The sequence below is a fragment of the Cyprinus carpio genome, chromosome B10 (genome assembly GCF_018340385.1).
Source record: "Cyprinus carpio isolate SPL01 chromosome B10, ASM1834038v1, whole genome shotgun sequence".
Taxonomy (NCBI): domain Eukaryota; kingdom Metazoa; phylum Chordata; class Actinopteri; order Cypriniformes; family Cyprinidae; genus Cyprinus; species Cyprinus carpio.
In genome coordinates this window covers 7,108,007-7,180,095 of record NC_056606.1, presented here as the reverse complement: position 1 = coordinate 7,180,095, position 72,089 = coordinate 7,108,007, and the positions used below count along the sequence as shown (strand labels likewise).

The 72,089-nt window shown below is 35.1% G+C and overlaps 4 protein-coding genes across 4 annotated transcripts in view; 3 read left to right on the top strand and 1 right to left on the bottom strand.

The window, feature by feature from the left end:
* Positions 1-12,834: 12,834 nt before the first annotated feature.
* Positions 12,835-13,464, top strand: pmaip1 (phorbol-12-myristate-13-acetate-induced protein 1). The gene is made up of 2 exons (XM_042732289.1): positions 12,835-13,154; positions 13,252-13,464. The coding sequence occupies exons 1-2, from the start codon at positions 13,142-13,144 to the stop codon at positions 13,374-13,376; spliced, it is 138 nt and encodes a 45-aa protein (XP_042588223.1). The 5' UTR covers positions 12,835-13,141; the 3' UTR covers positions 13,377-13,464.
* Positions 13,465-15,253: 1,789 nt separating this feature from the next.
* Positions 15,254-23,808, bottom strand: golph3b (golgi phosphoprotein 3b). Its single transcript, XM_042732288.1, has 4 exons — positions 23,390-23,808; positions 22,764-22,895; positions 22,553-22,667; positions 15,254-17,133 (listed from the first exon to the last, which is right to left on the bottom strand). Exons 1-4 carry the CDS (start codon positions 23,600-23,602, stop codon positions 16,709-16,711), a joined length of 885 nt encoding a protein of 294 aa, XP_042588222.1. The 5' UTR covers positions 23,603-23,808; the 3' UTR covers positions 15,254-16,708.
* Positions 23,809-24,869: 1,061 nt separating this feature from the next.
* isl1b (ISL LIM homeobox 1b) lies at positions 24,870-28,077 on the top strand (the record flags this gene model as incomplete). Its single annotated transcript, XM_042731982.1, has 7 exons — positions 24,870-24,891; positions 25,027-25,216; positions 26,058-26,302; positions 26,572-26,841; positions 27,447-27,450; positions 27,632-27,764; positions 27,848-28,077. Coding segments are annotated over 7 exons (981 nt in total), but the record flags the coding sequence as incomplete, so codon positions are not given.
* Positions 28,078-49,223: 21,146 nt separating this feature from the next.
* Positions 49,224-72,089, top strand: part of itga1 (integrin, alpha 1) — a 44,859-nt gene continuing 21,993 nt past the window's right edge. Inside the window, 5 exon segments of the mRNA XM_042732287.1 lie at positions 49,224-49,478; positions 64,125-64,245; positions 67,226-67,338; positions 69,433-69,524; positions 70,845-70,959. Coding sequence (XP_042588221.1) covers positions 49,436-49,478; positions 64,125-64,245; positions 67,226-67,338; positions 69,433-69,524; positions 70,845-70,959 — 484 coding nt within the window. The 5' untranslated portion in view covers positions 49,224-49,435.

Sequence of the window (72,089 nt, the reverse complement as noted above, 5' to 3'; positions counted from 1 at the left end):
ATAGTTTTACACTGAGGATAACTGAGGGACTCATACACAACTATTACAAAAGGTGAAAACATTTATTGATACACAAGAAGGCAACATAATGCATTAAGAGCCGGGGGATGTAAACTTATGAACAGGATGATGATGTGTGAATTCTTCTCATTTTGTTTAACAATCATATTTTTTCATTTAGAACTGGACTTCGGAAGCTAAATAAATACATAAGACAAAATAAGTAAAATTTACCCTGATCATCCAATTAAAAAAAAGGTTTAACCCACCCCCCCCCCCTCTCTTAATGCAACGTGTGGCCTTCTTGAGCATCAGTAAATGTTTTTACCTTATATGATATGTTCAATGTCAATCTCACTGTTGGAATGGGTTCAAATATGCAGAAAATGTTGGAAAACCAAAGAATGTGCAGGAGCTGGAGGATTTTTCTGAAGAACAGCAGGCAGTTTAACTGTTCAGGACAAACAAGGGACTCATGAACAACTATCACAAAATATATAAACAGTCATGGATCATCCAGGAAATTACACACAGTAGTAAGATTCAATGTAAACTTTTGAATGGGGTCATTTTTATAAATTCTGTATTATTTTGTCTTGTGGACATATATATATAATTACATTTGACCCATATCTGCCCTGTCTAGACTGTCCAGATATTGACTGGAGTGATGATTTTCCTATTTGGTATCGTACGCTCCAGCCACTACACTTACGGTTTTGGTTATGCTTTTTCTGCTTTTACTGGCATAACCTACTGGGGATCCCTTGTTGTAAGTTTCTTTTATTGGCTTTACTAGCTTCTGATTTTAATTTCCAGAATGAAGTTGAACATGCCCTGTGGTTCTTTCAGTACATCAGTGCTGGCTCTCTTTCTGTTTCTGTACAGAATAAACTTAATCCGTGTGTGGTGCTTACATACAATGTGATCAGCTTTTCTTTTCTCACATTACGATGCATTCATACAATATAGTTCATACTACTTTTTAAATGTTGCGCAATTTATACCACTAAAAGCACAAAGCCTTTCTATTATCTGTTGATTCAGTAAAGACTGCATGCAGTAGGGTTCATTGTGGCTATGGGGTAAATTGTGATTTTATTTAAAATCACAGCAATATACTTTTTATTAACATGATTTTTAATGAAAACCAAAAAATAAAAATGTTGCAAAAACATTAAGGGGACTTTTAGCCTCACTGACACATTTGTGTAAATGCATAAAAGGAAACCACAAGATTTCCATGGTAAACGCACTTTTACCACAGCAGTCTGAAAACTGAGACACTTTTACCACTAAAAGGATGTGAACTAAAAGACATCTGACTCGTTTTCAATTTACAAAGTTAAAAAATGCCCTGAAAAATAAAAATGATATAGAAATAATTTCTACTCAGATATTGCCAATAAATTTCATAATTAATTACGAATAAACGAAAAAACATTCAATAACACATAAAAAAAACATAAAACTTAAAAAGAACGAAACTAAAATAATCCAAAAAATTAATTTTTTTTTACAGTGTGAGTTCCAACTGTTTTCAAGCATACACCATTACTACTGTAAACATCCACCTCTTGTCAAATCACTACAAATTAAACACTCACAAATAAATAATTTTAAAATTGAAATTACAGCATGCAAGACTATATTAATTATAATCATACAGTGTGCAAGACTATATTAATTTGATTGTTGTTTTTATTTATATAAATAGTATGTCATTATTGAAGCAAATTTATACTACTAAAGATTGTGCTGGTCATACAATTACAATGAACTGTCATACTTCAAAATGATACAAAGACCATAAAAGTAGTCCATGTGACTTGTGCCCTGTGTTCCCAGTGTCTGAAAACATGGTATAATGTAATATAACTCTGAAATGTAAACTCATTTTTTGAGATACTGCTTTCATATAAGCATGTTGAATATTTTTAGAGACATGATCTAGGGATCATTGGAATATTGCTGGTGTTCTCCATCCTTCAGTTCATCATCTCCATCTGTATCTCAGTATTTGCCTGCAAAGCCACCAGCAACAACGACTCTACAGTGGTATATGTGGCACTGAAGCAGGTAAATGATTTAGGGTCAGTTTTATCCCAGTATCTTACATTAAACAAGTAACAGACACAAGGGTAAAGCTATCAAAAACAACAACATGCAACACACTTCATTGTAAACTACTTCTTCATTCTGTTAGTCTGCTAAAATGTGTGAGAGTGATAGTTATCCTTTGGTTATTCTTCACATTTAGCTTATAAATAGTTATTAAGGTGTGTGAATGTTAATAATGATAATGAGTCTGAATCTCTTCTGTACTAACATACTGTATCTTTTCTGTTGCTTCCCAGGGAAACTGAGTCATTATGAAGAGATCCATAGGCTCCAAGGAAATTAATATCTCATAATATTGTTGCTTTTTTAATCTGCTCTAGTGTTACAGTGTTGTATTTATGCATATTTTGTTATATATTTGAAAACTGTACTTCTGCATCAGGCCCATGTATTTTCATTTTCATGTTTGACATGGAGAAAAAGATTGTATTTGTTAACCAAGTTTTTGAATGAGTATATCCTGAACGTGTGTTAAGACCAGTGCTGGGGGCAACGCATTGAAAGTAATGTGAGTGACATAATCAGATTACTTTTTTCAAGCATCTAGTAACTCATTACTTTTTAATTTACAGAAAAAAATTCTGACTTTTTTTCAAATAAGTAATACCAGTTTTCCCATTTACTGACTGACAGCTCTCCTGTTCCTATGTTGAGAGAAATCAGGAGTAAGTGCAGAGGCGTTGTTTGCGCTGTGTAAACATGTTGCTTGCTGAAGTTTTAGACTAAATGTGAATATGCATTTACATATCTCACTTGCACAAAAACAGATTCAGTATTCCTAAAAATTGAAAAAAATAATAAAATAAAAATAAAAACAGTGAAATGCAGATTCAGTATCATCAAAAAAATCCAACAAAAATATCCTTTATGTATTTAATCCCATTTTATTAACTATTATCTTTGCTGCTGACCTTTGATGATCCAATTCAACCATACTAATAAAAAAAATTGTGAAGAGTGCCCTGCATCTTTTGCAGTCCAGAATGGCAGCACACCTCAAAAGTCTGTTTGAACTGCAGCCTTTACTAAATTTTTTTTAGCCTGATGCTTTTTCATTTTACTTTTGGTGTGAAAGCACATATACAACTTTTCTATATTAAAAACAAAAAAGCAAGCCCAGCCCAGATAAGAAAAAAAGTAACGTTCTGCATTACTTTCCATAAAAGTAACTAAGTAACTCAATTAGTTACTTTTTTAGGGAGTAACACAATATTGTAACGCATTACTTTTAAAAGTATAACTTTCCCCAACAGACTGTTTTGTCTTGGAGAAAACACACATGCAGTGGAGAAACACATGCGCACTAACAAGTGCTTTTCAAAGATATTTGTGTTCACAAATTTCTATAATTTATACGCTACCTTGAAGTTTTGATTTGAATTTCTGGAGGAAGAGTGTTTTATAATCCTTAAAAATCTACAGCAAGTTCATATGACACAAGCTCCTCCTCAGCGGTTCTTCACAGCGCACACACAAAGATACCTGATCATAAGAGCGATCAGACATCCTCATCAACACAACTCATTTCACTTCAGGTAAAATATTTCATTTATTGATTATCATCTATGATTATTTTAATTATAGGTCTATATTTATAAACACACTTTGATATACATCAATCCAAATTCAACCATCATCTTTTGACTGTTTTGATCTTTCACACCAGTGATTGTTTTGGTGTATGTTTTTGCTCATTTATTGTTATACTTTGGTACATAAAAACTTTAATTAAAGGTTTTGAGATTTGTTTGGATCCCTGTCTAAAATATTCTATAAATGTAGAATAAGTTTTTATCTTAAGTGACAATCGAATGATTATGATATGATTATATATTAGTGACCACAGTTTTAGCTGTGAAGTTCTTTTATGATATAATTTTACCTTTTTAATTACATTGCAAGCTAATGTAGGCCTTAGAAATGTTCTTGTTTTACCTTGGCAGTATCAGAGTTTATAACTCAAATAATGAAGATGTACTGTACATGAAAAGCAGAAGAAAGCAACATTAAATGAGTTTTGGTAACCAAACAGCTGACAGTAGCCATTAACTTCTATTGTATTTTTTCATACTATGGAAGTCAGTGGCTACTGTCAGCTGTTTGGTTACCAACATTCTTCCAAATATATTCTTTTGTGTTCAACAGAAGAAAGAAACTCATGCAGGTTTGGAACAACCTGAGATCACAGAATGTTTATTTTTGGGTGAACTATTCCATTCATTCCAGGTGAAAACTTTGCCTAGAATGGAAAGCAGCGAGTTCATATCAACAGACAAAGCTACAGTTATCATTCAAGTCAATCCACAGGTGGCACAACATACTGTTACTTCTGAGGATGGACAGGAGACCAGAGGAGCATATCACAATGCGGCTCTTACAGAATTTTTCAGAGCACAACCAAAGGCACTGGGGGTAATCCATTTAATGATTCATTATAATTATGAATAATTTTGGGAATACTTTTAGTATCTAATTTTCTTCTGTGATAAAAAAAAAAAAAAAAAAAATTGTCATATGTCCTTAAATGAATAGATGGGCGAATTTCTGTTTGTTTTAAGACTGTAGTACATAAAACATTACAATACTGTAGATTTCCTTTGTGTGTGTGTCCAAACATGAATGATAATGTTATTGAAAACAAACAAACATTTGACCCTTTTCTTCCCTGTTTAGACTGTCCAGATAATGACTGGAGTGATGGTTTTTCTATTTGGTATTGTACGCACCAAAGACTACGGTTATGGTTACCCTATATCTGTCATTACTGGCATAACGTACTGGGGATCCCTTATTGTAAGTTTCAGTCAGTCACATTCGACGTTACGTGACGAATTGGGATCTCGCCTGAGAGCCTAATCATTTTTGAGTGTAACAAAACAAGCCAATGGATATATGGAAGAGCGTATGCAATCACAAATTCAGGTTTTAGGTTTGGAGCTAAGCGTTAGTGCTCTAAGTAATCATCTGATAGTGACGAGTGTACAAGCATTTGAAAGCTCTTTATACAAGTGTGGGTGTGATGACACCTCAGCGGTGGTTGTCATTCGAGGCTGGACGAATGGCACATGGGGATGCTGCATGCTGACCGTCAGCATCCATCCCCATTACGTTTCTTTGCGGAAGTGCATGATGAGGTTACTTAGTCGTGGAGGGCACCTTTTGCTCGGCTAGGTTCCCACATGTTGTGATTCCCCCCCTTGGGTGATACCATATGTGTATTCTTCCAAAATACAGCTTACCTTCACAGTGAGCCCGAGTCTTTTCCTGGCAGAGCTGGTCTGCTGTCTCTACCCGAGCTAGGCTGGGTCTACCACAGAGACCTTACATATGTAGCACTGTCCTGATTGGCCAGTACATGTGTGTAATTTCCACCTAATACCTCCCACATGCAGGATGTGGTCTCCTTAGTGTTCTCTTACGGGGGTACACTTCCACAGTTATACAAAAATCTCACACTACACAAAACAACAGATATACAACACTCCTCCTAATAACCCCCCTCCCTTCCTCCCCACCAGAAGAGGGGGGCAGCATTTGCTGGCTTACGCAGGGCACTAGAAGGTGTAGCAATAGTGGTGCTTTGGTAGGGATGAAGGAGGGAACGGATACGTTACATCCCGTTGGCTCAATTGCTGTACCACCAATTGAGCAAATCTTGCAAATCTCACACACCAATGTCCTTTGTCTCGATTTGTTACACTCAAAAATGGTTGGGCTCTCAGGCGAAGATTCCAATTTGTCAGTAGCGCTCTGACATAATGTCTCTGTTCCCTCCTTCAGGGAATGAGGGTTTCATGCACAACCGAGACATTTCATTTAATGGTTTTAGTTTCTAGCTTCTGATTTTAATTTCTAGAATGAAGCTGAACATGTCCTGTGTTTCTTTCAGTACATCAGTGCTGGTTCTCTGTCTGTTGCTGCGCAGAATAAAATTCATCTGTGCGTGGTGCGTATATCCAATTTTTTTTTTCTCACATTGTTTTTGATGTATTCATACAGTATCTTTCACATTACTTTTTTGCAGTTCATTACTAAAAGCACAAATCAAGCATTTCTATTATCTGTTGATTCAGTAAAGACTGCATGCAGTATAGAGTACAATGGGGCTACAGGGTAAATTTTTAATTTCGTCCCTAAACACAGTAACAGTAAAACAGTTTAGTAAAACTAAACAACAATGTGGCAAAAAACATTCTTTCACCAACATGATAAACTCACTTTTACCAGGGTAGTCTGAAAACTGAGACACTTTTAGGATCAGAACTAAAAGACATCTGACACATTTTCAGTTTTCAAAGATAAAAACTGCACACAAAAAATGACATTTTACAACTAATTACAAAGAAATGGCAAGTAACACAAAGTAATTGTGAAATTTATAGCAGAAATCATACTTTCCAGTAAAACATGTTTTAACTTCAAATATATATATGTATATATATTTTACAGTGTGAGTTACAGCTGTTTTACCAGAATACACCATTACTACTGTCACCTTTCATGTGTCAGCTTTTCTTCCCAGGTGAAAGGCTCTCTTATAATGAATGTGATCAGTGCCATAACTGCAACGATCGCCATTGTTCTGATGAGCATAGAGATGGAACACACTGTAAGGGGCTACAGAAGATGTTACATGAACTACAATGGCTATGACTCCACATGTTTTAAATTGATGGTCCAATATGTAATACTATATTAATGTGATCTGTTTACATTTATTTTTAGTTTTTAATTGCAGTTTTATTTATTTAAATAAATAGTTCACCCCAAAATGACAATGATGTCATAATTTACTATTTTAAGGTAATTTTTCCTAATTTGAATATTTTTTAGAGTAATGAACTGGGGATCGTTGGAATATTGCTGGTGTTCTCCATCCTTCAGTTCATCATTTCCATCTTTATCTCAGGATTTGCCTGCAAAGCCACCAGCAGCAACAACTCTACAGTGATAAATGTAGCACTGAACAAGGTAAATGATTTAGTGATGATCACCAGGGTCAGTATTTCCCCCAATAAACTGTATGTACTTTAATTTTACATTAAACATGTCACAACTAGGGATGTCCCGATCAATTTTTTTGCTTCCCCGATCTGATCCGAGTCACTGAATATTGAGTATGTGCCGATACCAAGTCCTGATCCAATACTTGTATATTCATATGATTATTACAGTTTGAGTTAGAACCTATGTATGTATTAGCACATACTGTATAAAGACATTGGTAGAATATGGTACTACTGAATAATGATGGGATTATTACAGGTTGAGTTAGAACCCATCAGCCCATCACAGAATTTTGGAATTATGAGTGACATGACATACAGTCAAGTATGGTGACCCATACTCTGAATTCGTGCTCCGCTTTTAACCCATCCAAAGTGCACACACACAGCAGTGAACACACACACACACCCGGAGCAGTGGGCAGCCATTTATGCTGCGGCGCCCGGGGAGCAGTTGGGGGTTCGGTGGCTTGCACAAGGGCACCTCAGTCGTGGTATTGAAGGTGGAGAGAGCGCTGTACATTCACTCCCCCCACCTACAATTCCTGCTGGGCCAAGACTCGAACTCGCAACCCTTGGATTTCAAGTCCAACACTCTAACCGTTAGGCCACGACTTCCCCAAACTGTACATGCGTGTATATGCATCACTTTATAGAACGTCTCTCAAATGCACTAGAATATTCTGCAATTTGAGATCAAATAAGGGCACCTCAGTCGTGGTATTGCCGGCCCACAACCTTATATTTACCACTAAATAAAACAAAACAACAAGCCCAAAACTACACTATATATGCTACATACAGTAAAACATATCTTATTTACCCCTAAATAAAATACAACATCACGCTTCATTGTACACTACATTTTCACTCTGCTAGACTGTTGAAGTGTTTGACAGTTTTCTATTTGTTATTCCTCACATATATAGCTTTTAAAAAATAATCATTATGGTGTGTGGATGTCTGAATCTCTTGTGCACTAACATATCTTGTCTGTTACTTCCCAGGGAAACTGAGTCACAGTGAGGAGATGCTACCGTTAAAAGGCTGCAAGGAATGAATAACTCATATTGTTGCTTCTGTTGAATCAAGCCATTTTTTTATATATGTGTTACAGAACTGAACAGAAAAAAAAAGATAACTGAGAATTAAAAATACATCAAATGATTTGTTTATTGTCTTTTATTATTTTAACCTAAAACCGTAATAATAATATATGTGGGGAAGTCGTGGCCTAGTGGTTAGAGAGTTTGACTCATAATCCTAAGGTTGTGGTTTCGAGTCTTGGGCCGGCAATACCACGACTGAGGTGCCCTGAGCAAGGCACCGAACCCCCAACTGCTCCCCGGGCGCCGCAGCATAAATGGCTGCCCACTCTGGGTGTGTGTTCACAGCTGTGTGTGTGTGTGCACTTTGGATGGGTTAAATGCAGAGCAACTTGGCTGTATGTCACATCACTTTCACTTTTTTTTCCACTTTCAATTATACAAAAATATAACACTTTCACTGTATGTATGTATGTATGGGGCAGCTGTGGCCTAATAGTTAGAGAGCCAGACTAGTTACCAGAAGGTCGCCGGTTCGAGTCTCGGTGCTGGCAGGAGTTGTAGGTGGGAGGGAGTGAATGAACAGCACTCTCTTCCACCCTCAATACCCATGGCTGAAGTGCCCTTGAGCAAGGCACTGAACCCCTAGTTGCTCCCCGTGCACTGGATATAGCTGCCCACTGCTCCGGGTGTGTGTTCACTTCTCACTGCTGTGTGTGTGCACTTGGATGGGTTAAATGCAGAGCACCAATTCCGAGTATGGGTTACCATACTTGCCAAATGTCACAACTTTCACTTTCATATAAAACTTTTAAAATATTTATTTATAATTGCAACTTTTGCTGCTGCTGTTGACTTAATAGAGCATAAAACCATCATTAAGGTCCTTGCACACTGAGTCCGAAATTTTTGTATGCATTCTTTTTTTTTTTTTTTTTTCATATTCGTCATCCTTTCCTATCAAAATTAGTGTTGGCTGAGAGTCGTTGGTTAGAAAGATTGACAAACCCTGTACTAAAGGACCAGGAGAGATAAACAGTCTAACTCTGACTATCAAATACAATGCAAATGGTATCAGACATGTTCTTTGAAACAAGAACGTAATAGTCCCTGAATGTAATCCCTCATAATGACACAATTTGAAAACAATGGCAATCAACATTTTGTCAAAGGTCATATGAAAGCACCCAGATGCAGAGTGTTCTCAGAAAGCAATAAAATGCTCTAAAGTGTCATTTTATCTGGTGACACCATCTGGTGTCAGAACTAGCATCATGCATCATTATATCAGTGAACTAAAGTGCTAAATTTAGATATGAATGCTTCTCTTTTCTTGTGTCTCAGTCTAATCCAGAGGTACCAATTACACCCCCTTGTGAAAAATCCAGTTTATAAATTGGTAACTGTGCTTTTGGAACATGCTTTAGTTGGTAAGCTGGATATAGGCCTATTTGCTGGACCAAAATATAGCACAAATGAGCTACCAAGTCTAAATACTAGCTATTGTTTCTGGTTCAGGATGATATAGCGACCAATTTGCAGGCTACCAGCTAGAAAATGTTGTCATAATTTAGGCTACTAGCATTTTCACAAAACACAGTATGTGTTTTTAAAGATATCTTGACCAAACAATGAAAGTAAATGGGGTCCAGTGTTGTTTGGACTCCAGCATTATTCGACATGAGAGAAAAGTAAACGACAGACTTATCATTGTTGGTGAATTATCCTTTTAAACGTGATTTCCCAGCAGAGTTGTTAAATTAACGCAGGTAATATAATGAGCCTGTCTAAACTGCAAATCAAATGTCAATATACCGTACTGTCCAGATTCAGATTAAATATTGTTTACAGTTTACAAAAAGTCTCCACTTAAAGGATCGAGTCTGACTGAGTTTATATGTTGGGAAACAGCGCCACCTGCGGGTCAACCTACAATTTAAACACGTGTGACTTTTATGGCATGCAGTGAAGCTGTTGAACTGCAGGAAGTATAGACTACTTCTCCACTACTTTAAACGTTTTCCCCAAGCATGAATATTATTATAATGATTTTTTTTTTTTTTTTCTGGAACCATGAAGATATAAGTAACAATTTATTTTTTTGTCTTTATTCATAACAAACAACTTAAGTGAACTTCATACAAGTAGTCTATAGAGCAATTACATATGTAATCAAAACAGTACTAAAATAAAAACCAAAAGCCAGCAAAAAGAAACATTTAGGCCTATATAAGGTTAAGAACTGAAAGTTATGCTTGACTTTTCAAAGATTTGTGTTATGCCCATCAAAGAAAAAAAATATAGGAATTATATTTTAGAAAGAGTAATGGATTTGTTTATATGTATTAAAAATTACCCAGAATTAAAAAACACACAAACAATGTACTGGAGAATATAAAGAAAAATATTAAATGTATTTAAGCATTCACAAAACAGATGAACAACTGTCTCTTCTGTCACAGAAAGAGGTTTTTACAAGGGTACACATTAATTTTAAATATACTAAATAAGAACCCTAAAAAAAAAACACATTCTTAAAAGGATTATTTAATACAAAAGTCAATATTATATAATAAAAAACTCAAGCAGCACAGGTATATTTGTTGCAGTAGCCAAAAATACACTGTATGGGTCAAAATTACCGGTTTTTCTTTTATGCTAAAAATCACTAGGATATTAATTAAAGATGTTCCATGAAGATATTTTGTAAATTTCCTTCAGTAAATATATTAAAACTTAATTTTTGATTAGTATTATGCATTGCTAAGGACTTCATTTGGATAACTTTAAAGGTGATTTTCTCAATATTTTCAATGAAATTTTCAAATATCAGCCAAATATTGCCCTAACAAACCATACAACAATGGAAAGCTTGTTTACTGGGCTTTCAGATGATGTATAGATCTCAGTTTTGAAAAAATTGACCCTAATGACTGATCTTATGGTCCAGGTTCACATATATTACAAGGGAATATCATTTTATACATGACTTCTCTTATCTTTGTTGGGGAAAATTAGACCAAATTACAGTTAACACTGTATAACTTCATCCATTGAAAAGATGATGCTGGAATAGGTTTTCTGTTGAAATGATTGCAAACAAAGTGATTTTTAATTTGTCACCAGTAGTAAAAGTTTCCTCTATTGAGCAATAATTCCTATGTGCTTGAAAAACTACATGAAATAATTGTGCTGACAGTCTTGTGTTCAGTTTATTCTTTTTGTATTGATTCAGTAATGTGTACATAGACTAAAGAATGCTTATTTTTCTTAGTTTTATTTTTATTTAATCAAATTAGTTCAAATAAATCATCTGGCCTAAACTGTAGTTAACATTTTGTTCACCACTATTAGGTAATTTGTAGCCTAAGTGACAGTAAACACTTTAAGCAATAAACATTATGAAACATTTATGATTCTCATTCTTCCAAACGTAGGCTAAATGTTATCTGCACATGTGGTAATGACATAGCAATCTCTTTGAACAACAAAATAAACACTGTCACATTACTAAATGAACACAATGGATTGTTTGTTAGCTTCTTTTTCTTAGAAAAACCTTAGTAAATATAATGCAAATAACAGCTCACCTCAACTAACCAAGAGACACTTCCGTCTGTCTGAACAACGAGTTGCGATGCTGGAGGCATGCCTGAACAAGTGAAACTATAAGAGGGTTACAGGAAAAGGAATGTTTTCTTGTAATAGAATTTGTATGCATCACCTGATGAGGCTGAAAACTCCATTATGAACAACCACAATGATGTTATTTAATAAAAAAGACATAAAAAACAAAAACACAAAATAACATATTAACAGAATCAGTGAATCACATTTTAGGTTGACTGATCTTTGTGTCACTGGAAAATAATGATCTGATTGCATTACGCAAAATATCAACGCTTTTTGGGTGTCTGTCTGTTCATAATGGACTTGTGGACACGTCGTTAATGTTTCTTTCTATTTGTGCATTAAAATGGTTGTTTTGATTCTGAAGTAAAAAGATAATTCCGTCAGTAAGTTCAGATGTCTTTGCTATCCATACAGGCTAATTGATTGAAGTCCTTCCGTTTGAATTCACAGAGTTGCTGTTATGACACAGAGGCTACTCATTTAAAATATGGGCAATTAAATATGTAGGCCTATATTATGCCTGTGTATAAGTAACGCAATACATTTACATTTAAGATGCTTGTCTGTCATTTGTTATTCAGTTTAGTTAATGGAAATTTTATATATATATATATATATATATATATATTCTATATAATATAATATATATATATATATATATATATATGTTAATATTACATTAGTGATATTTTACAAAATATAGAAATAGTATTAAGAATTAGTTAATTTAGCATTTTGTAAAACTTTACCTGAGAGTTTTCTTGCCCCAGGTGGGGGCAATTAATAATTCTAATAATTCAGTTTTAAAAAAAAATAAGAAATACATTTTGTGCTATAATTTATTTCTATTTCAATTAATGACACAAAAATAAATGCACACTGTTCTTAAAGGGCATCTTCCCCCATAGGCCTTTTACGAGATTAATAGCCTCGCTATACATGGTGTTATCGCTGTTCAGTTGTTTTTTACGAAACAAGTCCCGATGTTTAAATTAAAAGATATTTTTGTCGTTATCGTTCTCACAGTGTACAAAGTGTAGGCTACTGCTTATGTAGGCTAAGTAAAGGTGGACAGTTCATCATTTGAACCGGACAGGTTCCCTCTCAGGTAGACGCCATGTAAACAAAACATCATCAAGAGTGACGTGGACGGGAATTCTCAGATAGTCACGATGCTTATTACGTCACTCTATTTAACTCCGCGGCTTCTAACTATACTTCACAGAAGTGCGTTCGTCGCAGTCAGACGCAGTCAGCAGCCGCCGCTCGTGAATTCATACGAGGAAGTTACACACTTTTGAAACCCCGGAACGTATCAGTTCTCTACGATCTGAGATGGCGAAGAAAGGTAAAACAAACTGACAAATCTGTTTAAAAACAAAGTTTTGTAAAATAAGCCAGGGGAACAAGCTAACTGACTTACTTTCGATTTCTTCCTCGTACAGAGCAAGCCGCTGTTGTCGAGTGCGCGCAGGAGCTGCGCAGAGTCGGAGATCTGCTCAACTGGAAATACAGGTTGCTGGAGCTCATTATAAAACTCCGGAAACTACAGACGGACGGGAAAAGCTGAAAAAGACAGCTTTTTGGGCAGGAATCCGTGGATACTGAACCAACGTGGACCCAACATCTGAAGAGGGTTCATAACCGAAGACGAGATGCGTCGTCTTCCAAAAACAACAACAGGAAAAAGTTGAACAGGAATATGGCCTTCTAAGATGAAGACGTGGATACGATGGTCCTTGTGGACATACAAACACAGTGGATCATTTCTGGGCTCTTCTGAGCCATATTTATCTCTGGTCGGTTTCTCTGAGGGGTTTTGAACAGCAGGAAGAGTTTTCAATCATGATGTCGAATGGTGGAGATCTTTACAAAAGGACTTCTGCTTATTCATTCTCATATATTTTCATAAGACTATAAAATTACAGATGGTGTGAAATGGTTGCCTTGTTTTGTAGCCTACTTCTGGATTTTTTTATTTATTATTTTTTTACATATAGGCCTAGCCTAATAAATGGCTAATTTCAGTTTCAGACGTGGAAACTTGACCCCATTTAGCTATAAAAATGACCTGGAGACCAATTTGGGTTATATATAATGTGTTTTTTGTTTGTTTGTTTTTTGAGGAAAAGCTCAAAACAACTTTGAATATGTTGAATATGTAGGTGTCACTTGCTTGATATTTCATAAGTTATGCGGTGAAATTCATTTAAACAGTGACTTGTCCAAATTCTATTTAGGGATCACTCTTTATTTATTTTTTCTGAGGACCTGCAGTTGCATTTAGATTATTTTTTGTTAAATGATCCCCAATGTGCAAATTATGTAGGCCTAAGTTAAGGAGTTACCTATTTTTATAAGCCATTTAAATTATTATATTTAAATATAAAGTTAAAGTTTGGGGCACAATTTGTCCAGATGATATATAGGCTATTTATGATGTGTAAATCTATAATACTTATAGGCAACAATTTTTAAGTAATAACATTGTAAATATTTATACTGTATAACTCAATCTACTGTCAAATCAACTGAAATGTTTAACACTTTCTGACTAATGTTTATGGTGTTTTCTGAAACTAATTAAATGTAATCAAGACTACAAAATAAACTGCTTGCAAGTTGCATGTGTGTGATTTGTCCCTTAATTTTTTGATTTATTGGAAAGTAAAACACAGCCAGTCTGACTCGTTTTTTTTTTTATTCAGTTTTATTCAGCAAATCAAGAACAGTGCAACCAGCGTAGACTAACCAGACTAAACTTAACCAGTTCTGTTCAGTGAGTCAAAAACCTTGAGTGCAACCATTTCAGTGTTTGTTTTGATGGTAAATTTGTTGGAATTAATGATTTCTTTTTTCCATTTATAATAAAACTAGTTGCATGTACAAAATATGATAGTAGACCTAAACTACGATTATGATAGATTATTCAATTTAAAGGAGCTTCATTAATATTTTTATGAAGTAAATACACACCTGACGTGCATTTTTGCGCCTTGTTTTTTCGTTGGAGTAAAAAAAAAAAAAAAAAACGCCAAATTGTTTGTAGAAAAGGTACCTCACCATCTTGAAGACACTTGACATAATAATGACTTCTAATAATACGAACTTCACAAGAGGACAAGAGCACATCATAATACTTCACTGAACTGAATCCATCAGAGCAATCCTGAATCAACAATCAACTCATTTTAATGAACAGGTGAACTTGCAGTTCAATCTTATCTGATCTGCTCATATATGATGTGTTCGGAGGAAAAACTGTACAATTTTACCTTTAGCATAAGCAGTCTTGAGGTTATGGTCCTAATCATGCCACATTTACACCATGTTCTCAGTACAACAAATGAGAATTGACTTCATTAGAACTCGAGTCACAGCATTGAAAACTAAAAATCTACAATAAAAGATCTGTGATACACAAAGAAGGAGGACATCTAATAGTCATATACCTTCCAGGCACTTAAAGATATTCCTTTATTATATGATAAAAAGCAGATGTACAAATCAGGGCATCTATTTCACACAATCTCTACTTTTACAGCTCATTAATTATTGTTTACTAAGAGTAAATCATGTCAAACACCTGCTTGCTTACACAGGAAGGGCATATCCCTACCCTGTGCTTTACCTGTACTCTTTCAGAACAAGAGACAACCAAAAACAGGACAAATAACTCTGAAATATTGCTAACAGCTAAAGGAAGGAACAAAAATAAAAATGATTAAAAACATAGTATAAAAATTGGAAATATAGCGAGAGGAGAGATTATGACATGAAGAAAGCCATATATATGTGACGAGACGTCTACATCAATGCAGTGATCACTATGAAAAGGCCTTGGGAGTGAAAGCCTTTATTAAAGTTGGGGCTCTGCTAGTGTTTGACTGGCCTTTTGCATGAAATGAATGAAGTTGTGAGGCAACTTAAACCCAGACGTTTGATTTAAGGTGTATTTGTGAACTCAATGCTTCCTTGACCTGTTTGTGGTGTATTAGAGTATAAACCGGAGCCATTCGTTGTCAGAATGAACTGTGGATCTTGTATTGGAGAGATGAACCAAATTTGATCAGCCAAACAAAGAACTAAAAGGCTGAGAGTAATATAATAATCCCAATCAAGTTATAGTCAGCTCATACACAGGCTGATGTGAAACGCCAAGCAAAAAAAAAAAGTGTTTAAAAATTAGCACACATTAGAACATTTTATTCTTCGAGCATTTCTGGAAAGAAGACTTGTATGGAAGCAGGGTCACGTATCTTTAAAGCACCGAAGAATAACCGATGCTTGCTTTTCAGTCTTTTGAAACGTGAAATGATTTATTTTCTTTCAACTCAAGACCTATTTCAGGTAGCAGAAGTTAATAGAACATTTCCTGCTGATTATGCAAATACAACCCAAACAGGACCTTTTCATGTAATCACGACAAGCCTGTGTGTTCAGAAGAAGTGGCTCCTCATTCAAAGATACATGGAGTTTGAGATAACTGTTGAATTATACCAGGATCTGGATTAAGATTAGAGTCACGGCCTATTAAAGTACAGACCCTTTAAAAACCCACCTCCTTCAAAGCGCAAATTTTTGTTCTTGTGTGAACTTTATGATCTATAAGTGCATGAACTACAAGAAGCCTCACAGTGAATTGCAATCATGTAGCAACTATTGGCCATTTGAAGTAGACAGGGCAACACCTTTGTGAAGGTCAGAGACAAAACTGTGACAATGAGATAAAGCTGTCCCTTTCCAAGTATCGTCATCATCAGCATCGTCATCTCCTTCAAAATTTGTATTTCCATCATCACCATCACCAATATTAGTTCGAATCAACCAAGCTTGGGGCCAGCGGTCTGAGTTCAATGCCATGAGCACAAAGTTGAGTCCCTTTCTCTCTACTCTGGAGGTTCATTTGGTGAAAGCGGCCACCACCGCCCACAGCAGCTCGTTGGCGCCCGACTTGGCAGCTTCAGCCTCGGGCTCAAGATCCAGAAGCATCCGCACCCTCTTCATGGCCAGATCGTACTGGTCGTCCAGCAGAGGAGCGAAGGCATTTTCTAGAACATCAGAGGAATGTGCCAGGAACAGCAGCGCCAGTACACGCTTATCCATCCGTTGAGGATCATTGACCCATTTCTCCAGGACGGCCTCCTGGACCTTGCGCACCAGCCGCTGCTTGATGGTGTTGTTGGTGAGCGGGTGGGTGGTCATGTCAAAAAGCAGGAAGTTTTGCTTCTCTGTGGTGAGGACGCCCTTCTCCACCAAGTTCTTAGCCAAGCGCTCTCTCACATTTCGCAACTGGTAATGCAGCTTCAACGGATTCCAGGTTTCACCTACAGAATGTAAAAATGGCTCTTGAAATGACTAGAACAACTGGACGGACCCATTTCTAGTACTTTTTTTAATATGTGTAGCAATCTTAATTCTTACAAAATCAATTTCTTATACAAGTCAATATTGTCTTATACAACAATCTTATTTGCAATAAAATAAACTTAGGGTGCTTTCATACCTGGCCCGTTGTTTCGGAACCTGGCACGTTTCCCCCCTTAGCTCGGTTCGTTTGGGCATACGTGAACACGGCAAATGTGCTCGGATCCGCGCCAAAACAATCAGCCCGAGATCGCCTGAATGAGGCGGTCTCGGCTCAACTGAAAACGAACTCTGGAGCGGTTCAGTTGTAGTGAGAAAGCAATCCGATCCAAAGGACCAATGAACCAGCCTATATCCAATGTATGATGGGTAATAACGTAAGTTCCATGCAAAGCAGTAGATAAGCATCCCAATGTGCATACTATCCACGCTATCAAAATAGTATTGAAAATTACTAATAGGGGTTGAACGACTTCTGTTTTTTTTTAAAGTGGACTTTTATGTGATGAAAGTTGAGTCGAAGATGACTAGTCCCTGAAGACGTCATTAATGAACAAATAAGTCTGGAGCTGTGACAAACACCTTGTGCACAGCTGTGGCATATAAAACAGTGCTGCCCACATGGCTATTGCTCCTATAACAGCTCATTTTATCAGTTCTTTGTCTTTGGGTCATTATATTTCTCACAGATTTCTGCTCGATCTAAATCAGATACAGATAAAGTAGCATAGTAAAGATTACATTAATAATAATACCTGTCAGAATCAATCCACTAGTAGGGAAGCTGTGGGGTTTAGTTAAGAAATATATGCTTGAACTTTTCAGTTTTGCTTGAACCTTTCAGTTTCTAATCTATTTTATTGAGAAATCACAGAACAGTGTTGACAATACATTTCAGTACTGAACGATTGTGTGCTCGCATGATATGCGCATGATGTACATGCCACTGTCTGAAGCCTATGTGTGTGCGTTACCGTGCAGCAGCACATTATATTAGAACAGAGATTAACTGACCTGCACTTATAGCTGTTTTAAATGTGCATTCTCCCACATATATTATAGAATACACAAAAATAAAAACACACATCTTTCTTGTCGCTCTCATTCAGACTCCATCAATTATTCATTCACTTGCTTTTAAAAAACAAAGCATTGCGCCCTCTACAGGACCAGCGACTAATGACATAAATCTTAAAGTGTCATGGCAAAGCATTAAAGTCGACTAGTCGATTAGTCTGAGCAACCCCTAATTACTAATATCACATACTGTAGAATTTAGGATGGACAGTATGCACATTGGGACGCAGGTGATATCTGTGGGTGAGCAGGTCTTCGCCATTTAAAATCAAAGCGCGCCTTTTCATTTTATAATGCCGTCTGATTGCTCTTCTTTGTAGAAACTGTTAGGTGCATTTTAAAAATATTTTCCTGACGAATCCTGAAATGATAAATTGATATAATGACAGCTACAAAAAAACAAACAAACAAAAAAAACCACAACAACAAGTCCTCGGAGCTGATGTCGTTCCATCTTAATGGATGACAGCTATGAGCAGAATTCTGGAAAATAAACCATGGAACTTTGACCAATGAGAGGACAGTTTACTCACATGTGACTTGTATTTACAATTTTGGTCTGTTTAGAAACTTTGCCGTGTGAAAGCGAACTGCACCATGAATAAAAAGCAACACTAATAATTTGAATCCCCATTTCGGAAAACAAAGCAATCGATCTACAGGTGTGAAAGCACCCTTAAAGTCTACATGACATCAAAATCACTTTGAGGCAATCTTTAATTTTGGGCGACGCCACAAATTCCTCCTATTTTTCAAGCACTTCCCCCATTTGAACCAATGAAGTGCAACAGTCAGGTTGTGAAAATAAAAACCCCCATTCATTTTCTCCATAGGGGAATTGAGGTTTAACAATAACTTATAAACCTGAAATAGGCAAGTCTATTTTGAGCTCTGAGGTTGTTAATCTATGCTTTTGTTGAAGCCATCCGCCCACATTATTTAAACTTATTTTTTAAATAATCATGTTTAACAGCAATATTTGTGATGAAAAACTACTACTTGTGATTCTGTATAGAAAATCCCACCAATCAGAATTGGAGTGAGCTAATTGCTCCAAAAGAGCTCGCAAAGAATCTCCAATCCCATGAAGCACTGCAAATGATGTAAATGAGGCTCGATTAGTAGTTATGTATGTATTCTTATTCATAGATACAGTCAACAAATTTATAGGGGAGGTCTAATGCGATTTCATGCATCCTGACTTATTTTCACTGTTAAAGAGTTGGATTCTCATGCTAAACATTTCATAAAACACGTTGGATGTATATGACGGAGTATTTCTGTGCAAAATACACTCTTTCTGGGTTCGTATAGTATATATTTATTTAATGCTACGTCAGCATCTAAGGCTATTTTCATGGCAAAGACAATGAAAAAAATATGAGTATAACAAATACAATAAAAACAGCAAACAACCACCAAACATAAGTTATATTACACAAGATTTTTTACATTAACGTGATAAAAATTTGAAAACTCTCTAAGTGAGTTCACTTCATAAAAGAGTTTTCTACATACATTAAAAGCTGGACAGTCCAATAAAATGTTTGACAGAAAGGGGAATCTTGCAGAGCATGCATTAAACAGGGTCTTCACTTTTAAGCAAAAATGCATGAGTCAGTCTTGTATGACCTATACGACAACGGGTAAAATTTCCAGATGTATTTCATGTAATTTATTATTTGTACACGTATTCCACTCTTCTTGCCACTTATTTAATATATAACGATTATTGGTTCAACGCATCACAAATCTCATGGTTCGGATCACATTACGCTTCCATTTATTACTTAAAGCAAAGTACTTCTTTGATTCCACAGCAAATACTACTAGACTAAGGAAGTTTAAACATGATTAAAGAGACAAGAGAACAGACAGTAAGTAAAAGAACAAATACACAAATTACAAGCATAGATAAATACAACACAATATGTTATAAATAAAATAAGGTTGGTAATATTCAAATACAGAAATGTAATAATTAGGGAAAATAACAATGCAGAGTGTTCACTGTATAAATTAAATATAGATTTTTTATCACAGCTGTTTTGTTGTTTGATGATCATTAATGACAGCAGCAGTATTTATAGGCAGCTGTCCCTTTAAGACCTGATGCACGGATCCGATATAATGATACACATCACATCCGATTTCTTTCTCAGCTGTTTTCATTCACTTGAGACATGCAGTCAGTTATTTACCTGAATGATTGTCGAGATGGGCATTTTGTCATTACTTTATGTGTATGTGTCTGTTCAGATATGTGTACGAATAACGATTCAAGTTTCCTTTTGCTTTTTCTCTCTGGAATGTTTTAAAAATGATTAACTTATACTCTATTATGGTTAAATTTTGAACCATGGGGGCTTGGTTCGTATGGATCACGGTTCAACTATGATCCATTTAACCACTAATAACGATTAATAATAGGTCTGATCTCTGTGGGAGGAATTTGACATTTGTTTACTTCCTGATTAAAAACCTCCTTTGCAGCTGCATCAGCTCCCTTCAGGGTTCGTGTAAGTTTCAAAAGGTTTTAGTTTTTTTTTTTTTTTTGAGTATGGCCCTGTATGACATCATAAAGGGTGGGATTCCTTGTATGGGCACTTCTCCAGGAAGAGCGCGAGCACAGGTCAACTAAGAGCACACCCATTAACATGCGTTATTCGGACTACTGAAGCCATCAGCAGCGCTGCACAGGACTTGCTCGAGAAGGATTTGTGTTTTTTTTTTTAGACTAAAATAAAATAAAAATAAAAAAAGTGTGTTTTGGGATGTGAGAGAAAGAACCCAGCATTAAGGGAACTGTGGATGCTGTTTGTTTCTCCGGGGCAGCAACTGAGTTGTGCAAGTATGTGTTTGTTCTCGGCATTTCGGTGACGAAAGTTTTGTAAACAAATTAAATAAAAGTTAAGTCAAAGTTTTTGTCCCTGTTTTATTTATATCTATGTCACAGCTTGCAGATGATCACTATGCAAAAGCTTTGCGTGCTCATGATTTTTTTTTTTTCTCTGTCCACGACGCCTCCAGGAGCACAACTGTTTTCGGAGAGCATTAACCTAAACCTGTAAGACATTCGTTCATCTTCAGAACACAAATTAAGATATTTTAATTTTTTACATTTCGCCATTTTGAAGAGGAGTACAATAGAATTTAATCAACGTAATGAACATTGTTTACTTTCAGCATGCGCGTGCTTTCGTTAAACGTAATGTAAACGTTGTAATGTAAATGAAGCTCATTACGTTGATAATGTTCTGGGGTACTCTCCAAAATGGCAGAAGGTAACTCGGGGAGAAGAACTGCTGAATAAATTAAGTTATTATTGTTTTCTTTGCACACAAAAAGTATTCTCATGGATTCATAAAATTAGGGTTGAACCCCTGATGTCACATGGACTATTTTACTGATGTCCTTGATACGTTTCTGTGCGTTGATCGTGGTAAAATCATTGCGGTCTATTGAGGGTCAGAGAGCTCTCAGATTCCATCAAAAATATCTTAATTTGTGTTCTGAAGATGAACTTTCCTCAAACATCAACCCAACAAAAACATAAATATTAAAAAAATACAGAATATACATATTTGGAAGAACTATCCCTTTACCATGAGACTGGCTGAAACTGTGTGTGTTATGTCCCCTTTTAAATGAATAGTTTCATATTTCTCCATTGTTTTGAATTTTATTGTGCCATTCGCAATGCTTCATGGGATTTGTAGTTCTAAAGCCTAAAGAAACTCAGAAAGCCATTAAGAACACAGGCTTTTACATTTGTCTTTACAGATTTTTAAATACTTTGTTTCAAATCAGTGTTTGCAATGAGATTCACCTTGTAGCTGGTCAGTTTTGGGTTCATTGCCTATAAAGCTTTAATGAACACTTTACTAAAAGCCCAATAGCTGTTTATTCTATCAAAATTCCATTTCACTCTAAAAAGCATCACATCCCAGAAGTAGAATGGGTTGCGCACAGTGTTTCACATTCTTAAAAAGATCATTTGTAAGTGCAAAAATTAAAGTTCTGTCATCATTCACGAGTTCCAAACCCTTACCACTTCCTGCATGACACAAAAGGTTGATATTCTGAATGTTTCAAAAGTTTTTGGTCAAACAAAACAAGTCAGCAGGGTGTAAAACAACACTGGACACTAATGGTTTTCATTGCATTAACAAAAAACATATCTTCTTTGTGTTTCACAGAAGAAAGTCAGTCATACAGGTTTGGAACTGTGAACTTTCCTGTGAAAATAAATAACTTATCTTCTTGTACATATATGTTGTATCATATATATTCACAACTCACCACTTAACAACTCAATCCAGCTCTGGACTGTCTCAGGAGGCTGAGTCTCTTTAACATGCTTCAATGCCTCGTCTAGCAACATGTCTCCAGTGGGGGCATCAGATTTACATATAACCTGAAGAACAAACAGGTTTAAAGAGTAAAAAAAGTGTGAAGCGTGTGAAAAACAAGCTGCAAAAAAAAAAAAAAAAAAATTCACACACCAACCTACCTTTCTGGATAGCAGGCTTTTCCTCCTCATTCCAGATGCCTCCAGTTGCAAGCGTCCTCTTATAGCCAGTTCAATAAGCATACACCCTCTCAGTCCAGACGATATGCAGTCATTCCAGAATGATGTGTAACCCTGAGCAAAAAAAAAAAAAAAAAAGTCAAGCAATTATTATTCTAAGAATAACACCAGCAGGTATCACATAAGATATCCTGCTATTATCATTAGCGTGGATATAGAAAAAAATTGACATGTTTGCGTAAATCAACAAATGTCTTAAACTTGAACCACTTTAAAGTTAATGCCACTTATGGTCCTGACTGCGTTCATTTTGTGTGACAGTTTGAAATTACTGTCCTAACATTTACAAGCTAAGTTGTTTGCAACTGTTATAAAGGAGTAAGTTGTAAAGAGTTACACAATTCACAACTATGACAGAACACTTTATGTTACTTAAACAGCTCTAGAGACCGTCGACTTTCAGCCATATTTTATTATAAAACACGACTAGAAGGCTGAATGGTGAAGGTCTCCAGGACCAGCTGCTCTTAAGACACTTAATCTAACGTTATTCCTCCAGTTACTAACATTAGCCGCTTCCTAACAAAGCCACAGAAGTCACGCCAAACCTCTCTGTCCTTCAGTCCGAGCAGCAGCACCTCTTCCATCAAAGTCAGACGCGTTTCTTTAGCGTCTCCCTTGTCGTCGTCGTCCTCTTCTCCGCGGCGGGACTCGTGCTCATCCTCGTCGGGGCTTTTCTCCTTATCCGCGGCGGCGGCGCTACGCGAGGCCTCGGTCCGTCTCTGCACCAGGCCCGAGTTTCTCTGCGTTAGGGAAGTCATTGTTTGCAGAAACCTAAAAACACCACCGGGTTTAACAGTCTTTTAATTATACATCCGCCAGAGCCGATAATGTCTATAGTTGCGCCCTTCCGTCCCTTTATAACTGATTCATTAACACACTTTCTGTTGACGTGGATGTTTACATGCATCCGGGACGTACCTCCTCTTCCACTCTTATTTCCTTATTCAATATGGCGGACATTGATGACGCAATGACGCATGTAATGTGACGTCAACGAGAACGCCCGCGTTTCCTATTTCTGTGGGTGACAAATTTATATTAACAGAGTAGATAAATCTGGTTTAAATGACAACGTGCTGTTGTCCTCCTGGCTTTTTTTTTCTAAATAAAGTGATCTCTGTGTTTTAGGTTCAAATAAATGAAACAGTGTTCCTGTAAATAAATGTAGCTATAGAAATTAATAAATTCTAAAATAAATGATTATGTGGAAACCCCTCTCTCTCTCTGAAACCAAATAATAACGTTTTAGAAACGTTATTTTAACCAAAAACTAACCTAAACGTTGCAGGAAGTTTTTTTTTAGTAACAACCTAAATATTGATTTTTATTATTATTTTTATAGTCATAGTAAAAACCAAGAACGTTGCACTTATTTATTTGTGTGTGTGTGTGTGTGTGTGTGTGAGAGAGAGAGAGAGAGAGAACTTTCACATACTACAATCATTTTATACACACTTAGCCTGTATGATCAGATATGTTATAAATCCATATTTTTATACCAGAAAATTTCAAAACAGGGCTAAACAATGTGCTTACTGTCATAAATCTATGAATATGTTACTGAAAATACCATTAAATATATTTAAATCTATTCAAGTTCAAGAAATGCAACCGAGATGCAATTGAAAATGAGACCAAAAATCTCACGTAAATAAATAAGTTTAAAAATATACAATTTATAAAAAAATAAGAAAATACCACTAAATCTATTTAATTTCAAGAAATTTAATGAATGAATGCCCTTTATGTGTTTATTCATCATGAGGAAAGGTCATGTACAAAGAATAATAATAATAAAAGTCTATTGCTAATAATAGTTTTCCATATATTACCTGCAGTGGGCGTGTCGCAGTGTTAGTGGGCGGGGATTCCGCCCAACACTGAGCAGCTGATTGGCGCTCATGCACGCTGCGTCTCATCAAATAAATAAAGAGGAGTGAGTGAGTGAGACAGACCTACATTAGTGGCCCTGTAAATGTGTCTTTCTTTTTCTTTAGTGTTTAATATCAAAGATAACGGAATTCTAACATGGGAGATCCCCAGAACAGTAAGTTATCGTTTATCAAAAGTTTTACTCAGTTATATCATTAGATGAGATGCTTGAGGAACTATAGTATCTTCGTTAAATGTCACTGCAATTGATAGATTAGACATATTAATAATGTAATGTGTGTTCTCAAAGGAAGTAAACTGGGCTCCTGCTGCGTGGGTTGTGGGCATCAGATCCGGGATCGCTTCATCCTGCGGGTCTTCCCTGATCTGGAGTGGCACGCGCAGTGTCTGAAGTGCGCGGAGTGCCAGCAGTCTCTGGATGAGTCCTGCACCTGCTTCTTCAGAGACGGCAAGACCTTCTGTAAAGACCACTACAGCAGGTGCGTGCCGCTTTGCTTCTCAGAAGTAAGTTACAATAAATCAAAAGGGATAATAAATAATAAAAAAAAAAAAACGTTTTTAATTGTTTAGTTTTAAGTGTTGGGCCAAACACCTTTACCTTTATAATAGCCTACTCCGACATCCACATGCCACATAAGAACCTATAAAGAAACCCTAAAAAAAAATATCAGTAAACAACTACACTCTCAAAAATAAAGGTTCCACAAGGTTTTTCACAGCGATGCCGTAGAAGAACCAGTTTTGAGTCCCTAAAAGAACCTTTCAGTGAACAGTTTTTCTCAGTGTGAAGAACATTGTAATAATCTAAAGAACCTTTATCTACTGTAAAGAACCTTTTGTGGAATGAAAATGTTCTTTGTGGAACCACTGATGCCAATAAAGAATCTTTATTTTTAAGAGTGTATGGTAACACCCATGACACTAAAATAAGTCAATAAACTTTAATTTAACAACTTAAGATGTAACATATTTCAGTGAAAAACCAAACCAATATGAGCTTTTACCTGAGAATTCTGGGAATGTAAATTGAGAGATATGTATATATCTATATATATGTATATATATAACAGTATTTTACTGTCTATTAGATAAGGTATCTTATTGTTTATTCATTTATTTATTTTACATTGACAGTCGTTTGCCCTAGAATTATAATTATTATAATTAATTATATTTCCATGTATTTTTTTTTAAATAGACAATGTATTCTTAAGTGCAATTTTCTTTTATTCAAAAAATACTGTTTGTGATCTATATAGCATTCTGTAACAACTCCAAAAATCTCTCTTGGCTCTTTTCTCCTTTATTTTTTTCTGTCAGATTATGCACCAGTAAATGTGCAAAATGCCACAAAGCCTTCATCAGCAAGGAGTATGTCATGCGAACACGAGCGAATATTTATCACGTCCAGTGTTTTCGATGCGAGGGCTGCAATCGTCCGTTAGTCCCTGGAGATGAGTATGTTCTGCAGGACGGTCAGCTGCTCTGTACAGACCACCATGAGCTTTTTAACAAATTCATTGGTACCTCAGATAACCAACAGAAAGCGGCTGTTGATCCATCCGGTAAGTGGAGTTTTTGAACATAACACTTATGAACAATATCAAACAAATTTATTAACATTTTATAAACATATATCACTACAAATTATTAAACTTTATCAAAATTTAAGAAAAACATATCAACCTTTTATAAAAATGTAGCATTACATTTTATTTCATGGTTTTTTTTTTTCAATGTTGGAAGAACAGCTGACACTATGTCAACCAAATTTTTGCTGTGTGTTAATGAGCAAAAAGCTTTGAGGTAAAACCTCTCATTATGTATCTGACAGAGGGCATCAAATCCACACCGTCCTGGTCATCGATGCCGAGGAGGTCAGAGAGATCCACACGTGTGAGGACGGTGCTCAGCGAGTCCCAGCTCCACATGCTGCAGACCTGTTACAGTGCTAATCCCAGACCGGACGCCCTCATGAAGGAGCAGCTGGTGGAAATGACAGGCCTCAGTCCTCGGGTCATCCGCGTCTGGTTCCAGAACAAGCGATGCAAAGATAAGAAAAGAGGTCTGATGATGAGAAACACACAGAAGCAACTTGAATGCTGTCTGGTAAGTGAGCAGTTACTTACCCATAGTAACATTTACTTCCCCGGAACATTAACTTTAACAATAAACTTCTTATTTCAAAGGAATTACATTCTATCATGCATTCCATATTAACCATTGTCCATGGCAGCATTTCATATGCGTCTGTAAGTTTTCTTAGTGGTGCAGAAGCTGATGTGGCTTATTAAAAACATTTTTTTTTGTCCAAATGTTTTAAAAAGAAATCTCTTATGCTCACCAAGGCTGCATTTATTTGATCAAAAATACATTATTTGAATATATTTTAAAAATGTAATTTATTCCTGTGATGATCAAAACTAATCAAAATTTTTGTAAATCCATTTTTAATGTTACAACAGATTTTAGTTTCAAATTAATTTTCTATTCATCAAAGAATCCTGAAAAATTCAATCTATCACGGTTTACACAAAAATATGAAGCAGCACAACTGTTTTCAACATTGATAATAATAATACACATAACTCTAAAAACAAAACAAAACATCAGAAAAAAATCTGAAGGATCATGTGACACTAAAAAACTAAACAATGATGCTGAAAATTCAACTTATTTTTGATCAAAGCACAGAAGCGAGTATAAGAGACTTGTTTTAAAAACATTAAAAAACTCCAAACTTTTAACAAATGCATTGCATGGATGCATTTGATTTCTTGTTATACTGAAGACAAAAGCAAAAAGAGATCCTGGAACAGAGAGCTCCTCTACACTCCAGCAGCATCTATGGCTTGGTTAGATTGCATTAGAGAACTCAAGTGTTTCATTCTCAGGGTTTCAGAGGAGCCGCTACTGCTGACCAGTCCAGAGGAGCTGGACAGTGACTTGCTGATAAACCCACCCTGGAAACTACTGACAGACTTCATTCTGCAGAAGGACGCTGAACACAGATCATACCAGCAATTGGTAAATATCAAGATACACAAAAGATGGCTTACTACTAACATCATTTTGTACTGTTGTTCACTTTTGATTGATTTGGTTTTCAGCTTTCTTTATCAAAGGAAGGTCCCTGTTCCACTGGAAGTGAAGTTGTGTCAATATCAGCTCAGCTAGCAGACACACCCAGCAGCCTTACAGCAAGTCCTGCAGACATCAGTGAGTAAACTCAGCCTCTCCCAGCACTGAAACAGCCCGTGCTTGACGGTTAACTGTGAAAATGATGAAGGTCCATTTATATAAACTACCTTTTAAAAAATTGGGGTCTGTAAGAATTTTTTTTTTTGAGAGAAGTCTCTTAGGTTCACAGAGGCTGCATTAATACAGTAATACTGTGAAATATTATTACGGTTTAAAATAACTGTTTTCTATTTGAATCTATTTTAAAATGTTATTTATTCCTGTGATTAAAGCTGCATTTTAAGCATCATTACAGTCTTCAGTGTCACGTGATCCTTCAGAAATCATTCTAATATGCTGATTTGTTGTATTTATAACATTATAAATGTATTTAATGTCACTTTTGGTCAATTTAATGTCCTTAAAGAATAAAAGTATTAATTTCTATACTTCTAAACTTTTGAATGTTAGTATATATTATTAGAATAATAGTCAGTGCGTTTAAAGTTCATAATCTCTGGATTTTCCTGCTGGGATAGAGTTTGACAAAGTATTAGTGCTCTGACTACTGTTATTTTACCATGTATTTTTCAGTTAGAATGAATTGTTAATGTATTTTATTCCTCAGCATATGTAGTTATAAATGGTTTTATGAATCTGTGTGCCTCATTTTGTTCATTTGTTCAGTTTCTAACTTAACGATTAATTTGTGAATAGTCTAAATTCATGTGTTGTATTATATATAGTTTTTGTAGAAAGTTTAATTGTTAAATTATTGTATTTATTTCTTGAAATATTATGTAATAATTTTGTAAATAAACTTTGGTGCTGTGTTGTTCCGGTGCCATTATAGTCTAATAAATACATTACAAATATTTTTTTGGTGATTATCGAGCAGTTTTTGTACTTTTTTGATTTCTCTGACCAAAATTGAATCCATTGATCAGTCCAATAAATGTTGAAAAAACATATTTATTAAAAATAAAAATGTCAGTATTTCAAATAAAACAAAGATGACTGCAGTACAATTTACAAAAAAATACTATTTCAGTTTTTCTACCTAACGTGGAATTGATTGCTATTATATTATTTGTGAAATTTGTGTAAGATTTTCTGCAGAAACAATAAGGAACTGGCTGTTATCTGTATGCCCTATGTTTTGTCCTTAAGCAAGGAGGGTTTCCATTTTTAATACTGTTCCTTGAAGGAAAAGAGAAGCAGTTGTGCTGTTCTCTCGCTCATAATGCTCTGTGAAGTACCTCTCTTATGCAGGACCCGTGTTTTGAACTGAATCATGCACTGCATAATCAAATCACTGCATCTACTATTTCCCCCATTTCTCTGCTGTTAAGCATGTGAGTGAACTGAAAAGATCTTGTTTGGAGATGGTGCTTTATAGCATTGGTCTGGGCTCTCAACCTTTTGTACTCCAGATCAAATAATGAAAGAGGTGCTGCACTTCAACGGGGCAATTCATCCTCACAGAAAGAGATGAATTAATGGATCAAATCTCTGCTTTTTGCTCTCAGAGCTTTCATCTTTGCCCCTACCTATTTATTGTCAAGTTACAAAACAGAGTGAGAAATATCAAGCCTCAACCGTAATTATCTACATCTTTGAGAAGGTTTTATTAAAATGCTAATTTTGTGAATGTGCCGCAACAAGGAAAGTATATCTAAGTGGTTGCATGAGAAAAATACATTGAGTAACCATTTTTATTTTACTATTTATGTATTCTTTTATGATTTTTAAATAATTTTAAGAATTACATTTTGTTGTTTTTTGTGCTTTGTTGTGATTGAAGTTTTGTTTTGTGGTGTTTTGTTTCTTTTAGTGTTTTGTTGCGTCTTGTTTGCTGTTTTGTTTCTTGTTGTTTTTGGTGTTTTGTTTTGTTTGATGTTTTGTTTGTGGTGTTTAGTGTTTTGTTGTGTTGTGACTGAAGTTTTGTTTTGTGGTGTTTTGTGTTTGTTTTGTTGTGTTGTTTTGTGTTTGGTGTTTTGTTTTGTTGTGTTTGTTGTAGGGCTGTCAGTTAACTTAATTAATAAGTTATAAAAAAAATAAGGTGATTAAAATATTTTAACAGTTAACGCACTGGCCCCGGCCCCAGACCTGGACATCATCTTTTTTCACACAGTTGACTGTTGACAAATATGATGCAGGGCCACAACTCCATAAATGCAGTTATGCCCTAAAATTCAAGATATCAGGGCAAAAATGCTCCCATATTAGTTTTTGTCTCATATTTATATCATATATGACAAGCAATATCACATGAGCAGTGAGAGCAATATATCATAAGAGTGCTGTTTGTCCTGAATATAACAAGTGCAAATGTGAATTTATACAACAGTTCATTAAAGAAGTTAATACTGTGTTATATTTTAAACACAATATTGTCTGTTTCTGCTCACTTTTGACAACAAAAATATTACCTATAAAGCCACAGCAGGGGGGTATTCCAGAAAGCAGGTTATGTGACATACCCGGGTATGTTTAAGAGTAAGTAAGCAGAACCTCAACTTTCGGTTCCAAAAACAGAGGTAACTTTCAGGGTATGTTAGTAGTCATATATATTTGTATATATATTTGATATGTTAATGATGAAGCGCTAATATAAGTAAAAAATAAGGTAATATATTATTCTAATATGATTATTTATTTTATTGGCATATATAAGAGTTATCTGTATAAATTATAAAACACTATGACAAGGTAATGTTTAACTTATGTATATTCATTTATTTTATTTATTACATGTTACAGTATATCTCACACATGGAGCGGCATTTTCTATAATGTCTAAATTCTAAATCAAAATACATATCTGATATGACTTAATATTTAATTAGCATAAAACAAACAATATAATTCACATTCTCAAGGATTAAAGATTAAATGGAAAAAAATAAAAATGATTGCACAGCCATCAATTAGGTGGCGATATGCACTAAGCATGTAAACAACTAATGAACCATAAAAGAAGGTATTTTGAAGACTGTAACATAGCTGTTTTGGTTACCAATGACTTCCATTGCATGAATGAAAAAAAAAAAAACTGAGATGTTTCTCAAATTATATTCTTTTATGTTTCATAGATTATGTTAGGCTGTTGTAGCCTAAACATTTATGTGTAATACATTTTATGTTGAATCAAATAAAATATTTAATTCTAAAACTACAATTTGTAATGTTTACTTAATACCTTCTCATTTAACACAAAAATAGCTTTAAATAATCTTTTGGGGGATATTTTCACAGTCAAATGTAAATTGCAAATAATTTGATAAATTAATTGACACATCATGTTAATTAGATAAAATAGTTGTGTTTTTTGTTTTGTTTAGTTTGTTACTTTACTGTGTTTACATTATAATTTATGTATTAATAAAACCATTTTAACTTTACTTTAAAAACAAGATAAAAATATATTTAAGAATGCACATTTGAGCAGTCATTCATTACTGTTTTATAATATATTTAAAAATAAGATATATATATATTTGAGCAGGCACATTTGAGCAGTCATTCATTACTGTTAATACTTTTTACCTTTGAAAGAAAAAAGTGTTGTGAGATGAATATTGCATGAAAATCAATTTAAACATGGTCCGATATTAACATCGCACTTCAATTGCTGAAAATCATGAAGCAAGTACATTAATATGCATTCCCCATTGTCAAAATGATTACATAGAAATTTAATTAGAGATCAGACAAATGCATTTCTTTCTTTGAGGCAAGTGATTTCTCTTTTGGATTTTGAATTTTTCACTTTATTACTAGTTTGCATCCACTGTTGGCAAGCAAATACAGTGTGTTTTGTATATGATACATGGGTATTATTATAATCAGTTGAGTGAATTCTCTAATTCCCCCCATTTCTATTGTTGAATTGAAAAGATCTTGTATGCTTATACTGTTGCTCTGGGCTATCAAGACCGTACAGACACCATTGTGCTCTATAGATCAAATAATGAAAGAGGTGAAGCACTTCAACAGGCCAATTCATCCTCACAGAAAGAGATCAATTAATGGATCTAATCTGTTTTTTGCTCTCAAAGCTTTCATCTTTGCCCTGATGTATTTCGTCACCTCAAGCTGCAGAAAAGAGTGAGAAATGTGAGACCTCTAACATAATTATCTACTTATTTTGACTGAAAGTGACCATTTTGACCTGTCATTATTATGCACCCTCATGGTGCTTCAAATGACTCACTTTCTTCTGTGAATCATAAAAGATCATAAAGAAAAGATATTTTGAAGAATTTCCCAGTGTCATTGTGTCTGATTACAAAATAGATGGTAAATATCGCAGTAACAAACTAATAGATTATTAATGGTCATTTCAAAATGACAATTTTCCTTCCATTTTCAAATATGCTCCTATGACATGATGTTAAGTAGGCCTATGTTTTTTGAGGTAGTAAAATGATCTGAGACGCCAGACAGAACATGAGGGCCAGCGGTGCACAGCCTGTACACTTCTGAAATACGTTGTAAAATAAACAAAGCAAGTACACCGTGACAACAAATGTACACTGTTAATATTAGTTTAAGCTGTTTGGCTTGTGGTTAAGCGCCTGGATCTCCACGAACAGAGGAACACACGCAACGGCCTACACTAAACACTAAAAACACCACAGCCCAAAAAAATCCATAATAAAAAAAATAAATTAAAATAAAATAAAATAAAATAAAATAAAATAAAACTGCTGAAAATAAATAATAAAATAAATAAATAAATCAGTTAAAATAAAATATAAATAAAATAAAATAAAATAAAATAAATCAGTTTACAGGTGGAACACAGCTGTTGTATTACAGCTAATCTGCTGATATAAAATAAAATAAAATAAAATAAAATAAAATAAAATAAAATAAAATAAAATAAAATAAAATAAAATTAAATTAAATAAAATTAAATTAAATAAAATTAAATTAAATCAGTTTACAGCTGAAATACACCTGTTGCATTTAGATGTGCTGCTGAATGAATGAATGAATGAATGAATGAATGAATGAATGAATGAACTTCAATTTACAGCTGCATTACGTACACCTGAGCTGTTGAAAATAAAATGAAATAAAATAAAATGTTAATTTAATTTAAAATTGAATTGAATTGAATTGAATTTTACATTAAATTAAATAAAAATGTATCAGCCTAAGGTGAATAGTTGGTCCCCCAGTTTAGCTGGGTTTGCTATTTTAAAGCTGCACTTTCAGTTAAACTATGCCTTCTACTTCATGTACAGGGCCACCAGCTAAAATCAAGACCAGTGCAACCAACTTAAACCAGCTAAGACCAGCAGAATCAGATTGCTTTCAGGCTTGAAGAAAAAGAGAGGCAGGAAGAAGGAGGAGTAGCAATGCACATCTCACATATGTGCGTTCCCACAGTGGGCAGAAAGCTCAGCCTTTGTCATTAACTGAGAGCTGCAGAACTCAGAGATAAATACAGACATTTATAACAACAAACAATTACAATACCAAACCTAATAAATCCAACACCACAGAAATCAAGATCAACAGAGTTATGATCATTACTGACTGTTCAGAGGAAGGACAGGCCTTTCTGGGCCGTTTTGTTTAACATGTTCTGCTGTAATGGGACAGCAGGATTACTAACCATATGACAAAATTATACAGTCTAATCTGATCTGTGTGTGAAACGGACAGAAACAGAGAGGAAAGGAGAGCGGAGGGGAGGGTTGGATGATCCTGAGGTTGCATCTCCACAATCCCCGTGAGGAACTATCCCCAAAAGGTATTGAAATATGTCCTGTGTAAACACAGTCTTGAATAAACAGTCACATCCAAAATGCCTTGCCTCCCTGACCATTTTGGTAACATATTTGTGTGTTATCCAAGAGGATGAAGTATCTGATTTAGTTCTGTAAAGATGACAATGCACTCCTACACTTACTAACACCAACAGTTCAAGTCTATTAAAACCAATATCAGTCACATTAAAACTATCTTGGAAATGTTTTAATATGTCTTCATTTTATTTAGTTTTCCTAATTTTCAAACACTATTAATCCATATTTTATCATTTATTGTTTGTTTTATATGAAAAATATATATACATATGAATGATAAATGTATAAAATATAAAAACAAATGTATAAAATTGTTTGCATATAACCAAATGTTAAATAAATATAAATAATTTCAATATTTGTTATTTGAATATTTATAGAAATAAAAAGTGTTGTTATGGTTAGCTAAAACTAAAACAGTTAAAATCAGTTTTGTTTATTGAAATAAAGCTGAAATATAATAAAATGTAAATATTACATGACAAACTTAAAATGTAACAAAAATTAGAAATGTTGTCTGAAATAAAATAATGCCAAATTGTAATATTAAAATATATTAAAAACTAATAATATCTAAAATAAATAAAAATGTAAAAAAAAAAAAAGTTTTGGTTTTTTTAAATTGAAAATTTAATTTTTTTTTTTTAATCCAATTTAAAATATTCATTAATACTACAATAGTATATAAACAATACTAAAATAACATGGCCTTGAGGTTTGGAATCATTTTCTCTGCACTGAAAAATTATGGCCTGCTGCATTACATACAGTTTTGCTAAAATAAAATAAAATAAAATAAAATAAAATAAAATAAAATAAAATAAAATAAAATCTGCTATATAAAATAACTGAAATAAAATGTTTATAAATAAATAAAACTGAGTTGTGGCATCACTACCACCACATCGAAAAATTCTGACCCTCATAAAGACATTGGCCATTTTATTCCAAAATGTTAATATCCAATATATATACAGTACAGACCAAAAGTTTGGAAACATTACTATTTTTAATGTTTTTGAAAGAAGTTTCTTCTGCTCATCAAGCCTGACATTTATTTTTGATCAAAAAAATACAGAAAAAACTTAACGGATTACTATTTGTGAAAATTAATTTACAACTTAAAATAATAGTTTTCTATTTGAATATACTTAAAAAGGAGATATAATTTATTCCTGTGATGCAGTAAGCCTGAATTTTCGGCATCATTACTCCAGTCCTTCAGTGTCACCATGTAACAAATCCAGTCTATCACACGTGATGTACATTTAGAAATCATTCTAATATTCTGATTTATTATGAGTGTTGGAAAGACAGTTTCCTGCTGTCTAATATATTTGATGAATAAAAGGTTAAAAAAGAACTGCATTTATTAAAAAAAAAAAAAAACAATTCTAATAAATATAAATTCTAATAATATATTTTCTTTACTATCACTTTTTATCAAATTTAACACATACTTGCTGAATAAAAGTATTGATTTTATTTTAAAAAAAAGAAAGAAAAGAATGTACTGACCCCAAATTACTCTGACCAGTAGTGTATATTGTTATTACAAATATTTATATTTTAAAAAACATAGCTTCTTTTTTTTTCTTTTTTTTTTTTTTTACTTTTTATTTCATCAAAGTATCCTAAAAAAGTATCACATGTTCTAAAAAAAATATGAAGCAGCAGAACTGTTTCCAAACTTTGATAATGAAAATCATATTAGAATTGATTTCTAAAAGGATATGTGATAATGATCCTAAAAAGTTCGCTTTGCATCACAGAAATAAATTATAATTTAAAGTATAATAAATGTAAAAACAATTATTTTAAATTGTATAATATCATCACAATATTACTTTTTTTCTGTATTGTTGATCAAAAAAATGCAGGCATTGATGAGAGCAGAAGAAACTTCTTTTTCAAAAACATTAAAAATAGTATGTGTTCCAAACTTATTTGGTCTGTACTGTATATATAATATATTAGATATATATATATATATATATATACTATACACTTTTTACAAAAAATACATCATTTTAGAAAATATAGATATATATATATATATAGAATCCTCTATATATACTGTATATAGATATATATAGATCTATAATACTGTATATATATACTTATATTATATAGATACTTAATATATATATATATATATATATATATATTATATACTATATATGTATATACTTATATATTATATATATATATTATATATACTTATATATACTTATATATACTTTTTACTGAAAATACATCATTTTAATATCAGGGAAGAAGACAATATGTACACTGTTGGACAGATTAAATAAACAAAAGACACTGTTGGACAGATTAAATAAACTATAGCGAGAGTGTAAAGAGATTATTTCTAAATGTCCACAAGCTCAAAAGCATCAGCAGCTGAAGAAACACCCATATGTTGTTTACTAGAACAAGATCGGCTCATCTAAAACATCATTGTGCTCATTTACACAGTAATGAGTCTTTCATAACTGATAATGAGCCTATGTGAAAATGTGAAACACAAGCCAGTCAAGTAAATCGATGATAATCATAACTCTCAATTGAAAGTTTACAGTGTTCTTCACTTTGTGTCTAGCCCCTGCTGCTCACATCAAAGAAAACATGGAAAGTTTCAATAACGGAAGTTAGAAAACGCAATTAACAGGCCTTAAAAAGAGAAATAAACATTCACTTTCTCTACATTTCCGCACAGTCGACCCATGATCCAGCATGAGCTACGCTGACAGGCACACTAAATCACTCCAGAGAGGTCGGCCGTGAAGACCTCCACTCACTCCAGCCCATATTGGAGCCATTTCCTGGCCCACTAGTTACACACATCAACAAACATCCAAACCCTCAGTCAGATACCCTCACCAAAAAAACCAGCCACAAACTCAGAGATACTCTTACACAAAAAAAAAACCACCTCAGACACCTCATGAGCTGAGGTAAGCATGCAGAGGCCTTTTATGGCATTTGTTACATTGCTCCACAAAGCAGAAACTATTGTGGATTATTTATGAGCCAAGGGGACAGCAAATGCAGTTGATGGGCAGCTCTTTAAAAAGCTTTTTCCTTGTGCTAGTACATCAAGTGAGCTCCATGTAATCTCATTTGAAGATGTATGAAGACACTGAAAGACAATACCATTGGTGCAAAGACCCCATAACAAGTTTAGTAATGGACCATATTATGGTCCGAACATATACATTTATTCAAAAATAACCTAGGCTACATTAAGAATGCAAGTCCATCTTACAGTGACATAAATGTATAGTTCACTCATGAAACTCTAGATGGTGCAGGCTGATGGGTTGTTTACTTAAATTGATGATATTCACAGCATTAAACTACTTGGCACAAGCTGATTGGTTCATGTTGCATACATAGCTAATGAGCTTGCTGCTTTACATTTAAATGGCTGTTTAGCATCCACTTGAGTTCCTCTGAAACCCTCCACCTTCCCCAGCTCCACCTGTATAGATCTGCTGCGGGTTATTTTATATGCTATTTGTGCAGCAGCAGTATGTCTTAAATACTCACAGCACCATATCACCATATGCACTGGCAGTAGCAAGTTCCTGTACTTGCTTGCAGCAGCAGCAATAATCTCAACTACAGCAATAACGAACAGCAGCAACAATTCAGCAGCAGAGCAGTTCTATTCCACGAAGACAAAAAACAATAAAAAAAAAAATCATAAAAACTACAAAGATAAAACATTAATAAAACAGTCAAAACTCAAACACACCAAACACATTCCACAGCTTAAAAACACTACAAAAAAATTAAAAAACACTACAAAACAAAATCAACTATGTTTTATCAATTTGAAATGTGCATTGCTTTCCTTAAGAAGAACAGACGTTGATGCCCCTTTTTAATAATTAAGAAAAGACTCATTGAAAGAATTAAATTCTTGAAAAGAAAACATTAATGAGTAGTTTGGCATAATGTTGTTTTTATTACTATTATTATTATTATTATTAAATTGCTTCACTGCCTCTTTTATTATATATTTTTTTTTGCAAAATCAAAATCATGTGGTGCAACCAACATGCGAAAACATTCAGGAAAAAAAGTAAAACTGTAAATGAAAAGTGTAAACTATAACCTTATTACAGAATTCTTCTTCTTCTTCTTCTTCTTCTTCTTCTTCTTATTATTATTAATAAATTGCTTCATGCTTTTTTTTATTTTTTTTTTTATTTTTTTGCAAAATCTAAATCATGTGGTGCAATAAACATGTGAAAACATTCAGGGGGAAAAGAAAGTACAACTGTAAATGAACAGTGTAAACTATCACCTTTTTATAGAATGCCAAGGACACATTCCTCATCATTCATAAACAAAACCAAGGCTAAACAGTCAATGCCATGTGCTCTCAGAAGCTCATTATATGTGTAAAATGAGACCAAGTGACACAGGCGAGCAGTTTTTTCCGAAAGCATTGCAGATGTCATCCGTTCAAGTTGGGACAGTTAGAGGAAGCTCTGTCCTATTGCCTTACTTTTAGAAAACATGCAAGAACAATCATCAAAGCTTGATAGAACAACAATAACACAGATGCAATCTGAAGAGCTTGAGTCAGTAGTCATTGTCTGTAAGGAAAGTAAATCAGACAGTGAGTAATATATTTGCAACATGAGCAATTAAAACTCACAACCTCACACATTTTGACCTCTACACAAACACATAAACACAAATATAGTCATCATAAAAGTGAAATATTCATTTTATACATTTGAAAGCCATTTGTGGTTTTTAGCTTTTACTTGTCTTTAAAAAGGTTGCTAACAATTGGCTAAATGGGACTATAGAGGCTGTCGGATTCATAAAACGTCATCAGAAAGAGCAGAAAATCTAATCTACACACTAGTCACTTCCACAGCCTCATTGTGTTTATAATCGCTCTCTTGCAAACTATTCTAACTCAAACTTTCAGAGAAAGTTTATTTAAACAGAGACTGAAAAAGTTGTTGAAAGCTTAATGATGGTGTTCATTTACTGTATAGCATACGTTTAGATTTTCACTTCTGGCGATTGTATTTACGATTCAACCTTCATAATGAACAGCTGAAGAGTTATCATAATGAATAAAATGTGTAAGAATCATACATTTTGTTGGTCACAGAGCTTATTTTCTAAGTGTGTGTGGGAATTACTGTGGACACTATCTTCAAGAAAAGGGAATTCATCAGTATTGCCATGTCTGCGGTTTTCCCATGGAATTGGACTCCTTTTGTACTGCTGCCGTGGGCTGTTTTTTAGTCAACGGGTTAAAGCAAAACCCATGTCCCCCTGGAACTTGATTTTGACCAAGGTGGAACTCCATGGAAGAAGCTTTTGACCCCCATGAACACAAATGTGGAGTGATTTCAATACAATTTTGATAGCTATTTCTCCTGGAATGCCATTGGGCTAGTTTTGGCCATGTTTTTGCTGTGATCGAGCTAGTTTTGAGTACCAATCGGGCTTAACTCATAACTCACAACCCTCAAACCTTAAAATCAACAACCACAACACTCCAATATCATTATCAATCACCAACATATAGAGCAACAAGTGTACATCGGTTGTTGCATTGTGGGACTTAAAAAAACAATTAAAAAGAGAGAATCAACAAAAGATTTGAACACCACTACAAATGGCTGTCTCGTCAAATAATTCACTATGTATATATTGTTTTTTTTTAAGTGAATGTTCTCTGAATGTTCAAAAAATTCAATCTTTAAAAAAAAAATATATATATAGAGAGAGAGAGAGAGAGAGAGAGAGAGAGAGAGAGAGAGAGAGATTTTTTTTTTTCTTGGTTATACAAACGTTAAGGGAACATGCCAACATTATGGGAATGTTACTTTGGAATGTTCTAGATATTTTGAAACATGGAACATTTTAGTCCAACTAAAACGTTTCAGAAATAAAACCTTCCATGATGTATAAATAAAATTTTTGTGCTAGCATTTGGAGAACATTATTAAAGACCAGATAACAAATGTTCTACTAACATTACTGGAAGAATGTTCCTTTAGAATTTTGAGGGAACCTTGGCAGAACTTTAGCCAAAGTTCCAAGAACGTTGCTTGTTAGCTGGTGTATTACATTTCTGATTGCATATCAAAATGAATTTTAGAAATGAAAAACATGTTCAAGTCATTGTATTTGCAAATTACATTTTTAATGCATTTTTTTAATAAATGAACAGAAAAGAAAGCAAATGTCATGTCACTGACCATAAAATTGTATGTGTTGAGTAACAGTTTAGCCAATGCATTTCCTGTAGCAAAGAAATGGCACGTAACAGCTTTCTGCCAAAATTTCAAGGTGCTGATGAAACACTCCCAGATTATATCCATTGATATGTTCTTTGAGCCTGCAAGTGGCTGCCAAACCACGCCGTAACCTCCCTTCCTCTTCCCTCCAAAGAAGACGTGCAGGAAGCATATAACAATAGGACCCCCTCTTGCTTTGAGAAAAGACCCGCAGTGTGGACCATGCAGCTCACACAGGCCTGTTTACCATTAATCTAGACCAGGTGATGTGCAAGCAAGGTCACGAGAGAGAGCAGAAGTCATTGCCGTTGGTCAGGCTCTAACCCGAGACATTGATAGGTCCGGTCAAGTGAGTAAGTGAGGCCACATGGTCTCCCAGATGTGATGTAACAACATGCCGAATGCATGTCAAAAAGAACATGAGACGTCCCACTGTGACAAATTTTTAGTGCCTTGATCAGACGCAGTGGGTTCACGCATGACAGACCCTCCACGAAGACACTGTGGTTGTGGATAGAGACCAAAGCGGGCATTAGATTACAGCAAAGAGGACGAATCTCAAAGAGAATATCACCATATCAGCCTCACTCTTTCTCTCTAATGGCTAGACGTTTAACATTTGAACTCAAGCATCCTGGTGGAGTAGGTAGCTGGTGTTTCTTCAGCTCTTGTTACATTATCACAGTCCTCTTTTCTAAATCATACCAGACATATGGACTCTCACACTCCTAAACATGATCGCTGAACTCTTTCGATTGGTGTTGATTGCTTGGGCACCTGCTGAGAGCTGTCAAACAAGCAGATCAGAAAAGGCCTATCCTGTGTCTGCCAATCAGTGAACATGACCATATAGATTAAAGTGCAGAAGCAAATGCATTAAAGCTGTCATTTGTTTGTATTGGCTCGTCTCAAACTAACATGTCCAGATGACAAATAATTAATAAATAGACCAATAATATTAAAGTAAATATTAAATCATAATTCATAATTTCAACCACAAATCATTATTTAAATTATCAATTAAATTCGCTGCAACAAAATTAAATGAAATGAAATGAAATGAAATGAAATGAAATGAAATTAAATTAAATTAAATTAAATTAAATTAAATTAATTTTATTTTATTTTATTTTATTTTATTTAAACCTTAGAATATGGAGCATGTAATAAGAATAAGAATAAAATAATATTAATAATTGTTTAATATTAATTATTATATTAATATTAATAATGTTATTAATTCATAACTAATAATAATTTGGAGATTAAATTGATTATTTAACCATTTTATTATTATTATTATTATATAATTAAGAAATTAATATTAAACATATTATTTATTATTAATTTATTTGTTGTGACATAATTTCACATAGTAATACATTCTGACATTTTTTTATTTAATTTTTGAAATATCCTTATAATAAATATGCATTACTTTTTTAATTTAAATCATCATGAATTAAAGGCTAAAAATAAATAAATAAATAAATAATAAATTAAAATTAAAATGTAATTTAATTTAATAATTGTTGTGCCTTAGAATAAGGATCATATAATAAGAATGAGTAAATTCATAATTTTGGAGGGGGGGGGGGGTCAAATTTATTATTATTATTATTATTATTATAAAAATGTGGAGGGGCCATTAAATGATCTGGATCTGCTTAAAGTTTTCATGAGAGTCAGCCATATCCATCAGTGGTTTCATGTGATCAGCTATGGGTATAAACATGAACTAACTGTAGGCTACTGTCTTGTACAACTGCACATTAATCAATAAGTCAGTTTATGTTGCTTCTTAAATTTAGTAACTTCGTAATGAACCGGCAATGTTCCAATAACTCGAAATGCTGGAGTCTGCAGGATTTATGGTCACAAGTTGCAAACAACTGTGTGATGGGGGAGGAAGGAAAAAAAAACATTGGCATATGCGGAATTCCACTAAGAAAGTGCACACAGATCCATGCCAAGCCAAAACAGTTGCACAAAAACAGGCATGAAACTGGGGTGAAGGGTGCTTTGAATCTTCATTAATAACCCGTATCACTGTGTCCGGCAAATTTCCTGATTTTTTTCAGAATCATTCCAAGGTCCTTTGTCAAACAACAAGAGCTTGCGTAATGCAGTCAATCAGTGATTTCCTAATTAACTGACAAAAAACCACCACTTAGTTCTGACAACACATCTGACTGTGTTTAAGTATTCATTATACTGTTTACCAAAATGAGTTCATGTGGGAGTGAGAATGCAACATTTCTAAAGCGTTGCTGATGTTGCCTAATAAGTAAACCACAAAGACACTCAGTCATCCAAATAGGCAGGAGGGCACACATATTCATTAAACTATATATGAGTGCCATAATGCCACAAATCAGGAGAAAAGGAGCCATCAGGTTTGTTTGTTTCCCAGCATTCCTCATGTTCTTTCTATCTTCAGTTGAAAAGAAATTAAGGTGTTTGAGGAAAACATCCCAGGACTTCTCTAAATATAGTGGACTTCAATGGAGGTCAATGGGTTAAAGGTCCAAATTGCTGTTTCAATGCAGCTTCAAAGGGCTCTACACGATCCCAGCCAAGGAATAAGGGTCTTATCTAGCGAAACAAATATTACCACAAATACTCTTATGTAGTGACGTAGGCAGAAGAACTGACCCAGTGTTTACAAGTATGGAGAAGGAGGACTGTTCAAAAGCCGTTGTATGTTGATTGACCCTTATTTATATGTCTTTGTTTCAGTTTATTGTTTAAAATAAAAAATTGTTTATAAAAAAAGACCTCTAACACTAGCTTGCTCTATTCTTTTTCTATTCTATCTGTTTTCTTTATATTTATTATATTATTAAAAGCCCTTGCTACGTGTACTGCGTTTAAGCTAACTGAGACTTGTTATAGCACTTATATATCATTGCTCTTTTGTTGTTTTTGATTGCTTCCATTGTCCTCATTTGTAAGTCGCTTTGGATAGAAGCATCTTCTAAATGACTAAATGTAAATGTAAATGTAAAATGGTCTGTCCGTGTGCGTATTCTTAATGTTTAAATCTCTTGAAAAAAAAAATGCTGTTAGAGCTGCTGTTAGAACGTGACCTTTCCACGTGACTACACAATGCGCAGAGATTTGGACACGCATAACAGAGCTAGTGCAAAAGACATAATTTTGCTTTTTTTTGTAATTTGTATAAACTAAACATAAATTTCTATAAACCAAACATAAAATTGCTTATTCATAATTTTACAATTCATTTACTGAACAAATTGATCTTTTATAAATGAATTCAATTATAATCAAAAAATTCTACCTCGGCTTCTGCTCTAAACTATAACTTGAGTGATTACGTGAGGGGTGAGATGTTCATTCGTGTTTATTTCATGTTAACACTAGTATTAAAGAGGAAGTGATCGTGTTCCGTGCTGCTGTTAGAATTGAGGCATAAGTATACTGCGATATGTCACGCCACATCAAAGAGCGTCAAAATGGCATTTATTGACTGAATTTCCGTTACACCCCTAGTTATTAGAGATCTGCAATGGGTTATGTTTGAGTTCTGCATTTTGAAATTATAACTATTTATCCAGAAAAGAATCTAGAAATGGAGAAGAACAGAACATAGGCTTGAAGAACAGACATCTGACTGTCCTGGACACGAGAAATCAGATTATGTTGTTGTATAAGAGGACTCCTTGTGCTCAATCAAACATCTTTTCCTTCACATTAAGGCAAATGTATTATTTTAAACCAATCTGACAGGCATCTTCTGAAATAATGGCTCATGTACGGCTGTCTGCTGAAAAGCAAATGACATCTTAAAAGCTTTCCTTTGGTAACAGGGTAACTAATCAAGATCATGCTGTGTCCAAAATAAACAGACCAGCCACAAAAGAAATTCTGAAAGTTTGTGTGTGTGTGTGTGTGTGTGTGTGTGTGTGTGTGTGTGTGTGTGTGTGTGTGTGTGTGTGTGTGTGTGTGTGTGTGTGTGTGTGTGTGTGTGTGTGGGTGGGTGTGTGTGTGAGGAAGGAAATCAATTCCAGCATGTTGTTGCAAAGAACAGCTTTGTCAATAATGCATCCAAAATTGTTATGTTTCATATTGTTATGTGATTAAATGACAAATAATTCTGTCCAAGATGATGAAAAGGAAAATTCATGAAAAAGTAGGCCTATATAGTTAATGTTCAACCATCAAGTAAGAGTAAAATAATTTCTTATAATTTGAATATATGTTAGTATGTGCTATTTATTTATTTAAAATTAAGGTAATTTGGATTTGTGAATCATTAATATTATGACATTTTCTTGGGGTTAGACCATTTGATGATTTAAAAAACCTTAACTAATCTTGCCATTTCATAAAAATCAAAAATATCAAATGTTGCTTATATTTGAAAACAAAACTGCTCAATGTCTTGTTTAATAATAATAATAATAATAACAAATATTATTATTGGTCAATATTGTTAAATCAAATATTTATTTATTTTTGGGCCATTTTGTCAAGAATTTTAAGAAGGAATTTAATGAGGCTTTTTATTATTTCTGAACAATTATATCATTATAGAATTAAATTTATTTTCTTTACAAATCATTATGTTGTGATATAAAATGCCCCAATAAAGCAAAAACACTGTTTGGTTATAATCTGACCCATTGGCTAAATATTTGTCAGTCAAACCCGCCTCATTTCCTTCAGTCGGGGGGGAGATTTGTTTGGGATATCCATAACTATAAGCTGTAGGTGGGGTACGTCTTACATGCATCGGATGTGTAAGGTCTCTTCTGTAACAGGCTGTGTCTGCTCGTTCAAAGACAGGCCTCAGACGGGTGTGGTGGAGGAAATTGATTAAAGAAAGGCACAGACTAAAAACACTAATCAGTGTTTTCCTGAAACGTGATTCTGGGAGGATCTAGAGAACAGAGGAAGCTGGAATAATGTAAACTGTCTGTTTCTCTAGAGATTACATTTTTGATTGTTTTTTTGTTTTTTTCTCAGAAATACACAGAACTCAAGGGAACTATTCACCCGATGGCCTTTCGCTCACTGACACTTTGGACGTTTCATTTTCTATGTGACTGCTTGCCATCTGTAAATGTCATTATTGCAGGAAGAATTCTCCAGAACCCCCTCGGTGCTCCTCTAGTCTTTGATGAAGAGCAGGTAGTGTATATGAAGCAGACTTATGGCCATATTATTGTCAGAATAACTGATGACTAGTGAGATTTCAGTTTTGCTTTGAAGGTTTGTGTTTGCTATCTAGCTCTGTTGTCATATGCAATGTAAAAACAGCATTTATGAAAACGGAAGTGACTAAAAAACTTAAGCATTACTTCAGGAACTTAAGTTAAATAGACACAACAACACCAGAGCTAATGACCACATAGACCAGCTAATTACAAGAAGAACAGATGACCATCTACTGACTATTTTGAACCAGGTAATTACTAGTTTAGACCAGCTAATGACCATCTTAGACCAACTTATGACTAGTTTAAACCAGCTTATGACTAGTTTAGACCAGCTTCTGTAATTACTAGGCTGGACCAGCTATAATGACCCGGGGTGTGTTTCCTATACAATGATGTAACTTGCTGATTAACCGTCATTTTGCTTTATTTGATGTTTGATTCATCGCGGTTTCCCTCTTACACCATACTCTGGCTTCAAAAACTATGCTTATTGAGAACACGCAAAAATACATAAATTAAAATGCCTTTATATTTTAAAATGTAATATATAGATTGTACTGCATGTTAGCTTGCTTATTTTGCCCAAGAGCATATTTATTTAAGCCCATATGTCTTACTAACTACAAACTATGCTTCTAACCACAGGTCGAGAGCTGTAGTTCCAACCACCTAAGTTTGCTACGCTGTTTGCGAATGTTCAGTTGAATTATGGTTTAGGGAAACACAGAATCGTTGAACTATGTTGGTAACGTCGGAAATTGCAAGCATAGTTGGCTAGCAATGCTTTTGGGAAACGCACCCCAGGTTGGACCAACTTAGATCAGCTAATTACAAGATTAGACCAACTGATTACCATCTTGGACCAGATAATAATTCATTTAGACTGGCTAATGACCAGATTAGACCAGATAATTACCAGGCCGAACCATCTTAGACCAGCCTGAACCAGCTAATGACCATCTTGGACCAGTTCATTACTAGTTTAGACCAGCTAATGACCACTTTAGACTAAGGAATAGTTTAGACCAGATAATTACCAGGCTGAACCATCTTAGACCAGCCTCAACCAGCTAATAACCATCATGGACCAGCTAATTACTAGTTTAGACCAGCTAATGACCACCTTAGACTAACTAAGGGATAGTTTAGACCAGATAATTACCAGGCTGAACTATCTTAGACCAGCCTCAACCAGCTAATAATAACCATCATGGACCAGCTAATTACTAGTTTAGACTAGCCAATGACCAGCTTAGACAGCTGAAGACCGGTAGACCAGTTGATGATCATTTTAGACCCGCTAATGACCATCTCAGAGCATCTAATGACCATCTGAAACCAGGTAATGATTAGACCAGCAAATTACAATCTCAAATAGCTAATGACTAATTTAGACTGACTTGTTTAGACCTACCTAGGTTAAACCAGTTAGTGAGCAGTTTAGACCAGCTTAGACTAACTAATGGCTAGTTTAGACCAGTTAATGGCCAGTTTAGATGAGCTAATGACCACTTTAGACCAACTAATGACTAGTTTAGACCAACCAGTGAACAGTTTAAACAAGCTATAATCACTACCTTAGATCAGTTAATGTCCAGTTTAGACCAGTGAAATATACACAATTGTAGGATAATAAAAAAACTATAGTTAGTAATAATAATAAAACCATTATTGTTATCATCAGTAATATTTTAATTGCTTGTGTACACGTTTGTAAATGTGTAAATACTGTATATAATGTTACTAATTCTGCCTAAAACACCTACAGGGCCGTGCACAGACCTTTTTGAGGGGCATGTGCTTAAACTGAAATAAGGGCACCCCCCTCCCTTTTTTTATATCAAGATTATTTAGAAAGCCTGCATAAAAGGAAGAAATGGTCACATCTTCATGACAAATTCAATAACAATAATTATTTGTAGGGTCCTGTGTTTGTAAATTGCTCTTGTGTACTCCCTCTTTTTTTAAATTGCATTTATAGAGAAAAAAAATACTTGACTCATACATAAACATGTTAACCAAATAATACAAATTAGCTTATAAAACCAAACAGAAACCAAAATCTTTTTTTATTGAACTTCATCAAAAATTTTTTTTTAGGGCTGTCAAATGATTAATAACAATTAATCACATCCAAAATAAAAGTTTTGTTTACATAATATATGTATGTGTACAGGGTATATTTATTATGTATATATATAAATACACACATAAATTATATATTTAGAAAATATTTACATGTATATACATTTATATATTTATATTCTTATATTTTATATTATATATAAATATATTTAATATATAAACATAACATATTATTCTTAAATATATACATGCATGTGTGTGTATTTATATATACATAATAAATATACACAGTATACACACATATATTATGTAAACAAAACTTTTATTTTGGATGTGATTAATCGTAATTAATCATTGACAGCCCTACTTTTTTTATGAACTTTGCAAAGAAAAAAATTATATATATTCTCTTTTTTAGCAATTCCGTTTGGTTTTTATAAGCTAATTTGTATTATTTGGTTACATGATTATGAATGACATTGAGAAGAGGGGAAGGTGAGCAATGAGTCAAGTATTTTTGACAAAACTTTTTTGAAATATAATTTAAGTAATTATGTACAACTCAATTCCAGATTATAAGAAACTATAGCCATACCATAACTATAACACATCCCAACATGTATCCGTCTATCTGGCAAAAATTTGATACTGTGGTGGACCAGGGATGTTGGTCTCTTGAAGGGTTTCTTATTCACTACACTTTCCCTAAAATAAGCCAGCAATGAAAAAATAAATAAAAATAGGTGTGAAAAGTACAGCTGCAGTGAAAAGCATTTCTGAAGGATCACGTGACACTGAAGAGTACTGAACTGGAGTAATGATGCTGAAAATTCAGCTTTGATCACAAAAATAAATTACATTTTAAAATATATTCAAATAGAACACAGTTATTTAAAATTGTAAAAATATAACACAATATTACTGTTTTTGTTGTATTTTGGATCAAATAAATGAAGCCTTGGAATGAATCATGAATTACATTCTGCATGATATAATATAAAGATTTCACAGTGATCTTCTGTAATTTTTTTTTTAGTTACTACTACATTACTGTAGTAAAACCATGTTTTACTACATTTTATACACGTGAGGACGAGCGGAGAGTATACCATAACATGATTAGCCTAAATGTTAATAAATTAAGTGTATCAGCAATCATAAATCAAAGAAGAAATTTCTTATATATGTTATCTAGGTGACGAGGATCACTCGTCGCTTTGTGTAAGTTCCAGTACGAAACAGCGCGGGGGCGCACCTGTTATGATTTTCCGATGGTAAAAAAATGGTAAAATGCATTTGGCCAAAATCGCATTTTAAAAGATGAAATTCTACTGTATGCACAGGCTATTTAAGTGTTGGCTATGTATTGGCTATGACTAGATGGCAAATGATGGCCCTCTCTCTCAGGCGACGTCCCACATGTCTCAGTCAGTGAGTCAGTCAGACATCAAATAAATAAAATATGAGCCTTTATAGACATAGTGTTTAGTAGTACTTATTCAAACAACAAGATATTTATTTACCCTTCGCAAAACTTTGTTCAGCTCAGCTGTTGTCTACTGTGCGGCTGCTGTGGAACTTCAGTTGATTCAATGAATATAGAGGGGGCGGAGTTATCAGCTTACTGACAGCTTGAGGATCGAATAAGATTTACACAAGCTCGTTTTAAGAAACTTTCATTTGCTAAATATTTGTAAAACAGACAGACAGACGTAAAGGGTGACCAATAGCATTGATTAAAAAAAAAAAACACCACACCAAAAAAAGGACACTACATAATATAAAATCAAAAATATCATGTGCTCTGCACAGGATCATCCCAAACTGTACATGGCAAAAATAATGTTACTAATTCTGCCTAAAACACCTACTTGAATGTGAATGAGAGAGTCCTCCCTCGAATGCCCAGCTACACCCTCCCTCACCGTCACTCCTCTCTTTCAAATACGCTTTGTAAAGTCAGTCAAGTTGTGGTTCAGGCAAAAGGTGTGAGATCTGTACACTTGCACTGGCACATTGACTTTGCGGATGAAATGGCCTCTATCTAACTCTGAGAGTAACCAGAGAGTCAGACTGCCGCTCAGTTGAGCGTCTGCGCTTCCAAGGAAAGGAGCCTTGTATCCAGGCTCTGACAGCGAACCGGGAAGATGCTTTCTGGAGTCGTTCATTTCACACTAGCAGCGCTTTTGGGTACGTTTTTTTTATTGTGTCGTATTTAGCCTGTTTTCGGTCAATTGTATGATGATGATGATGATGATGATGATGTCAAAATCCTGAGCGCGAAACTGTGCGCGTTGTTTATTCGGTGCATGTCACTCTATATACCAAAAACCATGCATGCATTAATGTATTATTAAACCGGTGTGTTATATCCACTTTGACAGTCTGCGGTCTGTTAATCTGAACACAAGTTATTGTTATTTATCTTCTCGCAGACGTAGAGAACATTATTTAAACGCATTTACGCGGCGTAAAACGATTTTTGCGCACCACATGCTTGCAAAGCATATAAAATGTTACAACGCACTTTTAGTCTTACATTAAGAGCAACTGGCTATGTTTATAAGACATTTTTATTGAATACTGCTTTCACATATTATTATTATCACCATTAAACTGACATTATGCATTCTGGCGCCCTTTTGCTAAATAAAATGTGTAAGCATGAAGACATACATATGACTTCTAAGAAAAATAATTTAAAACATGTACTCTCACATGAGATAAAGACTCCAGTTAGTTACATAAGTCCCCAATTGAAGAAATCAGGGGCAGATCTAGAAAATCATTTTTAGGGTGGCAAAGGGGTGGCATGGGGTTTATGAGGAGTGGCAACACCAGAGCAAGCCTCCATGCATAGTTTTGGGGGATTTATGGTCTGACATACACAGTTGTATTAACAAATATTGTATTACCATTAAGTAATCATCTATACTGTTTAAAATGAAAAATAAATAACATTTCATTATCCATCATGGCACCAAATTAATACACGACATAAAAAACTTCAACAGGTTATAAATGTTTCTGAGCTTGTATCACCAAGAATTGCACACACAAAATGCCTCACATCTCTTGCAAAATGAAGCACTGCACTCAAAATATCACAAACACATCTCAAAAGCAAACATTTGCAAACACCTTTGCCATAATATTAATTCCTGTTAGATTTTTGTGGGTTACATAGAGAACTCTTTGTTGTGTTTTGCAAAAAGTGTTTTATGAAATCGAAAACTAAGTCAAAGGCCGAGAATTAGCGTATGGTTTTGCAAATTTGGTGTGTGCTTCTGCTGTTTGAGTGTCAGCATTCAGAAACTGTGTGACAAGTAAAGATTTTGTGTGTAAGCAGTTAAAAAAAAAACAACAACTGTAAATGCTTACAATTCAATACACAGATGACTTTTCTGCCCAGTGAATTTCATTACAGTTTACAGAACTGTAGCAGTGTCTTGGTCTCCTGACACAAGACTAGCTATACCTGTAGGCAGTCATTTCTCAGTTCTGCAAAAATGCAGTACACATAAAAAATGGTTAAAAATAAAATTTGACAGTCACACGCTTGAAGGTGTACAACATGTGCTACAGTTTACTGTACATATAAAATAGTGAAATGTCCATGATCTAATGTACTGGTACTGTACTGTATTTAAACTGTATGTGTAAGTATAAAACCCCTGTAGATTAACTCAGCTCTCTCCTCTCTCCGTAGTTAGGATGCAGAGATTCTGATTGGTGTGTCATCAGTTTTGCAACATGATGTTTAACTTACTCATTGTTAAACATTTTGAGAAATGTGTCTTTGTTTTGAAAACTGAATTAATTGTGTGTGTGGTGGGGGGCTGAAAAGCAGCAATTATCTAATTCACAAACAAATGTAACAACAATTCGTTAGTGAACTGGGCCACGCTTTGTGGTTTTGACTCAAAAAGAACTGGTTCATAAGAGTCATTTGTTAATGAAGCCGACTACGCAGCGTGCACATACAACCATTGTGCACAGTTTATTAAATGAGTGTTTTTGCCATTATTTTGTATTACGTTGTCATCGCCGTGGATGAAAAGTAGCACATGAAACATTGCTTACATTTATATTTTATTCTGTGATAATTCTGGGGTGAACAACTTTTTTTTAGGATGGCAGTTGCCACCCCTTATAGAGCCACCCCTTAAAGAAAAAAAATACAGTTTTATTCTACATGGTTGCATCATCATGGCAGCTGACATGTTTAAGATCACACACTGTGCCATGCAACTGAAGAAGTTGCTAATCATTGTAGTAACAAAAATAATATTTGTAAACTTTATATAGTGCTTTCAGCCAGAGTATTACACAAACTTCTTACATCCAAGCCAGTAGGTGTCAGTATACAGTACAAGACCATCAGTACTATTGAAATGAATAAGAGCCATCTAAACAAAAATAAAAACTTCCTAATGGCACCTCAAAATATAAATCAACATTTTGGCTGTTGTCCACAAAGCTGCACATTAGCAACTTTTAAACACCTTTCATGTAAACCTTTAATTAATGTTAGGCTATTAAATGGTAAGAAGAGGACATTTTAATATAAAGAATACCAATTAGTGTTCCCTCCCTGTTAGTTTAACCAAATGAAGACAGCTCAGATCTCCTCGAGTGCAGTTTCTTAGGAATGCATGTGATGAAGGCTCGTGACCCGCGTTAAGGAACTGAGTTGTGGATGCAGCTGCTGTTAGAGGTTTACATTGACTCACATTAGGTGCAGGATCATCACACTGTCACCTTATCCATGCACTTAAAGGAAAAGTTTACCCAATAATGAAAATTTGCTGACAATTTACCACACTCAGGCCATCCAAGATGTAGGTAGTTTGTTTCTTCATCGGAACAGATTTGAATAAATGTTCATTACATCACTTGCTCACAAGTGGATCCTCTGCAGTGAATGGGTGCCGTCAGAATGAGAGTCCAAACAGCTGATAAAAACATCACAATAATCCACAAGTAATCCACTACAGGCCATCAATTAACGTCTTGTGAAGTAATAAAGCTGTGTGTTTGTAAGAGACAAATCCATCAAGACATTTTTAACTTCTAACCTTTGCTTCTGGGTAAAATATGAGTCATTTATTTGTATTGCTTTCTCCACTGAAAAAAGTTTTCTCATCTGAATCAGGAGACAAATATGCACAGATCAAGCACCTTTTACAAGTGAAAAGTCAGAAAACGGTTTTAAACAAATATGTGGGTGGATTTTGATGTCAGAGGACAACAGGGGATGGACTTTTTTGTTAGAGGAAGCATTATTATGGATTAAGGACTGGTATTTTGGCCAGAAGTTTAAAGTTAAAAGTTAAAGTTAAAAAACAAGCAGCTTTTCACTCACTGTAAAACCGAACAGTGAAATTAATTTAATTAAATGAGTTAATGCACTCAAATAATAATGAAAGTTCATTGGACTTATTTGAAATAATTTCTGTAAACTCAAAATGTTGCTGTAGTAAGGTGAACTTAAAATGATTGTGTTTTCTAGTTCCCAGCATGCTTTGCATCAGACAACCAGGAAATTAAATGTAGAAATTAAGTGTTATTTTGTGTATTTTTACTCAAGATTAACATAGAAAGACAAAAGTTAGTACTTAAAAGTTGTGTAATGTTAGGATTTCCATAGGTTTCTGTTATGTTAGTTTTGAACGGTTACTGTAGTGGTGTAGAGTAGAACCTGTGGTTAGGTTGAAGATGGACAGCAAAACTTAAAGAATATATGCTGCATGTTGCTTGACTAATTACATGCAAGTGTCGTGAGTCATTTTGGTAACTACATTAGTACATGTCAGTGTGCTGTTGCTAACTAGCAGTTATATATAGAGATCTGAATGAATGTGTTGTTAATGGAAGCAAGTTGGATATAATTATCATTGTGATGAGTGGGGTGGGATCATGTAAGAGGCTTGGCTTGGCTCCCATGGCTCTCAGCCCCGCCCAACTTGTCATAAAAATTTTAAGCTCTTTGGGTTTTATCATTTTGATGAGTGGGGTGGGATCATGTAAGAGGCTTGGCTTGGCTCTCAGCCCCGCCCAACTTGTCATAAAAATTTTAAGCTCCTCTAACTTTAAAAAATGAGTTCGTTTACTCAAATATTTTGAGGCAATAAGTTTCCTCAAATGTTTTGAGTATTCTTAACTTATCGGGTTTTACAGTGCTTCAGATGTTAAATGATAGACTGAAGTTGTGTGGATTATTGTGATTTTTGGACTCTCATTCTGACGGCACCCATTCACTGCAGTGGATCCATTGGTGAGCAACTTAAGTAATTTGGTGAGTAAATTTTCATTTTTGGGGTGAACCGATCATCTAACTACTGTATGTCCAGTCCCTACCAGCTAGCACACTTCAAAATACTGGTTTATTAAAAATTTCATGCATGTATGGTACTATGATAAGCATAATACTACATTACCAAACGAGTACGCTGATACTCTTTGGTGGTTTCATTTTAGATCCTGTCATTCACTTACTTTTTTAGATAATCCAAGATTACAGATCAGCACCCTATTGGACAACAGTCATGTTTGTGCATGTCTGTCTCCTCCACTGCTCCAGAGACCCAGATGTGGTTATTGTAGTGGTGACATTTAAGCCACGTAAATTCCTAAAGGAGATGAGTGTGCAGGTGTTTTTTGTTTGAGACACTAAAGGTAATTCATCTGTTTTCAGTCAGCGTGCGTGTAATCTGCATATGGATGTGTGAGATATCAGATACGTACATATTCACTTGCATGTCTAAGGCCTGTGTAACATGTTATATTTTCATTGAATGCTTAACAGATTCATAACAGCAGAACGGTTAGTGCACCCTGCCGCCTTTGAATTTAAAGATATATTTCACCCCAAAATAAAAATCTCATCATTTACTCACTGCTCTTTTTTTTTCCAGTGTTGAACACAAATATATTTTTTAAAAATCTCCATTCTTTTGTACATATAATGAAAGTCATTGGTTTGGACCCCATTTACTTTCATTGTATGGACAAAAACATTTCTCAAAATATCTTCTAATGTGCTCCACACTGAAAGAACATGAAGGTGAGTAAATTACAACCGAATTTTCATTTTACGGTCAACTATTCCTATAAGGCATCTTCAGCGCAGACTCATTAAACATGTTTCACTTCATCAAGTGATTCGTTTTTATCCTGAGCATCTAATATGGCTGACTGCAGTTTCATTTCAGCCCTTTTTGTCTAATTTAATAAAGTGGACCAAAAATAGGGTCATAAGGAGATGAATAGTCAAGCTTAAGTTAGCCATCTGCCACTCCCCTCTCGCTGGCATGAAGAACATCTCCACAGTTATAAATCCAGAGCACTTACTGGCAAGGGCTTCAAATCTCCCAGAAGACCTTGCTTTGAACTGTCTTCTTCCATACTTGGAGACTTCAGATTGCCGAATGCATTCCATTACATTCAGACAAGCCCCAGTCCTTACAAAGGAAATGCTTTGACTCATAATTATAGTAGAAGATGGTTGTAGACAAATTTGGAGTTGATGGTACCCAATGAGGAGTTCAGGACCAGGCTGGTCATGGAAAATGTCATAGTGGCATCAATACGATTTGGCAAACCACTTACTTGTCTGAGAACTGGCACAGAATGGGCAGTTCCGTTTAAATGATCATAATAGACATAATTACCGCTTTGGTCAGCCTCCAATTTAAACATCTACTCAACAAACTACTTTGAAAACATTCACACTGAATATGGTACATGGCTACCATTGCGAGCTGGAAGGTTTCTCATAAATGGTTGTGATAAGGCTCGTTTTTTGCTATTATGACATGATCGCAGGAAGTATTCCGGGTTCCAGGGTGTTTTAAACATTCTTGCTAGCTGGGAAAAACATCTCCCGTCATCTGCTTTGTGCCAGCGGCTGTAAAATTCTGGAAAAGTACTGTTGGTTGTTTGGGCGAGTGAACCGGAGGCTGGCACATCCCTCACTGGTGCACCGTTCAAGTTTCCATCCCATCTGCACATACTTAGCTTCCATAGGTTCAAAAACATCTCCAACTTTGATCTTCAAGTGACTACTTTGGAAAATCATGTCTTTCGTTTCCAGTCACTCAAAAAAAAAAAAAAACATAAGCGCTCATAAATGGATAGTTCACGTAAAAATAAAAATCACCATTTACTATCCCTCCAAACCAGTATGACTTTCTTTTATGGAACATAAACGAAAGTGTGTTTTAAAGACGAATGTTTTAACTGTTTTTGTCTATACAATGAACAAAAAACAACACTGGACCCCACTGACTTTCATTGTATGGACGAACAGTTTTGTTTTACAGAAGAAGGAAAGTCGTAATAATTTGGAATGTCATAACACCCTCAGGAAATGATGACCTGAACTTTTGGTGTAAAATTGCATCTGACTTTAAAGCTTGTCTTTGAAGTGATTCAGTGTCCTATGGAGCAGTTTATTGTACATTTGAAACACAAACAGTTGTGGCTTTAAAAAAAAAGATGCACAGGAAGTAACACTTCTGAGACCGGAAGACTATTATTGTTCGCTTTAGTTCAGAGATCTGCTGATGTTTTGCATGTCTTTGTAAGAACTATAAAGGCAGAGTAACAGTAGAGCTAATTTTCTTTTCTGCTTTCTACTAGTGCAAATCTCATGCATCACGCAGTTACAATAAAATGTAACACATTTCTTAAAACTATAACCACAAAATCAGAACTCAAAAAAAAAAAACTCAAATGTTTACGTTAAAAATCAGTTCAAAACTTTGTTTTTCTTTTATATAAACCAGACGTTGCTTTCAAAGAAAGACTGATGGACTGAGCACTCATTACACACTGTCAGATTTAATAAAAACAATATGACTATGGCCTCTTACAGTGAATGAGATTTCACAGAGCAGCCTCAAAACATCTTAAGCCTTGCAACATAATACTGCAGTAATCTACATAAATTATAGTGATTATCCTGGTAAATATAAGACTAAAAAATTTTAAACAATTCCTTAAAATACAGTTGTTGTTTTTTTGTGCTTACAGTACTGGGTAAATTAACTATCATTTGAGGAAAAGTAGCTTCAGAACTGGGATAACTGTACGTTAAGAAATGCATGACCATCACACACATTTATGAGTGATCGCATTTATTCTGAATCAGCATCTGGATAAGGAAAGAAGTTACTGTACTACATCGCTCTGCCTTCTGTGATACACCTTCCAGTTTACCACAGAAAAGGTCAAATTCAGTAGCACTGATCACATCTGACACAAATGTTTGGGTGTTACATACCAGGAAGTATCCAGGCACTATAGAGGCTAGGAGTTGAAAAATAAGAGGGATTTGTGATGTCAGCCGAAAAGGAAAAACGCTTCAGAAGCACTTGTTCTTGGTAAAGCAGCATTCCTCAAAATGAGGACCGTTGTAATGAAACAATATAGAGGAAACCCCTGATCTCCCATAACATGTTCAAAATAACAAGGCAGAAATTTAGAAGCAGCTAAAGAACATGACCCCAGCGGTACGACCCGCTGACCTCTCTCTCTCTCTCAAAGGCCGCAAACCTCACAGCACAAAAATAATGAGAGAACAGATACTTTACAGGTGCTATTTCATCTGTGTGTGTTTATGAGCTGGCTGGGGCATTGTCAAATGCTATTTTGCATGCTTTGTTTCACTAGGCCTTGCATGTGGATTGTGTTTTTATGCATTTTATGTTTTGAACATTTGCTGTTTCTGATGTGAATGTCACCAGGGTAGCATTACTAGCTGACCGACATAGTGTTTGGGGATTTTTTAGGGTCTCTTTCTGCAGTTACATTGTTATGCCAGTAGTCACAAGTAAGCCGTTGAAATATTCATTTAACCAATTTGTTCAAAATCTGTGTGCTTCAGAAATGAAACGTGTTTGCCACACCAAATGTGCATACTATACGTACCATATAAAAAGTAAAAAAAAAAAAAATAAATAATAAATATGTAAATTATAAATCTTAATATCAATAAAACAGTAGGTGAAAAGTACCTGAATGATCTACTACTTCCGATGAGATTTTAAGATGAGGATTCAATGGACATTTGACTATCCCATGAGGCCATGGGGGAGGATTTGTGAATGTTATTGTCATGTCACATGTCAATAAGTTTAATTCATGCTACACACATATATAAAACATACCTTAAATAGTTGTGAAAAAAGTACCTACTCAGAAAGTATGTGATTTTAGACATGGCACTGAATCATTCATTCAAACAATTTGTTCAAAATTGCTGATTCATTCAGTAACAAATCAAGAGGCTGTCTTTATGAAAGAATTTTTGAATCATTCACTCAACCAACTAAAACCTCTAATTCAATGAAACATTGCTGCTATGTTGCTCATTTTGCTCATTTTTTACTAACAAAAACATAGTAACTTGTAATATTGTGGCTAAAATGTAAGTAACTCTTGTTTATTGAACTGTTGTTAAAAGACTGAATCTAACTTATTCCTCAATTAGTTATTTTTGTGCGCACTTTACCTTTAAATAACATGACAAAGTTTTAAATTTATATGTATGTATTGTTTTTGATATAACGACACATTGCTAAAATAAAACTTACTTTATAAGACTGTATTTAGTAGGAGGACAGTGCAAGGGAAAACTAAACAAAGATTGTCTTTATGAGCCTTTTTTATATGTCATGTGATTGAACTTTACATGGTATTTGCAAGGAAAGGGCAAGAAAGCCCCTACTATGATTGCATTATCTCCACTTTAACCCAACAGCAAATAACATATCTTTGCCAGAAACAGAAAAACAAAACTTTCAGACTGTTAACAACTTGACATGCTGCACAAGCTCTTGAGCTCTTTATCAGGCTTTTGAGAGCTCTGACATACAAACTTCATATTTCTTGCCATATTAATGATTTTTGCTGTAGAGCAATATCTAAAGCAAGATATGCATATAAATCATATATATTGATAGGCCTATATATTTTAAAGCAAGGTCCATTTGCTGCCAGTACATAAAATACTGCAGCTTTTTTCCCATCTCACCATAATGTTTAGCTTGAACTTTGGCTTCTACAGAGGTCTAATCCCCAAACTCACATGAATCAAGTACTATCCGGGATAACTGAGCAAGCTTTAATTTAAACGGACACTCCAGCTGAGAGACATCAGTCAGTCCATGTACATGATGGAGGATTGTTTTAATTTCAGCTGCATGTAAATTGGCAGTCCAGGGGAATGTTGGCCTTCTGCGCTGCTTCAGGAAGTGAGCTGGAGAATGTCTGCTGCAGAGAATCGATCTCCCCTCCTGCGGGACAGCAGGCAGAACAGCCCAACTGTTTCCAGAGCCCTAGCATGTGACATTCTGTGATTAGCCACGGGGGATGTTTGGTTTTATTCTCATGCTATAAAACATCTTTTTATGGCTAATTTTGCTTTCTGATTGGAGGGGACCACAAGATCTGTCATTAATATATGGGGAAAAAATATACACAGTCAGAAACATAAAATAATTAAGATTTTAATAATTAAGTTTATACTCATCAAGGCTGGATTTATTTGATCAAAAATACAGTAAAAACAGTAATATTGTGAAATGTTATTACAATTTAAAAGAACTGTTTTCTATTTGAATATATTTTAAAATGTCATTTATCCCTGTGATGAAGAGCTGAATTTTTTAGCATCATTAATGCAGTCTTCAGTGTCACATGATCCTTCAGAAATCCTTCAGGTTTTTTTTTTTTTTTTACATTTTTCAGGACTATTTGATGAATAGAAAATTAAAAACAATGCATTTACTGTATTTGAAACAAATCTTTTGTAACATTATAAATGTCTGACTGGGTAAATAGCTGTTCAAATAGATAAAAATTTTTTTAAATTGTAATAATATTTCACAATAATATTTCACAAGATACGTTTTTTTACTGTATTTTTCATCAAATAAATGCAGCCTTGGTGAGCAGAGGCTTCTTTCAAAAACATAAAAAAATCTGAGTTATTCCAAACTTTTGACTGCCGATGTATATTTTTGTTCTGAGCAAAACATATGTTAAATATATTGTGTCAGTGGAAAATATATTTTATTTAAACCTTCAAATGCCAACTGTATTACAAAATGAGGCAAATAAAAAGCTTAAAATACATTATGTATTTTTTTAATATATTTTGCACAAAATACACAGGAAATGTATGTATTTAAACATGCAAATATTCTAAATTTATATGAACATATTTAAATATCTTTTAAAATATATCAGGAAATATATTTTTGTCGTGTGGGTTATCATGACATTAATCGGTCATGCTCGATTGTTTCTTTACTGTATTGGAAAGTGATACTCTGGCTATTATTTTTTGGGTTGAGATGCAGGAAGTGACCCGCTTTGCCCTGCACCGTGTATTTTTAGTCTCAAAACATTTGTGTGTGATGCTTGAGCAAGCATGGGTTCCTGGCCCATCTGTGCACCGTGTGGCTGTGTGGGAACGGCCGTTTTGGGGAGTGTCTGGGTGTGTTTGCGTGTGAGTGATTGTAGAAGGTGGGCGTTTGACAGAACATGATCGGGGGTCCCTCCCCTGTTAGTGCAGAGGAAACTGGAATGAAAGCTTCTGGAATCAGCAGGGAGCATTATGTCATTCTGTGGGCGGACTTTTTCATGGCCAATAAAATGCTGGTCCCCCAGAGGACACATCTGAAGGCAGCATATTCAGGAACAGGATATTAGGGTTGTGTGGTGAATCTACTTAAGAGTGCTGCCACTTTTGCAAGTGCAACAAATGTTGAATTTACTAATCACTTGCAATACAACGAAATAAAATGAATTTAAAGTCATTATTTTCCAAGCAAACGCACCTCTTTATGTGTGTGAATTGCATTCACTGCTATATTTTTGAGCATTGTTGCATATGAATAGAGTAGGGCCTCAACTTCATTTTCTATTCAATTAAGTAACAGAACGCATTCAACAGGACACATTTACTTGATTATCTTGAGATCTGCTTTGTCATGAAAGAGCATTTGTGAGCCAGACAAGGCCTCGACCCAGGCCTCGTTTCTCATAATCACGTAGCTCTCCCGCTGCCAAATGGGCTGATTTAAAAAGTCTTAGCACAGATAAATCCAGCATATTGCCGGTGCTGGATGACTAAATCTTATAGCTTAATACATTTAATGAGATTTTGGCAGTATCAAATGACACATGATCAAACCTGAAGGGGAAAGACAGCATCGTTTAACAGGCTTTGACCTTGTCTGCAATGTAAGCATGGATGGAGCTCGTCACTTTATACGTGTTCCCCATTTTCTTCTTACATCCCCATAGATACCAAGACTTTGCATCACAAACAATTGGGCATGATGATAACATTTTGATGATGTCAAGTCATCCAGCTATGTTAGTTTGGCAAGGTTTACCAAAATGAAAACATTAGAGGTCATGCATGCTTTTTGGAACTTTGCAACACAGAAAACTCAAAGCTGCTGACAGCAATTCTTTAGTATTGTCTTCATGTGGTTTTTGTAGATTGGATGAAGAAAGTTCTGCTTTTTGTAGGCTATAGTTTTGTTTTCACACTTTACCCCTGCATGCGTACATAAAGGATGTCCTGTCTTATATAAACAAATGTGCATTATATTTATATTTAAATCATTTAGCAGAAGCTCAAGTGTGACTTGTAAGAAGTGCTCTACACTTGTGTGAGACCACCATGTCAAGATAAATGAAAAACAATTTCCCTCATTTTCCCATGTTTTTATAATCTAGAGCCTAAACAGAATCATTTATTATCTATGTTGCTTTTTGCATTGAATATGGTGGAATAAAAAAGACTGTGTATCACAAAATAATGGCAAGAAATGTGTTTGATTTGTCTTCACAGGCTGCATAAAAAAAAACAACATACAACGTAGGCGATTCACAAACAAATGACTCTTCTTTGATAGTTCTTTTTAGTGAATAAAAAATATACTGTGCGACCAGTGTAGTTTGATTCACAAACAAATGACTCATCTAGTTCTTTTTAATAAATCAGAAACAGAATAGTTTGATTTACAACAAATGACCCTTAAGAGTCGGTTCTTTTTAGTGAATCAAAAACATACAGCGTGACCAGTGCAGTCCGATTTCCAAAACAAATGATTCTTGTGAGCCAGTTCTTTTAATAAGGAGTCAACGCACTCTCATGGCAATTTGTAACTACTTTACATTTTGGCAAATTGGTGGTGAATTCATTTTGTATGAATTTGTACAATCTCATTTTCTATTTTTATATGGCCTGCTTAGGCTTCGCTGGGGGTTTGGTTTAGTGCTGGACTTTCTTGCTTATATTTTTAGTTTGAATCAAATCATAAAATAGTTATAAATTGTGTTCTTGGAGTGCTGTGATCCATGTGTCTGGGCATCTTCCCCATTTGTGATCAATGCAAAGGGCCTCTTTGGCTGTTGGCCATCTTGAATCACCTAATTGCGTTTGTATTTTCTCTGACATACTGTAGAGGCTTGAAATCAATCACGTCTATTGAGGGAATGGATGATACATTCCCATTCACCAATCCAGCAAAAATGATTGAACCCCAGTGCAAGTGTTTTAAAGGACTGTCTTTCTATGTATTCCCAAGGTTATGTGTGAGTAGCTGTGTTTGCAGAGCACTGGCTCAGAGAGAGTCCTGCATTAAACCCAGGAAGTCTTGCCTTTTCCTCTCGTTATACATTACAAACACCCTCTTCATTAAGAGAGGAACCAGTTCTCCTAGTTTTTGAGGATGGTGTGTGTCTGTGAGGAGATAGATGTGGACGAGGAGGAAGCCAGCTGTCCGGTTGCCTTTGGCCCTCTATGTATTTATTTACAGAGTTAGTAGATTGCAGAGGAAATTCATTCTGTTTATCTAACTTGCAAATCCAACCCAAAACAGAACAGCTGCCCCTCAGGATGGGAACGGGTTGGCGCATGTCTTCTTCGTCTGTCTTCTTTGTCTACAGTATGTCATCTTCTTCTGCCTCTTTGTCTTATTTTTGTTGCTCTTCTTGCTTTTCCCAAACATGATTGTTGGACATTTGTTGTTTTGCTGACTTTCAGTTTCTCAACTATTCTTTTCCTACTTCACAGGTTTTTTCTTCAGATTCATTACCTTCTCTTCTTTCAAATTCTTCCTGTTATCATTCTTTGTCTTCATTGTGCTTTTCTTCACCTTCTCCTCTGAGGTTTTTACAACTTCTTTTGATTCGTCATCATTTTCTTCTTCTTCCTCATTCCATTTATTTCTCTCATTATTCTGTCTTCATCTTCATGTCCATCTTATACTTCAGCTTCTTCTTCACTTTCTATTTGTTTTCCAAAACACATTTATTAGTGCACGTTGTTTCTTTCTTCTTTATCTCCTTCATGGTCATCTTTTTCAGCATCTTCATCTTCGTCTTCTGTGTCTTTTCATGTTATTCTTCTTCAGCTGCTTCTTCATCTTCTGCATTGTTATATCTTCACATTCCTCATATTCTTTCTGGCCTTCTTGAGCTTCAATTGCTCCTTTTCAGCTTCTTCTGCAGCTTCATTTTCTTGAGCTTCACTTTTATTAGCTTCTTCTTAGCCTTTTTCATGTTCTTCTTCTTCAGCTTCTTATTTCTCTTCTTCATTGTTATGTATCTTCACGTTTCTCCTATTCTTTCTGGCCTTATTGAGCTTCTGGGCCTTATTTTATCTCCTTTTCAGCCTCTTCTGCATCATAATTTTCTTGAGCTTCACTTTTATCAGCTTCTTCTTAGTCTAGAGCTTCATTGTGTTCATCGGCTTTGTGTTGGTTTTCTTCTTCACCTTTGTAGTTTGAATGTCTTCATGTTCAGCTCTTGTTCTTTCTCTTGTTACAAAACACATGGCTTCCATCTAGATTACAGAGGAAATTCATCTGCTTATCTAAGTTGCAAAACAAAACAGCAGTTCCTCCGGGAAAGGCCCACTGGTCAGCACATCTCTAATGAACATGTTTCTTCTTCTTCTGCGCTTCTTCGTCTTTTCAACTTCTTTTCCTTCTGCTTGTTTTTTTCAGAATACATTGGTTGTGTCTTTCCTGTCATAGTGGTGAGTGTATAAATGGTCTTTGGTCTGGTCTTTCAGATGGTCACTCTTCATGCATATCTTCCTCAGAAGCTAAGACTCAATGGAAAATGAGTTTGGAGGCTTGGCTGGAAATCTTAATTATTGTTGAGTGGACATTCGTAGGTGTGACCACGAGCATACACTGCCTCTCTGTTTCCTCATTGAGCCATGACTACATGCTCTACATTCATTAGCTTAACAGACATAAGGGAGCACAACTGGATTTCTGTCTCTTCGTATTCTCACCCAGATCCAGCCATCTACTCAACACCACAAAGATTTGTTAATCTTCGCAATTCCCTTCCAAATCCCGGAATTGAATAAATCATGACTGGAATTCCGTTGCACACAACATGTGAAAAGACTCTCTGTGGCCTCGGCACAATAAAGCATTTAAACACTATATTTAGTTCTCCTTTTATATACAGTACTAAAAGTCAGACTCTGGAGGTCTTCATGAAGAGGACATTGTCCAAGAGGTCAGGACAGCTTCTCTGCATTGCTCTGTGAAATTCCTCTGCCTACTATGCGTGTATTGCTCCCCTTAGGATTTGCATGTTTCATTCCCACACAACTGGGCATGAACAACTGGGACTATTTCTCTCTCTCTCTCCCAAAACAAAAAAGGGAAATGAAAAGTCTGTGTGTTTATTTTTTTATTGGACATACTGACCCTTAGTCTTATTTATAAAGTGAGATGCATATTTTATGTGATGCTTATGTTGTCTTTTTTATTGTATGTTTCTTGATAGCTCTGCTGCCATGGTTGTCATGTTTCAATGTAGACGAGAAGAACAAGATGTCATTCAGTGGACCAGTGGAGGACCTATTCGGATACACCGTCCAACAATTTGAGAACAGTGAGGGAAAGTGGTATGTTTTTACATTTATATCTATAAATGCATAGGGGTCACGTTTTACTAAACATGGCAAATTAGCGTGAGAGCACCATTCTAAAACAGGGCCGATGGGCGTGGAAATTTCTGTGGGTGATTCACTGACAATGCCCAAATTAAAGAACACAGACGCAACATCTCATTTACATATCAACCAACACAATCTACCAAGCGCAATCCATATAAGCATAGTCACAAATAAAGAATAAAGAAGCCACAGTTTGTTGAAAAGGACCGGAGGCCAAAATATGAAGGGTTGCAAGAAGCAATAATATACAATATAACAGTTTACAATTGCCGGAAAACTTCCGTCAAGAAATTTTACAAAAAAATCTGAAAGATTCCAAAAAATACTGGAAATTTTCCAAAATTTCTGGAATCTTTCTGAAATTTACTGAAAATTTTCCACCTTATTGCAACCCTAGACCTGGTATTGCGTGACTCCTAGTTGAGGGTTCCAAGTTGTCTTTTATTTCCTTAAGCAAATTAAAAATAACAGCTTGGCAAACGATATGTTCAGATAATGTGCTCTTCTGGCATTACAAATAAATTAATACCTGTGGAAAAAAATCCTCTCCCTTCTACCACGCACTTTCTGTTCTCTGCAGTGCCTCTTCCTAGCAACAACAAATGCAGCCATTTCAAGCGCAAAATAGTTTTAGATATGCATTTTTGGAATTAAATAATGGCGCAAATACCAATAATTTGATGAGCACAAACCTTAGTAAAACATGTTGTGTGTTTCATTTGAATACTCTCCTCGCATTAATTTTGTGTCTGAAAGGGAAACTCCTACAAATGCATATTCAATAAGGTCAGGTGCTAAACTAACTGTAAACGCCTTTTTAGCACTAATTCTTCACTGCGCATCTTTAGTAAAACCTTACAGTACAATTTTAATGGCAAAAGACGGTTTGCGTTGGCGCAAGCTGTTAGTAAAACTGGCCATAGGTATGCTATTTATTTTAGTATTAACTGTATATTATTAGAATATTTAGATTTGAAAGTTTAAAATCTCCACTTGATAATATCATTGTAATATTTGCATACTGAATTCTGATTGGCCATTCCTTTTTTGTCTCTATTTACCATTTTGTACAACCAAAACAATTCACATGCATGAGTGTCACGACGATATAGCAAGCAGTTTCGATGCTCTAATTTACTACATAATAAACAATATACTCAGAACCATCCCATAATAATGCTAGAATTGTCATTGTAAACCTATGAGCATAATTGATGTAGTCTGCTTTTGTAATGGCCCATTTTTTTCTGAATAAAGTCATCAAGCTAATGTACTAAGGCCTGCTAACTCCATTACGAATATAAATAAATGGGAACAAATTCCCTGCTGTATGAAACAGTTCCCCTCAGCGAAACCTCAGTGAATTCAGACATCTGTAGTCTCTTAAAAATGGGTCCAGCAGCACGTTTTAGCACCACTTGTAATGGTTAACCCTCTATAGTTCTTTCAGAGAAACACCTCAGCTGCTGTGAAACCCCCAAAACCTCTTGCAGGTGGCCTTGACTGACTTGTAAACCATGCCAGTTAGATGATTTGACAGACGAGATCGGGATGAATTTTAAAGAGTACATTAGGGTTTTTGAAGATCACAATAACAGCGAAGCAGCAAAAATTGTTTAATGGAAAGCTTAAAAAACATTCATACAGTACTTTCTTTGAAGAAACAAGAAGTCAATGTTATTTTATTGATATTCTGTTGAAGTTGGCTTTAGATTTTAAGTATTTTTATTTAAAAGGTTTTCATTAATTAAAAATTAGAGGATGAGACTTAAATTGACTTCTCATGTCACCTCAAACATCAGTGATTGGATTTCTTCCCCTTTTTTGTCCAAAAATATATTTTGCAGAATATTGTAGCTTCTCTTTTCCATATAATGAATGTGAATGGAGGCGGAAGGTGCTGAAAATAAAAAAATTACATAAAGAATCATAAAATTATCCTAGAAGTGGTTTAAGACATCAATGACTTTGTGTAAATTGCACATTGTTTCTCGAATATCTTGTAGCTATATTTATTGATGTGACTTCATGCATCATATGTCAATGTGACCACAAATGAGATATTAAAGTTACGGTGGAGGAGAATGTGACTTACATTACAGCTAGTTTCTCTTCAAAGTTCTCATATGACTTCAGAAGACTTCATGCTGCTTTTTGGTGCCATTTTGGAATTATTTGTACTTAACGACCTCTGTCCCCATTTACTTTCATTATGTGGAAAAGAGCAGCCAGGTCATTATGCAATATTTCTCATTTTGTGTTCCACAGACACAAAAAAGGTTTGAAATGACATGTTTGTATTTTTAGTGAATTATCAGTCAGTCAAGGCTAAAATATATTATTTGTAGATTTTGGAGCTGACTGGTGTTCAAAGAAGTTGTAACCAGGGAAGATTGCATGGACTCCCGCTTGTATTCACTGCTGTGTCAAGGCGCATTTGTGCTCAGGAATGTTAATGACTTGAGTTGTTTACATGCTTACACAAGGATGTCTACTTATAGCACTGTTGTCAAAACCCCCCGTTAGAAACCTGAGGAACATGGTGAATGTTCTTTATTCAGCTAAGTGCACTCAGATGTAGAACAGAACATAATAAAACATAAACAACCTTTCATGTTATCTCACTGTAAAGCGCTTAAATCATAGTGGGCTTCAGGGGTAAAACATCACATATCTGTCAACATCATATACTCTCTACAGTTATTGTTCCGAAAAAATAGCTATTTTCTCCTCCTCGTTCTAACATGTGTTCCATTTTACTGTAATATTTAAAAATAAGTATGTGTATATTTGTGTTATGCCTTTCTTTCCCACTGGAAAACTGGCGAATCAATCAACTGCACTTTGGCTCAGCGTGCTTCCACTTTCTCACAAAGCCCAAGGGTTTTTTTGCGGTCAGGGATAAATGACCCCACTCTTTTTTCTGCAGGGTTCTGATTGGTTCTCCTCTGACTGGACAGCCGGCTAAACGGACCGGAGACGTCTACAGGTGCCCCGTTGGACAAAACAAAGGAGGAGTTTGTGAAAAATTCCTTTTGCCAGGTGAGAGGTGGCCTTCCTGAAAGCATTTGTGTGTTCGGTTAGTGCCATCATGTTTTCCACAAACCATTTTTGTTCATTGCTGTGTATCATCTGTCTGTATTTACTCTGTGGGTGTGGTTATAAAAGAAAACTTGTTATAGGAAGGGTAACAGACATTACCTCAGTTGGCAAGAAATTGCCAACATACTTCCACAGTTGGTACTACTTTGACTGTCCCAAACACTGCTGCGTGACTCAAGGGTACTAGCAGATTTCGTCTGATAAACATGCACTAACATGGCACTTTGACTTGGCATGCAAACTCCTCCAGATTTAAGAATGAAGAAGTTCTTTCCAAAATAAAACCTCCAGAGAAGGGAAATGGTACACCCTTCCTCAGTCCTAAAGTCAAAACAATTACTGATTCATCATTGCAACTTTTCAACAAAGAAATACGTTAAATTTAGTAAATATTCAATATGTTTCAATTTTTAATTTTCAATCATTTTATTCTGCAAGGATGCATTCCATTTACAGTAAAAGTGACAGTTATGTTACAAAAAATTCCATTTCAAATAAATGCTTAATGGGTCAGCTTACCCCACTCTGCCCTACTTCCATTGAAGATGAGACAGAAGCAGGCTCAGAGAGGTTGAGAGAACCCACTCTTATCAAAACATCTGCAATAAAGTATATCTTCTCTTTTAATTGTATATTTGTAACAACTAAAAAAATGTGTATTAACAAGCACCCACCCTCCTTGGGCCCCTTTTTTTGGTTTGGGCCACTGCCCCTCAAAATGTCTGTGCACGGCCCTGCTTGTGTGAATGCTAATGTCAGTCAGCACCTGGATGTAACCTGTAAAACATTCACAGAGAAAACCCCACAGCTGAAACATCTGTGTACACTTTCTAGAGGTGTTACTGTGAGAATACAAGAGGAGCCAAAGCAGATTGTGGCCTGAGAGCTCATCCTGAGACTTCCTGAGACCTTGACTCATCGGTCATTTACATTTATTACATTTATTTAGCAGATGCTTTTATCTGAAGCCTCTTACAAATGAGGAATGGTACAATTCAAGCGATTCAATGCAAGCAAAAAGAACAAGCTAGTACAGAGGCTCTTACTGGATTTGTTATTGAGCTACTACCAGAAATCAGCCTGTGTTTTTTGCATTACCCCCATTTATTTGTTTTATTTGGTTCATTTTTTGGCAAATTTGGTTTGGTTTACGTTGTTCATTTTTAAAGAAAAGAAAAGAATCTCTGTCAATAATGGTGGCAGAAATGATAACTACTTGCTCAGACAACATATTTTTCAGATATGGACCCTGTCAGTGAGCCTGATACAGTATGTGTAACTCTGTTTAGTATTGTGATGCATTTTTGAGTAAAACATATTTAGTGAGAAAAAAATGACATTGGGTGCGGCTTGTGAAATATGTGTAAAAAAGTGAACCATGAATTCCAAGATTAAAAAAAAGACCAAAAATGTGCATTCAGAATATAAATATGATCTATTTTGATTAAATGCTCACATTTAAAAGAGTATTTTTGATCAATGATATCATGTTTTGTTTTTAAGACTCATTAGCCTGTAGCGCTAAATCTATTTTTATGTTAACCTCGACCTGAATGTCTGACTCTCAGAGGAAGCCTAGACAGGAAGTGATCCAAAAAACATTTAAATGTCTAATCTACATATAATTACATAATCCTTCACCAGATAACTCAATGTTGCATGTCGTCTTTCATTACATCAGGGATCTGGCTCAAAATCAGATACTTCTAACAGGAGTTCTGATCTTAGAACAGAAATACGTCTCAATATCAATGTACAGTGTAGACTGTATGGGTTAACAATATTATTTTTCTTACTAGTTTTCATTCCCATGGCTTACATTGTTTTACAGTTTTTTCTTCATTAAAACCCCAAATAAAGGACTCTAGCAATGTCTTTTGTTTTTAAAAAGGCAAGTAGAAACACAATCTCAAGGGTCTTTGTATGAACAAAAGTGTTCAAGCCGCTTATGGGAAAGTGCAGGGCAGTTTTTGTTTAGATAATCTTTTCATAGGATTTTCACTGTGAGTGCATATTTGTCTATTTTTCTTACAGAAAGCACAACAATTCCCAACATAAATGAAGTGAAGGAAAACATGACTATGGGGACGACGCTGGTGGTTAACCCAGACGGCAGTGGCTTTCTGGTAGGGAACATCCTGCGTATGTGTTTGCACTGAGATCTTTATATGTCTTCTGTTACTTCAGCCACTGTTAATTAATAGCGTCTGATCCCCTTAATGGGATCAAACAGGAATCCTCTATGAATCAAGTGCAATCCGAATGGATAAACTGACATTCTGAGCAAAGAAAAAAATTTAATGGAAAAGTAGGAATTTCAGTTTATCCAGTAGGATCTTAGTTGATCCCATTAGGACTGAGTCCAAGTTATTATAAAAAAATTGCTTTAGGATTTTGTTTGACAAGGTGTGTAACACAGACCTTAAAGCAAGTGACAACTGGGCATTTTCAGCACTCTTTATTTCCCTAGTTTATTTGGCTTGTCCTGCAGTGAGACAAATGACGTTTTAATATACAAATATTCCATGTAACCAGTTTAATAGAAGGCAATGAAAACGATACAGAGTTCAGCATGTCACCCCTAAACATTCCCATGTACTATTAAGCTTTTTGACACATTGTTTCCAGCTGTTCCCAATGCAGTTCCAGCTCCCATATGCTGCAAAGGACTGAAACGGAAATAGTTCCACATAAACATTACAAATGAAATAATTAAGTGTGGGAGGTCTCAACTCTCAACAGTAATATTAAAAATGGAATAGTCATTCCACAAGATTGGATATATGTGTATATACTATCATTCAAAAGTTTGGGTTCAGTATAATTTTCAAATGTTTTTGAAAGAAATCTCTTACGCTCACCAAGGCTGCATTTATTTGATGAAAAGTACTGTAAAAACAGTGATATTATGAAATTTTATTACAATTTAAAATAACTGGTTTATATTTGAATATATTTCCAATTGTAATTTATTCTTGTGATGCAAAGCTGAATTTTCATCGTCATTTTGAATAAATGTTGTTGTTTTTTTTAAACGTTGTTTTCATCAAAGAATTTCAACACTGATGATAAATCAGAATATCTGAATGATTTCTGAAGGATCATGTGACACTGAAAACTGAAGTAATGATGCTGAAAATTCAGCTTTGATCACAGGAATAAATTACATTTCAAAGTATATTAAAATAGAAAAGCTTTATTTTAAATTGCAATAATATTTCACAATATTATGGTTTTTACTGTATTCTAGATTGAATAAATGCAACTTTTTTATTTTTATTTTTATTGCATTGTACATGTGTATGAATCTTTGCTATCCAGCCAAATCACAAAAATATAAGACAAAAAAAAATTGCTAGGCTTTTTTTCTGTGATGACCATAAAGTTTCATGTCATGTCAGCTACTCAGTGCTCCAATCCCTCTCTCTCTCATTCCCTCTGGACAGGCTTGTGGTCCTCAGTACGGCTACATGTGTGGAAAGCAGCAGTACATCACTGGGATCTGCTCAAACGTCAGCTCCTCCTTCAAAGTCCTCAACTCCATCGCTCCGACTGTACGAGGTATGCCACACACATGTTGTGAGTGTACATTAGCGCATTCCAACCATGTAAACCTCAGCCGGTCCCCCCTGTGCCACATGTCCATGTTAGGACAGTGTTTAGAAGAGCTGACATCTCCCAATGCAACACAGAACCAGCAACTCATCATAAACACACACATACATACTGTACGATGTTTCACAGCAACAGCCAGCACTGTCCGCCACATCATTTCATTTGAATTCTGCATCATTAAATCCAAATTTAAATTTTCAGTTTGATTCTAAATGGCAAATAAACATATCTACAAACTATATTGAGTTTCTAATGAAAGCTCACATCTCTTTTCTTCCATATACAAAAAGTGATTGAAAAAACAGCATTAACCACTGCTTTTCTGTGTGTCACAGCGAGGTCAGTGTCACTTCTCGGTTACGTATGGTAACCCTCGTTTCCCTGAAGGAGGGAACAGAGACGTCACTTATCGCTTCGATAGACCAATCTACTTCGAGTGTAAACTAAATGAGCCAATGCACATTGGCATGCAATTATTGCCTCCAGCTGCCACTGATCATAGCGTGAGTATAATAAGGCAGCAGGTGCAATGCATACCAGGTTCTCCTTCAGGCCCGACTGCTCAGCGGCTGTACAGCAACTGTGGCGACGGGACGTGACGTCTCCGTTCCCTCCTTCAGGGGGGCCACAACAGGCCACAACAGGTCTACCTGAGTGGTTCCGAAATGACTCCAAATCAGCTGGACCATGAGGGGGGTGGAGTCGCCATTCTCCTGGGAGCATTGCTCGAGACAGCTCATCGGCTGTACAGTTGAGCAGGCCCGGAATTTGAATAGTACGAAATGACCTCAGAACCTTCCAAACTCCAAAGGAGGAGGGTGACAGGCAAGTTGCGACATGTGAGGGTAGCGCTGACCACCTTATCGGTTGATGTACGCAACGGTCACTGTGTTGTCCATTCGGACCAGCACGTGCTTGCCTGGAAGGGAAGGACCTTGTACTGATATGCCCATCCTTCGAACGTAAAACTCAGAAAAGGTCTGTGGCGTGGAAGGATTGACACATGAAAGTATGCATCCTTCAGGTCGATCGCCACTGCAAAACCAATCTCGGGGACGGACGCTCCCGAAGATGCG

Coding starts and splice junctions, on each gene's coding strand:
- golph3b (XM_042732288.1), bottom strand. CDS start 23,602: ATGACTTCCCTAACGCAGAGAAACTCGGGCCTGGTGCAGAGACGGACC. Junction 22,896..23,389: donor TCGGACTGAAGGACAGAGAG/GTTTGGCGTGAC, acceptor TTTTTTGCTCAG/GGTTACACATCATTCTGGAA. Junction 17,134..22,552: donor CTGGATTGAGTTGTTAAGTG/GTGAGTTGTGAA, acceptor TACATTCTGTAG/GTGAAACCTGGAATCCGTTG.